General features: G+C 43.6%; 1 protein-coding gene across 3 annotated transcripts; it reads right to left on the bottom strand.

Moving 5' to 3' along the window:
- Window positions 1–34,673: 34,673 nt before the first annotated feature.
- Window positions 34,674–62,492, bottom strand: LOC144600610 (uncharacterized). Of its 3 annotated transcripts, XM_078412400.1 has the most exons (7): window positions 62,164–62,492; window positions 60,155–60,234; window positions 58,528–58,619; window positions 56,917–56,992; window positions 56,692–56,786; window positions 38,291–38,363; window positions 34,674–36,486 (listed from the first exon to the last, which is right to left on the bottom strand). In XM_078412400.1, the coding sequence occupies exons 1-7, from the start codon at window positions 62,454–62,456 to the stop codon at window positions 36,290–36,292; spliced, it is 906 nt and encodes a 301-aa protein (XP_078268526.1). In that variant the 5' UTR covers window positions 62,457–62,492; the 3' UTR covers window positions 34,674–36,289. The 3 variants fall into 3 exon arrangements, with proteins under 3 accessions (XP_078268526.1, XP_078268536.1, XP_078268546.1); XM_078412420.1 differs by lacking the exon at window positions 38,291–38,363 and having other exon boundaries at window positions 36,322–36,486; XM_078412410.1 differs by lacking the exons at window positions 56,917–56,992; window positions 58,528–58,619.
- Window positions 62,493–63,011: the final 519 nt, after the last annotated feature.

The following is a 63,011-nucleotide window of genomic DNA, read 5'->3' as shown; positions in this document are numbered from 1 at the left end:
TTCATCAGGAGGTGGGAGAGAAAAAAGATGTAACTGTGAAAGGGAATTCTGGACGAAACTTTATCAGAAATAAGAAGGTAAATTGAAATCATTATAGCACAATAAAAGGAAAAAATAACAGGGCCCCTGTCATAGTCACAGAGTTATAGAGTATAGACACGGCCCCTTCAGCCCAACCCATTCATGCCAACCAAAATGCCCCATCTAAGCTAGTCCCAGTTATCCATGTTTGGCACATATCCCTCTAAACCTATCCAATTCTTCCACCTGTCCAAATGTCTGAAATGTTGTTATTTGACCTGTCTCAACTACTTCCTCTGGCAGCTCGTTCCATTAACCCACAAACCTATTGGTGAAAAAGTTCTCCTCAAGTTCTTGTTGAATCTTTCCCCTCTCACCTTAAATATATGCCCTCTAGTTCTTGAAAAAGACTTATTCATGGTGCATTCCCCTCATGATTTTCTACACTATATGGAGAGAAGCTGAGCCTCTTCAAGGCACTCATTCCTGGAAGTACTGATAGTTGTGGTGCAATAGAGCAAGGAAACAGACCCTCTGGTGGACCATCCATGCAGACTATTAACCATCCATTTACACCAATCCTCTTTTATTCTTCTCATATCCCATCAACTCCCCCCACTCACCCAAACACTGAAGGCCAATTCACAAATGCTGTCCAATCTATCAAACTGCGCGTCCCCAGAAAGCAGTGCACACAGACCACAGGGCACCCACAGCTCACAGGTAAGATGTGCAAGTATCAGAGGTTAGGGTCAAACCCAGGTTGGCTGGTGCTGTTAGGCAGCAGCTTTACTCGCTGTGCCATTGTGTTGTCTGGTTTCCTCCAACATCCTAAAGTTAGATGGTAATGGGACTTACGAAGTATCTGATAAAAGTCAGATAATTTCAGTAAACATTTTGAAGGCAGAAATAGATTATTGAGGGTACGGGTGTCAGGAGTTATGGGGTGAAGGCAGGAGAATGGGGTTCAGAGAAGAAGATAGATCAGTCATGACTGAATGGTGAAGTAGACTTGATGGGCCAAATGGCCTAATTCCGCTTCTATCACATGAACATATGATATTTAAAGTATTAACAGGGTAATAATATATGCCTTCCTCGTCTACTGGTTAAGGAGTACATGAAGTTAAAAGTTGAAGAGAAAAGTGCAGTGGGTAAACCAATGGCAAAAAAGTTTTAATCAAATGTCAAAACGTTTCAGAGTTCCGTCGCTTGAATACAAAGGTATAGTATCAACATCATGTAAAAACTGGCCGTAATTGTGTGTCAGGGCAGCAATTGCAATTGTATGCTGTAAGACACAGCAGCAACGTGTTTGTTGTTTTGACAGGAGAAAGCGAAGGGCTCCCAATAGAATACCAGGATCATCCAAGGTTCACAGGCGGAATGCCCACCGAAAACTTTGTGGAGAAGATTCTGTTTTTCTGCGAAGGTTATCACTGAGACATGCCACCTGTTTCAGTCACGCCCAATTTGAGAGCAAGGACCTTATCAAAATTTTTGCTAAGGTCATAATGACAGTGAACGTCAACATATCAGCTTTTCTCCAGCTCTCTTCTGAATATATCTCATTCGTTCTTGATAGAAACCAGCAGGCAGAACAAATAGACTCCATAACAAAGCTGCCATATGCTGTAGACTCAGAATGTTCACAGCTCAGAGATGTGTGGCAACAGAAGAAATTCTACTCCCTCAGTCCAGTTGAAGGGTGACCCAACAAGGTGTATCATATTCAGCACCCTGCTAATAGACATCAAGACATCTTTCAGCAGTCCAGTGACCCATCTGCATTTGAGTTTCCAAGATGAAATTCAAAAATGGCTGAGTCATGGAATCCTACAACATGGAAACAGGCCCTTCGGCCCAACCAGCCCACACCAACCAACGTCCCATCTACACTAGTCCCACTTGCCTGCATTTGGCCTACATCCTGCCTCAACCACCTCCTCCGACTTCTATACTCAAGACTCTGATTGGTGAAGGCCAATGTGCAAAAAGCATTTTTGACCTCCCCGATCTACCTGTGACTTTCATGACATCTTTATGAATACAGCTATTCTGTGGACTCCAGCGGGAAACCCATGCACATATGCACACAACAAATGCCACTCTGCCACAAACAAACTGATACAGCAAACCAATGGTGTAGTCACACATAATTCCACATAGTCAGCCTCAATAGTCAGCACAGCACAGCAGGTCCAAAGACTTAAACACATGGAAATATAGATGCCGGTTTACCAAAAAATAAGACACAAAGTTCCGCAGTAACTCAGAGATTCAGGTAGCATCTCTGGATAACATGGATAACTGACGTTTTAGGATTCCTCTTCAAGCTGAAAACTTGTAGTCTACCGCCTTTCACTCATGCAGCATCCAGTTCTCTGGTGAGCAGATGCTAAGCAGAAGAAGAGGAGCAAATATACTGGAAGTCCTAGTTTTGTGATGCACCTCATTGGCCAGTGACAGGCTAGAACAGTGCCAGAGGTGAGATCACAAATCTTGTCTTCCAGAGAAAGGACAGTCTGTGCAGTCCACTAAGGTGCTGCCAGTCAGATGAAGGGTAAGGGTTAAAGATAGTGTGAGAGGTGAAATATAGGGTGAGATGATGGGCACAAATAAATGGAATATGATCTAGCCAATTTATAGACATGGCCTACCATGGCTACATGAATTTCATGACTTTATGGAGAGAAGTCAGTTCATTTAACAAGCAGAGCTTTTCTGCAAGGAATTGACCCCATTCAAGGATGAGAGGGGATCTTATCGAAACGTATAAGATTATTAAGGGGTTGGACACGTTAGAGGCAGGAAACATGTTCCCAATGTTGGGGGAGTCCAGAACAAGGGGCCACAGTTTAAGAATAAGGGGTAGGCCATTTAGAACTGAGATGAGGAAAAAAAATTCAGTCAGAGAGTTGTGAATCTGTGGAATTCTCTGCCTCAGAAGGCAGTGGAGGCCAATTCTTTGAATGCATTCAAGAGGGAGCTAGATAGAGCTCTTAAGGATAGCGGAGTCAGGGGGTATGGGGAGAAGGCAGGAATGGGGTACTGGTTGAGAATGATCAGCCATGATCACATTGAATGGCGGTGCTGGCTCGAAGGGCCGAATGGCCTCCTCCTGCACCTATTGTCTATTGTTCAGGGTGGGAAGTTCCAGTTATTATCTTTTTTTCTTTACTTAAATGCTATTGGCAAGGCTATTTAAAGCTAGTGGGGTTGGATTCGGAACTGACAATGCAAATCATCATGTTCGCATTGACCCCAGAAAGTTTCTGCCAGCATTGAATGTACTGAGCGGTCAACGTGACATTGCAGCAAATTACAAGGTTAATGAGCAATGAGATCTCAGACTGTAGCAGGGTAATTATGGCTTCCATCGTCTCTGCTGTTGCCTCTGGTCCTCATCTTACCTTCTACCCCAGTTCCCATTATGGTCTCCCCCTCACTGCCACGTCTGGTACTCTGCAGCCCTGCTCTCACCATCAGGACCCCACTCCTGCCTTCTTCAAAAAGTCTCTGCCGTGACTTAAGGAAGAGTGGAACAAGTGCTGCTGTTATGGAGTTTAGAGGCTGGCATTTGATTTTATGGGTCAAGACGATGTGAAGCAGAAAGATGGCTGGTCATCCTACTTTTAAAAGATGTAGGACAGTGTTAGATGTATGCTATCCACTCACAAAAATGGAACTCTGTTGATGTAATGGGGTCATAGAGTTATGGAGCCATAGAGCGTGGAAAAAGGCCCTTTGGCCCATCTTGCTGAAACTAGCTCACATGTCCCACTACACTAGTCCCACCTGCCTGCATCTGGCCCATATCCCACTAAACCTGTCCTATCCATAAAGGCTATATACCTGTAAATAAGGTAATTAAAATAAGGTGAGTAATAGAACAGTGGGAACTACAGGATGCTGAAATCGCATTAATTTTCTACTCTCCCTCTACGGAGTTTATTGTTATTTCTGGTGCAACCTAATATAGCCCCTGTAGTTTCATTCTTTCTTTGTTTTAAAGGAATTTAGTATTTCGATGAAAGGAAGACACTAATAAAAACTATTAACATTTACTTAGACACTGCAGGTTATGAATACACTCCAGCAACTGCAACTTGCAACATCTCTGAATGACACACAGCATGCAAATACTAGGTCAGCTATAAAGTTTGGATAAAAGCCTATAACAAAGTAATTTTAAATTGTCATTCTAAATGAATAGTTGCGAGCAAATATATATCAATTCATCCTCTATAATTAATTTCTTAAAGAAAAACAAAAACATTTGGAAACAAATCCTCATAGGATTTGATTATATCTGATTAAATGTGATATTTATGAATGTTTGGTTAGTCACATGCACTTGCAATCTTGTGTTCCAGGAATCCAATATCTTTTACAGTCAAATTAAAATATACGGTATGGATGTATTGGGGAATTATATTTATTGAAAACAAATGTTCACTGTTGGACAGCAAGATGACATGAACTCTTCTTTTTGCTGCAGGGAAGAGAGATGAAAAGATCGCTTTCTGTACAATGTTGACGTCAACTCTAAAATATTTGAAACAAGAGGGATCTAAGGGTCCAACTCGATAGCTCCCTGAAAGTGCCAATATAAGTACATAGAGTGGTTAGGGAGGCATAAGATATGCTTGTCTTCAATGGTTGATGAAGCAGTCTGAGGAAGTGACCCAAAACTTCACCTATCCATGATGAGTCTACAGAAAGGTCCCGACCTGAAACGTCACCTATCCATACAGTATACTCCGGAGATACTATCTGACCCGCTAGGTTACTCCAGCACTGTGCCTTTTTTTGTAAACCAGCATTTGGAGTTCCTAGTTTCTACAGATGTATCAGACTTTGCTTAGGCCACATTTGGAGTATTATCTGCAGTTCTGGTTGCCAACGTGCCACCCCAGAAATATATAACATTTCAAAAGGCATGGACAGTCTGAATCTTTTTTCCAGGGTAGAAATGGCACAGACTAGAGGACATAAGTTGAAAGTGAGAGGAGCAAAGTTTATAGGAGATGTACGGGGCAAGTTTGTTTTTTAACGCAGAGGCTGGAAGGTGCCTGGTACAATCTGCCGGGGGTGGTAGTGGAGGCGGATGTGATGCTGGCATTTAAGACGTTGTCAGATATGTGCACGGATATAGAGGATATGGATGGACATGGATCATGTGCAAGCAAATGTGGTTAATTTATTTTGGCATCATGTTCAGCACTGACATTGTGGGCCAAAGGGCCTGTTCCTGCGCTGGACGGTTCCATGTTATATTCCTTGTTTACATGGAGAAGAGAGCAGGGTGGTATTTGTGTCATTTACCAAGGAGAAGTCAAAAAGTGAGTCCTCTGGATATCAGTGGCCACGATGAAAGGTCATTTGATTATCATTCAGTTCTATTCACGAGTCTACCCAATTTCAGAAAGGTCAAATTCAAAAACATTGGAGAAAGAGACAAGTGTGGTTCATGATTTACTCTGGAGAATCCCCTGGACAATATGCAAGATGCAGGGTGAAAATCCAGCAAAGAAACAAGTGTGACAAATAGCTCAACAGAACTCAAAGACAATACAAACAGACTGAGACACTCCCTGACTTACTGAAACTTGCACTTACACATACAATTCCTTAGTGTAGGGCAGTTTTTAATTTCATCAACACTGTACAATCACTCAGGTTTACATCTGAAACAAGCCGGGAATGTGAGCTCTGTACTTTATAATCTTGCAGACTAGCATACACAATAAGCAAGAAATATCTAAAAAAAATCCCTGCTCTATTTGGTGTGTTTTTTTGTTGTTGTTTTGTATAATTTACAGTGCATTCAAAATGAATGTCTAGATTTATCCTCAGAAATAAAGAAAGCTGGAGATTATTTTTCTGGTTAGTTGACATACACTGGACATACTTTAACAGTTCCAAGATGGCAAGACAGGAAGAAAATAGGGGAGACACAAGGAACTGCAGATACTGGAATCTTGAGCAAAACACAAAGTGCTGGGGGAAATCAATGGGTCAGGCAGCATTTGTGGAGGAAATGGATAGGTGACATTTTGGGTCGGGACGTTCTTCAGACCGATAGTAGTAGAGGGGCGAAAAGTGGTAGTGGTGGGGCAGGGCAAAGCTTGACAAGTAAAAGACGGATATAGGTGAAGGGAAGGGGGTGGGGACAGGGGGCTGATTGACAGATGGACAAGAAATGGGGGATACTAACGATTAAACTGAGCTGTATTCATCCATAAATACATTATATAATGCCAATTTGTAAGACTTTAGAAGTCTTTCATTAGATGTATGCTTCCTGTTTGCTAATTACCTCTCTCGTCATGATTTGATGAGCCTAGAGTTAGGTCAGGATGAAACTGTATTTTTTTGTTGCAACCTTTCACTTCTTCCAGTGCTAGGTTATATTGCTTTTGTACTAGCTCTTAAGGCCAGTCCATTGCGTTAAGTGGTTCTAAAGATAGTTTACTTTATTTTCATTTACTTTTCTTTTTAAAAGTAATCCCATTTTAAATTGAACTGCTACCTCTAGCCACCTGAACAACATAACTTCTTCAACTGTCCTTGGCCTGTTCTGAATTAATCTTAGTTGGAAGCCATCCACTATCTGACCACAAATTGTTCTTCAAGTGTTTATAGAAATATGACTTCTCTAACATCTGTGGACAGCTTTACAAACAAATTCTAAATTCCCTGGCAATAGCAACCAAATATTGCTGAAGAATGTTATTTTCATTGACAATGGATAGAGGGGAGAAGACAAATAGAAAAAGAATCGCGATTGGCAATATGTTTGAGAGAACAAATACACATGGATGGTGTTTGGCATTTGATTCAGTAATCAGAAAATAGATGGAACAATTGAGGGGTATGCACAAGGTAGAAAACAAAGTTAAAATAAAGCGGGATTGGTGGCCTGAGGTAATGGAATGGAATGAATATTGAGGTTGGATAATGGGTAAGCGCATAGGAAGAAAGGAGTTGACAAGCCCCTACAAAGAAGCCAGGAATTTATCCCCAACAGTCAAACCATGAAAAAGAGAGCCAGCATAATGGGATTCTACAATGAAACCTACCACCTAAAAATAAAGCTGTACGAAAGAGAAACTTTAGAGATATTGTCCAAGTCCAAAGTAAAGATTCAACCCAAACTTTAAATGAAATTATTCCGATCATGCATCCATGTAATAAAGACAACCTATGTCCTACAAAAATCACAATTATATATTGCAAAGTAAGGAACTGTTTTTTTCTAAAATATCATCACTGTCTTTGTACGTCATCAATTGTTAATCCATTCTTCTTGGTCATCTTCCTTTCACACTGTGAGCAGCAGCTGAATTGACTTATTCTTTTCCTCTGATCTCAAGAGGAAAGCATGTTCTGAAGTTAGTGTTAACATACTTCAAGCGAACGAAAATGGCAAATATGTGTGTGTTGTGTTGCATAGCAGCAAACACCATAGTGATATCAAATATTAAACTCGCAGTACTGGTTTCAGATGACGTTGTGACTGGATTAAAGAAACACTTCTGTTTTGGTATTCCCAATGTTTTTTGTGCTGAGATTAAGAATGTGTATTCAATAATTGCCTGTTTTAATTTTCAATTGATGTCAGAGTCAGTGGTCTCAGGTCTCTCACTTTGGTGACCTATTGAGTTAATAAACTCGAAAACAACATTATTCATTTCACTAGTTGGACGAAAATATATGCTATGTTGCCATCAGGACAAAGCAGAATGCTTGATCATTATCGCATTCAAGCCTTGAAATTGGATGTAAGTCACAGAGTTATGAAGTTATACAGTAGGGAAACAGGCCCTTCAGTCCAACTAGTCCATGCTGACCAAGATGTCACATCTAAGATAGCCCCATTTACCAGCCTTTGGCCAATATCCCTCCAAACCTATTCTATCCATGTACCCGTGTAAGTGTATTTTAAATACTGTTTACTCTACCTTCCTTAACTACCTCTTTTGGCAGCTCATTCCATATTCCCACCTCCCATTGAGTGTGATAATATGTATGGACATATCTTAAAAGTTTAGCATTTTTATTTTACCTGGCACATTTGCACCGATGTCCAACCACAGCTGGTTTTACATTTTAGTAAATATTGCCAAATCAAATACATCTTAAATTATTCTGGATTTAAATGAACACAATAAATCGTTTCCTTCAGATTGTGCTCTAGGATTGTGGATGACTTGCTCCCACTCCATTTCTGCTCCCACTTCAAACTGCAAAGACTGTATCGTCCAATCTGCAGAGATGGAGCAGGAAGTCTTTGACTGGACGGTCAGGTGAGTAGTTGTGGAGGTTGTGGCCTTTGTCTACCATTTGTGCTGGAACTCTATGAACTCCTCACAAATGGATTCTCAACCTCACCCTTCCATTTTACAGGTTATGGGCCAAGAATTCCTACAAAGTGGTCGGGATGTCACATTACTTCAAGGAGGTTGTGAAAGCATCCTTGAATCTTTGCCTTTGTCCACTTGGTAATATTTTGCTATGACAGAGCTTGGAATGGAGTTGCTGTTTCAGGAGTTTGGTGCTGGCCATGAGGACAACATAGTCACACATAGATTCACCTGTACCCTTTTGGCCTGAGGGAGGATGTAAATAATGATCATTTATCATGGTCATCATTCATGTTTATCATTCCAATGGATTGGAAAGATCTGTGGAGATATAATTAGTGGTATCTCTCCAGTGCTTTGAGTTCCCCTTGCATTTATTTCACACTCGACTGCTTTCAATGAAACCTCTTCCATTAGCACCAAAAGGACGACGGTGAGTAAGATGGGCCTAAAATTATCGTGCTATTGTGTACCGTTTTGGCTGTAGTTCAGGAACAAACAAACAAACAAACAAGAGTTTTAGTATATAGATGACATATTAGTGTTAATGGGATCAAACTTCCAGATCAATCAAATGATGTTCCTCAAAATAGTCATAACATTTTCTATATTGAACTGGGAAAGCACAATGAACCAAAGAAAGTGTAATATTTTGTCTGAATTCATATCAAATATGTGAACTCACTCTTTATTTCACCATCACTTGAATAGACAAATAGCAATAGCTAAGCCAAAATGAGGAAATGCCACAAAATTACAGGCATTAAAAAGTAATGTGTTCACAATTTTTCAATGCCTTAGAGTCCTGATGATCTAATCCTCATGTTGTTAATTCACAACCCCATACACAGAAGGAGTGCATTTTTGTAAATGAAAAATTAACCAAGAGGACAAATAACCAGGTTATTTCCATGGAGATACAAGGTTCTGCAGATGCTGGAATCTTGAGCAAAACCCGAAGTGCTTGAAGAATTTAGTGGGCAAGGCAGCATCTGTGGAGGGAATAGACAGGTGACATTTCAATTCGGAACCCTTCTTCAGACTAAATGATGCCGGGGGGGGGGGGGGGGGGGGGGGGGTTGGGGGGGGGTAGGTGAGGGAGAGTGGGAAGAGAGCTTTCCCCAGCACGTTTTTCCCTACCACAATCAGTCTGAAAGGGTCCTGACCCAAAACATTGGCTATAAATTCCTTCCACAGATGCTGCCTGACCGGTTGAGTTTCCTAAGCACTTTGTGTTTTGATGGTATATTTCTATAGCGGACTGTCCCTAAGAAACAAATGAACGTTACTGAGATAATCAATTACTTTATTCCAATGATCTCCTTCAGGGCTTGTCGGGATTTTAAAACTGTATAGAAGTATTTTCCCCTTCCCTTCCATTCAGATTATCTGTCTGCCTCTTAGGTTTGAGTTAAGAAGATTCATACTCAAGGCACAGAACCAGGGGTGCATGGGAGAGATGGCATAAGACTAAATTACATTTAAATATATAAAGCTGCAGAGGCTAAGATTGGCAGGAATATTGTCAATATATTTTAATTTACATTTAAAAAATGAGTAGAGGGATAAAGGCAGAGTGCAGATCAGCAAGGATACGAAAGGTGCAAAATGAATCTGTCCAGTCCTGGATGCTTATTCAAATGAAATCATGCCAGAGGAAGGTATTAGAAATAAGGAATGATGTCCACTTGGATTAAAAGTTATGCAGCAAGACCATGAGGTACAATCATGGAATAACCAAAGTTTTGATATTGAAGCACGTTCCCTGCCTGAAACACTTGTCTTCACCAGAATGCGGGCTGGCCACAGAGTAACAGAGATGTTTGCGGGAGTCTGAAGAAGGGTCGCGACCTTAAACATCACCCATTCCTTCTCTCCAGAGATGCTGCCTGTCCCGCTGAGTTGCTCCAGCATTTTGTGTCTACCTTGTATGTGGGAGTTGTCAGGGTTCCAACCTTGTCCATTTCCATCCACAAGTGGTGCCTGACCCGCTAAGTTTCTCCATCACTGTGTTTTACCAGAGATGTACAGCTAGGTAATAAAAAGGAACTGCAGGTGCTGTTTTTTCCAAAGATGGGCATACAACAAAAAAAAAGGAATTACTCCAGCATTTTGTGTCTATGAATATCTGGGTATCCATTTTTGACCTAATTTTTATGAACACTAACAAGGAAGCCGGTGGATATTTTCGTTGGAATTTTTACTGGTAGAATGTTGAAATGAGTGTGTTCAGCTGCTTTATCAATGACATTATTTAGGAAATCAGATGAGAGGTTGGGTTCACAGTCCTCAGCAAAATTTACCATTTGGAGTAGTCTAAACACATGGACAGTATCTATGGTTGAACTGACAAAGACATTTCATGTCACACAGCCTTTGGCAGGCCAACCCTAGATATGGATAGATTGCACCATATCTATCATCGCTCCCAACAGTCAGGAATCCAAGCCTTTCCCTTCTGCATCATGTCTCCTGCCATTCATTCATCTGTTCCCCTATCTTTAAACTCACTGGGCATGACATTAGGAGTCAACCAGAAATGACTGCTTTTGTTACCTTGCTTCTTAAGATCTTCACAAAATGCAGGAGTAACTCTCTGGCTAGAAGGAATGGGTGGTGTTTCAGGTCGAGATCATCGACGTGAAACGTCACCCATTCCTTCTTTCCAGGGATGCTGTCTGTCCCGTTGAGTTACTCCAGCATTTTGTGTCTATCTTCGGTGCAGTTCTTTCCTACACATTTCTTAAGATCTTACTTAACTACTAAAGATGTGGTTGCAGGGCCCCAGCTAATTTTTACCTACCTTGTTGGTAATAGTATGGATCATAATCTCTAGCTGGTTGTCCTACTCTTCCAGAATTGATCCAGATATTGTATGTCATGAAGAACTACAAGTGGAGGCCACAGTAAAGTGCCATGATGTCAACAACACGTATCACTCATTCTGACACTATGTATACAAATTTATACCACATTTAAGTGGCGTGACACAATCAAGAGCCCTGCCTCAGCACTAGTTAAAGCAATCAACTTCATCTGGGCTGTTGCCAGAGTTTGAGATTACTATTTCCTTCAAATATATTCTCCTTTACTTTTTTTTAAATTGCTCATTGAGCATTCATTGAATTGTTCATAGATACATCATGGCAACACTCTGTTTGGCCCACCGAGTCGTCCCCCCCGTCCCCGTCCCCCCCCCCAAACCATCGATCACCTGTTCACACTAGTTCTATATTATCCCGCTTTCTCATCTCCTCTCCACAAACTTGGGGTAATTTACAAGGGCCAATTAACCTTCAACCCGCATGTTTTTTGGGAAACTGGAGTACATGAAGGAAACCAAGGAGAACGTGCAAACTCCACACAGGGAGCATCCAAGGTCAGGATTGATCTGGGTCTCTAACGCTGTGAGGTAGCAGTTCTACGTTGCACCACTGTGCCATCCCTAACAACTCTGGAATTTAGAAGGATGAGGGGGGATCTTATTGAAACATATAAGATAATTAGGGGATTGGACACATTAGAGGCAGGAAACATGTTCCCAATGTTGGGGGAGTCCAGAACAAGGGGCCACAGTTTAAGAATAAGGGGTAGGCCATTTAGAACGGAGATGAGGAAGAACTTTTTCAGTCAGAGAGTGGTGAAGGTGTGGAATTCTCTGCCTCAGAAGGCAGTGGAGGCCAGTTCGTTGGATGCTTTCAAGAGAGAGCTGGATAGAGCTCTTAAGGATAGCGGAGTGAGGGGGTATGGGGAGAAGGCAGGAATGGGGTACTGATTGAGAGTGATCAGCCATGATCGCATTGAATGGCGGTGCTGGCTCGAAGGGCCGAATGGCCTACTCCTGCACCTATTGTCTATTGTCTAACTCGTCTACTAAGCACACCACCTTCTGGTTGTCTCCTTAATATCCTCCCTCCCCAATTATCTCCCTGATGTCCCTCCCAATCCTGCCCCAATAACATCCTGACCTTTTTACTCTCCTAAGCACAATGCCATCTCAAATCCAAGTATATCATGAGGGCCTCATACAAAGGTGCTGTAGACTACCCCTAATCCCCAGACAGTGTCACTTTAATACCCAATACATTTCCAACCCACTGTCTTCTAATGCCATTACATTGAAGTCATTCCTATCTCCTAAGATACTCCTACTCTACGACCAAAAAAACCTCCTATTCTAAGACAAAAAAAAAATGAACATCGACTTCTCCAACTTTAGATAGTTCCTCTGTCCCTCTCTTCCCCTCCTCCTTCCCAGATCTCCCTCTATCTTCCTGTCTCCACCTATATCCTTCCTTTGTCCCGCCCCCCTGACATCAGTCTGAAGAAGGGTCTCGATCCGAAACGTCACCCATTCCTTCTCTCCCGAGATGCTGCCTGACCTGCTGAGTTACTCCAGCATTTTGTGAATAAATACCTTCGATTTGTACCAGCATCTGCAGTTATTTTCTTATCCTAAGATACCAGGGCATCTTTCATATTCGGCTAATTATCTGCAACGGGCAGTAACATTTACCCACCACCAAAAGCATTTTAACAGTAATGATGAAAGGTCTTCCACTGAAATGTTAACTGTTTCTCTTTCCACATATACTGCCTGGTCTGCTGAGTGTTTCCAGCATTTTCTGTTTTAATTTAGTTTAGTTCAGATTTCTGCATCTGCAATTTCTTTTGATTTTCAATATTAAAGTAGATTAACTAATCATTATAACATTACTACTTTGTGTGGGACTTTGCAGTGCAGAAATTGGCTGTCTTGTCCTTACATGAGCAACTAACCCCCGAAATTGCTTTGGATCTGCCACAAAGCTACAAATGTCCTACTTGTTTTTTTCTCCCCTGCAATGTTATTTTAAAAAGATCCCTGAATGCTCTAAAGATGCTGTGACAAATATATCCAATGTTTTCTTAATTCATAAAGCTACGCCTCTTCTAATTATACCCTCATATTTTTTTCCACATCCTATATACAGACAGGCTTTTCGCCTTTTAAAAGCTTGATGTATGAGAGGAGTTCTCTGGTTACTTGCTTACTCTTTGGCCACATCATCATAAAAGTTCTAAGAAGTGATAATCTCTCATTTCCTCGTATTCTTCTAAATTTGGTTTGCTTATCATTTAAAATTGCAGGCCTAAGTGAGCTGGGGAATAGGAATTATATGCACAATTTCTGTAGCAATAACATCATGAAATGATGTGTTGAGAGCATCATAGAAACATAGAAACATAGAAAATAGGTGCAGAAGGAGGCCATTCGGCCCTTCGAGCCAGCACCGCCATTCATTGTGATCATGGCTGATCGTCCACAATCAATAACCCGTGCCTGCCTTCTCCCCATATCCCTTGGTTCCACTAGCCCCTAGAGCTCTATCTAACTCTCTCTTAAATCCATCCAGTGATTTGGCTTCCACTGCCTTCTGTGGCAGAGAATTCCACAAATTCACAACTCTCTGGGTGAAAAAGTTTCTTCTCACCGCAGTTTTAAATGACCTCCCCTTTATTCTAAGACTATGGCCCCTGGTTCTGGACTCGCCCAACATTGGGAACATTTTTCCTTCATCTAGCTTGTCCAGTCCTTTTATAATTTTATATGTTTCTATAAGATCCCCTCTCATCCTTCCAAACTCCAGTGAATATAAGCCTAGTCTTTCCAATCTTTCCTCATATGACAGTCCCGCCATCCCAGGGATCAATCTCGTGAATCTACGCTGCACTGCCTCAATTACAAGGATGTCCTTCCTCAAATTAGGAGACCAAAACTGTACATAATACTCCAGATGTGGTCTGACCAGGGCCCTATACAACTGTAGAAGAACCTCTTTACTCCTATACAGAAATCCTCTTGTTATGAAGGCCAACATTCCATTAGCTTTCTTCACTGCCTGCTGTACCTGCACGCCAACATTCAGTGACTGATGTACAAGGACACCCAGGTCTCGCTGCACCTCCCCCTTACCTAACCTAACATCATTGAGATAATAATCTGCCTCCTTGTTTTTGCCGCCATAGTGGATAACCTCACATTTCTCTATATTATACTGCATCTGCCATGCATCTGCCCACTCACTCAACCTGTCCAGGTCACCCTGCAACCTCCTAACATCCTCTTCACAGTTTACACTGCCACCCAGCTTTGTGACATCCACAAACTTGCTGGTGTTGCTTCTAATTCCCTCTTCCAAATCATTAATATATATGGTAAACAGTTGCGGACCCAACCCCATCCAACTGGATCCTAAGAGGTTTCAGTCATCTTAAAGTTGATGTCATCTGAATGAATCTTAAACACTTCACCACAGGGGAACTTAAAAATCAAGATACTTATTTACAAGTTGTTTCTGACCTGCAGTGTAAAGCATGAAATACTACCACAGGGAAAGAAATGTTCTCATCACTATGCACTCCAAAAGCATAAAACATATTTAAAATGTTCAAATGCACTTGTATTACCATGTCCCTGCAAATAGATCATTATTTTTCATTGTTTGAGTATTTATTGGCCCAGAAAATCTTCTGCTCCTATTTTGGAATGTTAATAACCATGGCACCAGTGCTGTTTGGACAAAAGTTGCAAAAGACACACAATCTTTCTTCCCCATCCTAATACATAAGTATAGGCACTTTTTATTCCCAATACTTCCTTATATGGCAACCATCGAAAGCAATCTAGTGAAGTTGCCAGAATTTAGCTGCACAGCCTAAAAGGGCCGGCATAGCACACTTATGGACATCATTGATGCTACCAGTAAAAGTTGCTCAGGATGCAAAAATGGATTACAGTGATGAGAGATAAGGGAACGTGCTACCACACTCCCCGACAGAGATCTGGAACTACTGATGGAACAGATCTGAAGAAGAGTCTCGACCCAAAACGTCACCCATTCCTTCTATCCTGATTTGCTGCCTGTCTCGCTGAGTTACTCCAGCTTTTTGTGTCTATCCCCAAAATGGGACAGGTCCATGTGTCAAGGCACATAGAGTTCATCTCAAATAACAGCCAGATGCTGACAGCAAGAGTGACACACCATTGGGCAGATACGAGGGAGACCTTCTTCACCCAGAGCGTGGTAGGCCCTGGAATTCACTGCCTGGGAAAGTGAGCTTAACAAGGTTGAAGAAGCTCCAGAGAAGCACTTGAATCGCTGAGATATAAAAGGCTATGAACCAAGTCTAGGGATTATATGGAAGCCTTCCTACTGATTGGCAAGGAAAGTTGGGCTGAATGGCCTGTTCCCAAGCAGTATAGTTTTATGATCCCACCAAGAAATATAGTGGAGTCAGAAATGTCATGATCACATCAAATATGCGAATGTAGTATACTCAAAACCAGCTACTCGCATCTCCAGGTCCAGAAATAATTACCACTTGATTGCCAGTTCTCCTGTCCCCAAACTCACTGACAGATGCACCTTGATATTCACTCCTGCTTTTCTCCCTCCCTCATATTCATTGGCTGAAATTAAACAAAATAAAGCAAACTCTCTTATTCTCCTTTCTTTTACACAGTTATGTTGACCTGCTGCTTTGCCATATCCCCCTACTCAAATTATACATGCAATAGCACGCATGCTCTCTGCTTCTCTGCAAGCCCCTCCTTATACCCACATCACACACACACACAGTCACCTATTGTAAACTATCACACTCTTTATCTTACAGGGAAAGGTGGCATGGAACACAAAACCTTCCGGGCAGACAGGAGGGTGTTCCTATCAAAAGCTTTTGCAACCATTCAACAACAATAACCACTCAGAGAACCAGCAAGGTCGGCGATTGATATCAAAACAGACTATGCTGATGCAGCCATATCAAGGTTATGAGGACTGAGGACTGACAAGGGCTGTGCACTAAAGGAAGAGTGGCCCAGTAATGAACAATCAAATCTATCCCATCATTTAATAACAGAAATAAATAAGTTATTTACTTGTTTATTACAGTACATGGGGAGATTGTTCACCCCATCGGATCTATTCCTGCTCACTACAGAGCAAACCCTCCCCCATTCTTATCTCCCTGAATCCCCGCATATTTATTAATTCTCACATCATATCAATTCCCCCCTGATCCTTTTGGCACTTACGTCCACGAAGAGCCAAGTTACAGAAACCAATGAACCTACCAACCTATCTTTGGGAGATGGAAACCAACGTGGCCAAGGGGACAATGTGCAGACTCCTCCCAAACCACACTCAGGTCCCAGTATAAACAGGGAAACGCAGAAGCTGCTTTATGCAAAAGGACACAAAGTGTCTGAGTAACTCAGCGGGTTAAGCAACATTTCTGGAGAACATGGATAGGAGATATTTCGGGTTGGCAAACAGAGAGATCGAGACAGACAGAGAGACAGACAAACGGAGAGAGAGAACAAAATATGTGGATAATTTATTATTAAACCAAGTTAAGTTTGAAGGACAATTTCACGTGCACATTCCTGCAAGAGATTTTCTAGCGCCAAAATCAGTGGTTTAATTGGGTACAATCTGATATTTTATGACTATTTTATCATTGTTGGCGATTCTAGCTGAGCTTGGGTGCACATTCCAGGCACCCATGTCTGTGTTAACATCTCCTTTAAACTTCCCTCCACTGACCTTAAAGGCATGACCTCTATGACATTTTAACTCAAAGACTGTCTTCTAGTAATTAAATGGGCAAAACAATAAAGTCAAAACACTGAAATTCAACCACTGCTCTATGATTATAAAAGCAAACATAACGGTCAACGTGTACAGTATATGGAGATATTGAAGGAAATAAACAAAACTGAGGAAGGCTGTAATAAAATACAATATAATATTATTAAAGTTGCAAAACGGGCATGCAATTGGCAACCTAATTTGAATATCATTGTATGTATAAACATTATGAAAGGGTAGACATGAAGATGGCTGGATGTGAAGATGATTTCTCCAGTGGGGGAAAACTGGGAGGCATAAATGAAAGATAACCAGTCGTTCACCCGAAAAGGGAGTTCAAAAGAAATGTCACCACTCGGGAAGTACAAGTAGATGTTTGGGTCAACAGCATGGATAAACGGGAATCTGTAAAAATACACAAGAGCTAAATGGGCTCTGCTATAGGACTAGACAAGGATGGGTGGGGTGAGGGTCACAAAGCCCATTAGCAACATTAGAGACTAAACTGGCCAATGACTGTTTTTGTGCTGTGCATGCCAAATGAAATCCATAATAAATGGTAGTTTAATCAGTTGGCCCACACTCCATTCCTACCACTACCACTACAAAAAGGCTTGTTCTTGCATATTAATGTTTTTCCTTTAACATAAACGCATATATGTTTAGTCATAACGTGTACACATGATAATCAGGATGTATCACGTGTTGATTAAAAAAAGTTATTGATAAAAAAATCCTTGAGGCTGTTGATTAAAAAAAAATCTTATTGAAAAAGCCTCAAGACTGTTTTGATGAGCCTGCTCTTTTAACAGTGCCTTGGTCTCCAGGGATTGAAAAATAGCAATCAGAATGCCTAATTCTTTATCAAAACACAAAGTGCTGGAGCAACTCATCAGGATGCTGCATGACCCACAGAATTCCATCAGCACTTTGGGTTCTGCTCAAGATTACAGCATCTGCAGTTTCTTGCGTCTCGCCTAATTCTTTAACCTATTTTTAAAAATGTTTGGTGCATTGAAAAACCTAAATGCTAAAACCTAAAAACCTAATTTAATTCTTTGTGTATGTGTTGGCAACAAGCTATCACATCGGGTGGCCATTATAATTGTAAAATCATGGTTTGCACATTTTAAAATTCTTTCTGTGTGACCCCAGTCTTGGAATGTACTTTCGCAATATCATTACCTAGACACCATGTCATGACAGGGATATGTTTAGTTATGAAAAATAACTTGGAAGAAACTAAATAGAATATATTAAACTGAAAAAGTAGGTCACAAGGCACTTAAAGGGAGACCTGTGAAGAAAGAGAGAAATAAGCTGGTGACAAACAGGAACAATGTGCTTTAAGGTGAGGGGGCACTGTTTAAAAGATGTGCCCAGGACAATTTTTTACACAGAGGATGCTGAGTGCCTGGAATGCACTGCCAGGGGAGGTGGTGGAGATACAATACAATAGTGGCATTTAAAATACGTTTGGATGGACACATGGATATGCAGAGAATGGAGAGATATGGATCATATGCAGGCAGATAAGATGGTCTTTGCCTCATGAAATTGTGGGCCAAATGGCCTGTTCCTATGCTGTACTGTTCTATGTTTTATATTCTAATGTGCTGGAAAAGGCAAATAAAGCTTGAGAAGCAAGAGAAATTTGAGAGGAGAGATGGTCAAGGATCAAAGCAAAGAACTTATAGAGTGGATATGGAGAGGATGTTTCCACTCGAGGGAGAGTCTAGGACAAGAGGCCACAGCTTCAAAATAAAAGGACGTTCCTTTAGAAAGATGAGGAGGAATTTCTTGAGTCAGGGGGTGATGAATTTGTGGAATTCGTTGCCACAGAAGGCTGTGGAGGCAAAGCCAATGGATATTTTTAAGGTGGAGGTTAAAAATTATGGTTCTTGATTAGTAAGCGTGTCAAGGGTTATGGGGAGAAGGCAGGAGAATGGGGTTGAGAGGGAAAGATAGATCAGCATGATTGAATGGCGGGGTAGACTTGATGGGCTGAATGGCCTAGTTCTGCTCCTACAACTTATGAACATACAACAATGAAAGGTACTTTGGGCATTGTTTAATCTTTTACAGTTGTATCAGAATTATACCACAAAGCATCTTGCAGGCTAGTATAAACCCTCTTGAGTAGCATGGGCCAATCTCACTGCGAGGATATTGGTTCAAGTGCAAGCGGCCGCTCGTGTTCAGGTTCCACCTGCCTGGGGTAAGAGCCCAGTTATCCACATACCTCAAGCCCTTGCTCCTGCATCAGCAATTTAGCATGTATTTTGCTCAGGCTCTTGAATGAGGAATTGCTCCTTTTTTTCTATTTTATTTTAGTGTAATGATTTATGCCACTAGTAGCAGTTTTTAAAAGTCTTGGAAAATCAAGTGCATTCGAAAACTGTAGGAAAGGCCCAAGAGGTTTTGAGAAGAACCAACTCAACATCCAGCCAGCACCCTCCCTCCTCCCACAGCCTTGCCTTCTACCAAAGGCTGTCAGAGTTTAGTTTAGAGATACAGCGGGGAAACAGGCCCTTCGGCCCACTGAGTACGCGCCAACCAACGATCCCCGCATATTAGCATTATCCTACACACTAGGGACAATTTTTACATTTACCAAGCCAATTTACCTACAGACGTGTACGTCTTTGGAGTGTGAGAGGAAACAAAAGATCTCAGTGAAAACCCACGCAGTCACAAAGAGAATGTACAAACTCCGTACAGACAGCACCCGTAGTCAGGATCGAACCCGGGTGTCTGGCACTGTAAGTGCTGTAAGGCAGCAACTCTACCGTTGCGCCACCGTGCCGCTTCAATTCTGAGGGTGAACAACTTGAGACTTACAACTGGCGCAAGGTTGGCCCTTCACATCCAGCCCAGCTAAGGGAAGGCAAGCAGGGACTGGTGAGTGCTTCTGATTTGAGAAACATTCAAATAATATGTAAAAGTCTCCACTGCATCACACCCCAGCTGAATCACAAATTTAGAATTTAATTCAAGCCAAATGTTAGGAGGCAATGATGCAAATAATTAGATGCTTACAAGCCACAATAGGAATGGGAAAGGCTAACTCTTCTCCTTCCAGCTGTCTGGGAAAAGGGCTCAGAATTGCTTACAAACAGGATACAGCAAAGCCCATGAAGTAATTCATCATCTTTTTTAATAGCAATGGTGGTGATAGCCATGGGAAAGCTTTCCAAAACTATCAGGAAGTTTATATTCTCAAAATGTCTGTGTACTTACCAGCAGAGGAGTGCAGAGATAAGCTGATCAGTAAAAACATTAGAGTGGTGATGCTTCAATATCTGCGTAAAATGGCTTCCCACAGCAAATTTTCCAACTTAAGTTGTCTAACAGAAGAGCATTCACAGAAAGTGAAATGACGATAAAATTAATGCAGTGATATCTGGAAGTAAGTGATCTGTTCATCTCTCCACCAGTGAGAATGGAGCAAGGCTCGAAAGTGGTCAAAAGTGAAAAATTCTCAAACTCCAGCATTTTTACCAAAGAACTAAAGTAACGAATATTTGGCTATAATTCCACGTACCCACATATACATCATAAAAGATACCACAAGCTGTAAAATGGAGAATTCGATGTTCTATTGGGTTGGAAGCTACCCAAGTGAAATATGAGGTCCTGTTCCTCCAATTTACATGTGGCCTCACTTTGGCAATGGAAGAAGCACAGGACAGAAAGGGAATGGGAAGAACGTTAAAATGGTTAGCAATTGGGAGATCCAGTAGGCCTTGGTGGACGGAGCGCAAGTGTTCGGCAAGGCGGTTGCCGAGTCTATGCTTGGTCTCATTGATTTACAGGAGGCCACATCGGGAATTGTATGCAGTAGACGAGGGAGACGCAGGACTGGAAGCTTAATGTTTCACAGTATAGGTGATATGGGTGAGATATTGGCAGGGGTAAGAGAGGAAGGGGTGTTGTTTTATTGATCAAGAAGATCACAATGGTGATCAGAGATGACATTACTGAGGGATCGTTCGGTGAGGCCATATAGATGGAGCTAATAAATACAAAGGAGATGACCACCTTGTTGGGATTGCATCACAGCCCCAAAAGAGTCCATGGGAATTAGAGGAACAAACATGCCAGGAGATTACAGACAGTTGCAAGATTAGTAAGGTTGTCATAGTAGAGGATTCAGAACTGGCTAACCTATAGGAAGAAGCGGATAGTGGTTGAAGGGTGTTATACCAGCTGGAGGTATTTGACCATTGGTGTAATGCAGGGATCTGAGCTGGGACCAATGTTATTTGTTATATATACAAATGTAAATGTAAATGTAAATGTAAATGTAGATGAGTTGATTAGTAAGTTTGCAGATGACTCAAAAATTGGTGGAGTTGAATACAGTGAGAAATTGTGTCAAATGATATAGTGGGTTATAGATCAGTTACAGATATTAGTGGAGAAATGGCAGATGGATTTTATTCCGTGCAAGTGTGAGGTGCTGTTGACTTCTGTATCAACTTCCAGCCTCCCACCTGCCTCACTACTGCATTAGATCCTGCCCCCTGCCAATCTAGTTTGAACCCGCCAGAGTAACACTTGCAAACTTGCTCGTCAGGATATTGATCCGCCCCCAGTTAAGGTGCAACCTATTCCTCTTATATAGTTTATTTCTGACCCGAGATCCCACTGATCCGGAAATCTGTACCAACTCCTCAGCAGGTACAGGGGCTGTACCTTGCATTCATTTTCCTTGCTTCCTATTCTTATCCTCATTAGTGTGCGAGTGATCCAGAGATTACTATCCTTGAGGTTCTGCTTTTTAACCTTCTTCCCAACTCCCTATATTCACTCGGCAGAATCTCATCCTATTTTCTACCTATGACATTTGTGCCAATGTGCACAACACCTTCTGTCTGCTCACACTAGCACCGAGTGTGTCAGTGCAAACAATATGGAAGGATTTCTTGGAAAGAGCAAATACAATACATTGCATTATAAATGAACAAGAAGCATTACCCATGTCAATACTTCAATCTTGAGGCAGAATTCCCCAGCGTATAGCAGATTATTGTTCACCTACATAACGATACAGACCCTTCCTGTGGCCTCACAAATAACCATAAAGTGACACTAGACAGGTATGGACCTGTTGGGTCCAAACCTCTCCCGTGGGCCCGGCAACCCCTGTTGGGTCCAAACCTCTCCTGTGGGCCCGGCAACCTCTGTTGGGTCCAAACCTCTCCTGTGGGCCCGGCAACCTCTCTTAGGTCCAAACCTCTCCTCTGGGCCCGGCAACCCCTGTTGGGTCCAAACCTCTCCTGTGGGCTCGGCAACCTCAGTTGGGTCCAAACCTCTCCTGTGGGCCCAGCAACCCTCCGTCCAAACCTCTCCTGCGTGCCCGGCAACCCTCCCCCAACTGACAACCCGTGAACACGTTGCTGGCCGGGGAGTCTCACCCGGGGTCGGGGGTGTGCGATGGGAAGAGGAAAGGGGAGAGGAAAGGGGAGAGGAAAAGGGAGAGGGAGCCACTTACCCCGGCCCTGGGCGGCCATCGCAGCGTCCAGAACGACCCGTGGACCCGTTGGGTGCAAACCTCTCCTGCAGCGGCAGCTCGACGGCGAAGGCTTTGTGCGGAAGAGGCCCCGGCAGACAACCAGCATGCTTTGAGCGCATGCGCTGATCCGGCCGCCATCTTACGTAAATATTAGAACAACGGGCCCCAACTGTGCAGTCACGGACCCGTTGGGTTCCCATTATGACGTGGAACACGGAGGTATTTCTGCACAGGCATGGCTGACAGGCAGGGAAAGTGGAAAAGGGATTTATTAAAGTTTAAAAATTGATATTTAAAGTTTAAAAAGTGAATAACTTTTAAAATATAACAACCATTTGAACCGCAAGCCAATGATGAGTAAAGTGGGCCTAAAATTGTTACGCTATTGTGTACCGTTTTGGCACGAATTTCGGGAACAAATATATCCACAAACCCACAACAAATATCCACAAACCCACAAATATACAAGATGAGAGTTTTAGTAATATAATAATAGATGATCATGAAAGTGCAGTCACTTGTCAGCTCTTTATTCTTTAAATGAACAGTTGTGAAATATAATTCAAATCCAATTGCTGAATTTAATATCAAAGAGTCTTACATGCTGCGTTCGTTATATAAACAGTGGAGAAGAAAATAACAACTTGTATTTAGACTGCACTTAAAAATAGAGAGATACCATGGAAACATATTCCACGGCATCTTTCTATTTTAAAAATGTGATCTATCTATTTTAAATTTGTACTGATTATGTTGCAGTTGGTGGCTGGTTCTGGGTACATTATAGAGTCATACAGTGTGGAAACAGGCCATTCAGCCCACACCGACCAACATGCCCCATTTACAATAATCCCACCTGCCTGCTTTTGGCTCATACCCTTCCAAATCTACCCTATCCATATACCTGTCTAGTGCCTGCCTCAACCACCTCCTCTGGCAGCCCGAACCATATACCTACCACCCTTTGTGTAAAAAAGTTGCCCCTCAGGGTCCTTTTAGATCTTTCACCCCTCACCGTAAACCTATTTCACTGTTTCTTGATTCCCCCTACTCTGGGTAAAATATTCTGTGCATTTACCCTGTTTATTTCTCTCGTGATCTTGTACACCTCTATAATTGTACCTGCACTTGATATTCAAGCACTGGTGTTTCCTCACGACCTGTGGGCCCAAACTGATGATGCACTGCAGAGTAGTGAATAGCAATTGTCAGGCTGAGCTTCAGATTCTCCACAGCCACTCCGATCAATGACAAAGGACAGTGATCCAAGCGATGCACCAAAGCTCTAAAAAGAACCCCAACAAAAAAAGAATTATGGCAGCTGCACAAAGCTACTTTCCACAATGGAAATATTTTTTTAATTAATCTCAAATATCCTGTATACAAGCGAACGTTGCCCCATGTGGGTCTGTTCATAGGAAACCAGGAGAATCCATGGGAAACGTATGATGCAGGAGAAGGGGAACATGGAAGACAAGGTTAAATTGATTGAAAAATAGAAATTGACCCTTTGCCCACTGAGTCCACATCGGCCATTGATCACCCATTCACAGGTTCTGTGTTATTCCATTTTTCGCATCCATTCCCTCTGCTTTAGGGACAATTTACAGAAGCCAATTTACCTATAGACCCGCGTGTCTTTGGGAAGTGGGAGCAAACCGAAGAACCCAAAGGAATCCAGAAAAAGGTGCAACTCCACACAGATAGCTCCCGATGTCAGGATCGAACTTGGGCCTTCGGCGCTCTGAGGCAGCAGCTCTATCAGCTGTCCGGCTGAGCCACTGGATGAAAATGACATGGTGGAAAGGGACAAAAAAAGGGGAACTGACAGAAGTAATTAAATGTGGACAGCCAAGATTGCAACTGAAGTTCAGGTAGACAGAGTAAATGAATGAATAAAGAGAAGAAACAGCAGCAAGCTCCATCTGTAAAATGTCGTCCACCTGCAGCTCCAGTTCCCCAATGCAGTGTAAGGAGCTGCACAAGGACACAATTGTCACAGAAACATAGAAACATAGAAAATAGGTGCAGGAGTAGGCCATTCGGCCCTTCGAGCCTGCACCGCCATTCAATATGATCATGGCTGATCATCCAGCTCAGTAACCTGTACCTGTCTTCTCTCCATACCCCCTGATCCCTTTAGCCATAAGGGCCACATCTAACTCCCTCTTAAATATAGCTAATGAACTGGCCTCAACTACCTTCTGTGGCAGAGAATTCCACAGACTCACCACTCTCTGTGTGAAGAAATGTTTTCTCATCTCGGTCCTAAAAGACTTCCCCCTTATCCTTAAGCTGTGACCCCTGGTTCTGGACTTCCCCAACATCGGGAACAATTTTCCCGCATCTAGCCTCTCCAACCCCTTAAGAATTTTATATGTTTCAATAAGATCCCCCCTCAGTCTTCTAAATTCCAGTGAGTACAAACCCAGTCTATCCAGTCTTTCTTCATATGAAAGTCCCGCCATCCCAGGGATCAATCTGGTGAACCTTCTCTGTACTCCCTCTAAGGCTAGAATGTCTTTCCTCAGATTAGGAGACCAAAACTGCACACAATACTCCAGGTGCGGTCTCACCAAGGCTCTGTACAACTGCAGCAGAACCTCCCTGCTCCTATACTCAAATCCTCTTGCTATGAATGCCAACATACCATTCGCTTTCTTCACTGCCTGCTGCACCTGCACGCTTGCTTTCAATGACTGGTGCACCATGACACCCAGGTCACGTTGCATCTCCCCTTTTCCTAATTGGCCACCATTCAGGTAATACTCTGCTTTCCTGTTCTTGCCGCCAAAGTGGATAACCTCACATTTATCCACATTATATTGCATCTGCCATGCATTTGCCCACTCGCCTAATCTATCCAAGTCACTCTGCAGCCTCCTAGCATCCTCCTCGCAGCTAACACTGCCACCCAGCTTCGTGTCATCCGCAAACTTAGAGATGTTGCATTCAATTCCCTCGTCCAAATCATTATTATATATTGTAAATAACTGGGGTCCCAGCACTGAGCCTTGCGGTACCCCACTAGTCACTGCCTGCCATTCCGAAAAGGACCCTGCACAGGTGCAGTTGTCAGGGACACCAGCGGGAGGAACTGCAGGAGGAACATTCCACCGTTCTACCTGCCATCACCACTGCACTAAAACCAACAGGAAGAAAAGCAAAACAATCACACACAAGAAGCAGCAGACACCATCTTTACCTCCTGTCACCCGCTGCTCAGCCTCCTTGCACCAGCTTCCTTGCTGAAGCCTCTTGAGCCAAAGCCTCACACTTACCCTCCACACAGCACCCACCCTCCACACAGCACCCACCCTCCACACAGCACCCACCCCTTCACACAGCACCCACCCACCACAGCACCCACCACACAGCACCCACCCACACAGCACCCACCCTCCACACAGCACCCACCACACAGCACCCACCCTCCACACAGCACCCACCCACCACACAGCACCCACCCTCCACACAGCACCCACCACACAGCACCCACCCTCCACACAGCACCCACCCACCACACAGCACCCACCCACCACACGGCACCCACCACTCCACACGGCACCCACCCTCCACACGGCACCCATCCTTCACACAGCACCCACCCACCACACAGCACCCACCGTCCACAGAGCACCCACCCTCCACAGCACCCACCCTCCACACAGCACCCACTCTCCACACAGCACCCACCCTCCACACAGCCTCTCACCCAACATGGCCACTTCCTAAAGGCTGCTCCACCAGAGCGCCCCTTCTTTTTTATCAGCTGCTCGATTAGTCAATTTTGATCACTCTGGCAATCCAACTGCAACCTTTTGAAATCTCTCACTGACACTGAAATAGACTGTCAATTCATCCTACTGCTGCCTTTTTTTTTTAACTGCAAAGAGCGTTTTAATGAGCTATGCAACATGAGTACAGTAGAATTCTGCAACCAGCAACATGGAAAACTGGGGTGATGGCCGCCAATCATTCCTTTATCAGGTCTTTTAATTTGCATCAATATGATCTCATGAAATATGTAACTGCTGCCATAATAAATGGAATAGGATATTTAAGCCAAGGCATTGTTATACCTTTCAGTAAACAACATAATTTCCATTGAGTAGATTTTACCGAGGAATTCGTACATTGTTGAACATAACAAATCTGTTAAAACACATGAATCATATTGGAGATACTGAATTAAAATTCTGAGCTTCTGAGCTCTCTCATTGTCAGCAGTATCTTGCATTTGAAATTGATTAGAAATTTACTGCACAATTCAGACAAATTCCCTAGAGAAATTTTACTCTTGCAAAAACTGGACCTAAAAGGGCAGGACCCTTCTGATTGGCATTTAACTGTCCAGGACAATTCTGCTTCTTCAAGTCGAGTTGAGTTTATTGTCGCCAGATTCCAGAGTGGTCCTGGGTACAACCTCCTCTTGAAAGGCCAACTCCAAGCCCCCAGCTCATCAGCGTGATTCAGTGCAGCACAGTGCAGGAATCGTCCAGGCATGTGGTTGCCTGCTCTCCCATTAAAAAAAACCTTGATGGCATTGCTCTCAGATTCACTGCAAAGTTATCATTAGAATTGAAAGTTTGTGGATATCTTTGACAATCACAACCAGAGACATTGGCCATAGTCTATTGTCTATTGATACAGTGTGGAAACAGGCCCTTCGGCCCAACTTGCCCACACCGGCCAATACATCTCAGCTACACGTCCCACCTGCCTGCATTTGGTCCATATCCTTCCAAACCTGTCCTATCCATGTACCTGTCCAAATGTTTCTTAAACGTTGGAGTAGTCCCAGCCTCAACTACCTCCTCTGGCAGCTTGTTCCATAGACCCACCACCCTTTGTATGCAAAAGTTAGCTCTCAGATTCCTATTGAATCTTTTCCCCTTCACCTTAAACCTATGTTCTCTGGTCCTCGATTCACCTACTCTGGGCAAGAGGCTCTGTGCATCTACTCGATCTATTCCTCTCATGACTTCATACACCTCTTTTAGATCACCCCTCATAAATCTGAAAATAACAATATCTGAAAAAAATTAAAACATACATATGTAAACTTTCTGAATTAGATCAGATGAAAATGTCTGGTTACCCTTCTTCCAACAGCCATTGCATTCTATCCATTTTATCAGGGCCACTGTACTGCCTGGCAGGCATATTTCAATGCCTAAGAGCTAAGATATCGGAGGGAGTGAGGCTGTGTTGTTCTGTTAGACTTGGGGAGCTGGCAACATAAATCAACACACTGTCTGCTGGGCAAAACTATAGACACTCTGGGCTTGGGATCTCCACAAAGAAATATGAATAAGTTGAACTGGTGCCCAGGTGAATAACGTGCTCCTTTACATCAGTAGCTTTAGGTTCAATATCTTAATAAATGTAATCTTAATACATATTCTGATGTATTTCAGTGATATCAGAAATACATCACTGTATTTACGATCAATAAAATTTGACTCAGGTCAAATCATATCAGAGGGGTGTCACATTTATAATAAAAAACTCATGTGAGCCTTATTGGAAATTTGTGATTTTTGTCCTTTTGTATGAAACAAAAAGATTATCTCATTTGCATCACATATGAGTCCAAATGACTTATTTGTGTATGTATATTTTATGTATATTTTTTGCCTAATAAGAAACAGTGCAACCTTTCTAATTGAGAAACCATCTGCCATGTTTGTTTCTTCGAATGGAAAAGATCCCCCTTGGATGGTAAACAATTGAAATGGACCTGGTATTCTCAGTGTTACTGATCTTTGAAATGCAACATCAAGATTGGGTGCAGACTGGCAAAAGCATTATTCCCACTCAAGGCAATGACAACTTTACAGAGTAGTTATTGGCAAAATTAAAATCATTCCTTTCCAATCTGCTCCTGCATCACTGGAAGAAATAAACTTTGTTTGAAAACACAAAAAACAATATTTGTGGGATTTTATCTTGGAGCGAAATAGCCCAATTTATAATTATCTTTTAAAATCTTTATATATTAAACCTGGTTGTCACTACTACCCTGGTGTTTTATTAAATTCTATTATTTATTAAATCTGCAAAAGTAATCCATAGGAATTTTAATGTAAGTGAGCAATCATCAATTCCTTCAGGCAGGAAAAAAAACATGTGTTTGACATTTTAAAACTGAAAATGTTTTCCTCAAGAAGAGTATGACTGCATGCGGAAGATTGAGCTGAATATTGTGAAATTCTTTTGGCGTGCTTCCTGGGGGCAGTATGCCAATAATCCATTCACTTCAACAGCAAATATAGCAAACATCTGGAAAAATATACTACATAACCAAATGCACATTATTATGAGGGTTAGAGACCCAAAGTTAATTGGTAAAATTCTGGAAATTAATAAATGGTTAAATGATAATTGCGAGACAGAGCTATTATAGCAATAGGAAAAACAAACATGATCGCATCACGTTCAAATACACCAATTTGGAAAAAATAGGTCAAAAATGCTATCGCCTTCCACTGACGTGGAAAATTATTAATTTCCTCAGCCTTAAAGAAGATATTTTGATAAAAGGACCATTTATTGTTTGTAATATGGATGGTTCACATCTGCTTTCTTTGTATTTCCTGTAATTTAATTTACACTATGGTTGTGCTTTTCAGCTTTTGTTTACTTATGTTTCAAATTGGAGTTCTATTAAACAAAAACTCATGGATTTTTGTACCCTTCTCTTTCAAACTACCACATACAAATAACACAGGATAGATACTTGGAGTGAAAAAACAAAACTGATCACAGGATTGACAGCGTATGTAATAAAAAAGAAAATTGTTGCCTGTTTTTCACCCATATAAATGGGATGGGTATTGTAAATCATCACTCTCAATCACAACTCTCCATTCTCTCCTTAACCTTCATTCTATCAATGAGCCGAAGCCTCTATCTTTTCTCATCTTTTGCCTTTCTTGCCATCCACTATTTGATGTGTCTTTTGGCAATTTTCTTTCTCACCAACTCTGCTCATCTCCTTAAAACAAATCTAAATCAGGCCAGAGCTTCTTCTCTTCTAAGGGAAGGGAAAATCAAATGGAAAACAACCAAGAACAAGTTCAGCCGACATCAACATTTCCCAATTACTCATCATTTTACTGAGTATTTCTGGGGGGGGGTTTCTACCAAAGGGATGGTATCACATGTTTTGCATTGTAATCCATTTGCCAAACTGTTGCTCACTCAGCTTGCCTTGAAGTCTCCCCACCAATACATGCATTCTTTTCTTAGTTTTGTGTCATCAGCAAACCTAGAAATGTTACGTTTGGTCTCCTTAGGTAAACCATTGATTTTGATTGAGAATAATTGGGGGATAGGCATCAATTCATATGATAATCTACCAGTCATTATCTGCTTGTTTGAAACAAAACTGCTTATTTATAAAGTAATTCATTCTTCTCTTTGGTCCATATTTGTTAAACATCTGTGTATGGACATAAATTGTTAATGTAAAGGAAATAATTTAACTGCTGTATTAAACCTGTAACTTATCAACAACACGAGCAATACTTCACAGATTACTGCAACACTTAATGGCTGAACATATGTTTTTATGCTCATGTGGAGGACTTTAGTGGAAGATAATTTATTAAAAGGTTTATTTTATTCAAATTACCAAGAAAATAATTATGTTAAAATTGTATTCACCTGTATATGTTTCGTTACATGGAATGAATAAATCATTAGGAGGATGATTTGTCAGCTTGCAGATCAACTTCTTTTTGTTTACATATGTTGCACAATAATGTCAACAGAGCTGAATATACACAGAGGGGGGCACAACCAGTTGGGGATTCTTGCACATGTTTAACACCATTGACCAAAGCCATATTTATACCTTATGGACTCAACCACACATAATTTGTTCCAGTGTCAATGACTATATTAGCACCTTGTGCAATGCTCTATCCAATTAAGAGGCAAAACTGAGCACAGCACATGTTTTTTAGACAACAAATATGTCCAGTTACTTTTCTTGACCAGGTTGTGAAAGATACATCTTCTGGATGCGCTGGGAAGCATCCTCAGTGATGTGATCTGGGGTCATGGGGTGTTTCGGGTCTCACAACATCAGACACCCTCTCCCAGGCGACCCAGCCAGGGTTGATCAGGACCCGACTTGCGTCCCGGCAGCAACCACCCACGGATCAGCCCTCTTAATAACTACTCTGCAGGGATTGGGAGACTGGTGCTTGGAGGGACTGGGCTCTGTGGTGTGAGTCCTGGCCAGGCTCCTCCTGCGTCTCACCAGGTTCAAGGCCTGTGCGCTGCACCTCTTTCTCCTTCTCTGGGCATTTCATTCTTGCCTGATGGCATAAGGCCTTTCCGTAGCTTATTGGGTTTCTTTCTCACGAAAGACACAGACTGGGGTGCCAACCCATCCTGTCCCGGGTGCCGTCTTTCCGTGCCGTCAACTGTCTCTCCAGTAGTCACCAAACTATTCTTGGTTGTCACCCAGTCTATTCCTAGGTGCCACTGGCTGAGCCAGACTTAAATATGATTTTAAAAAGTAATACATCTATATATATTTACCAGAGACAAGGATCTAGAAATTGCTCTGTATCATTGGTTGGCATTGAAATTGCATTGCAGGTTATCCGAATCCAGATTTTGGAAGTTTAGTTTAATTTAGAGATACAACGTGGAAACAGGGTCTTCGGCCTACCGAGTCAGCACCGACCAGCGATCCCCACACATTAACACAAGCCTACACACACTAGGGGCAATTTACACTTATACCAATTATACAAACCCAAGCCAATTAACCTACAAACCTGTAAGTCTTTCGAGTGTGGGAGGAAACCGAAAACCTTGGAGAAAAGCCATGCTGGTCATGAGGAGAACGTATAAACTCCGTACAGACAGTACCCGTAGTCAGGATCGAACGATATGGCAGCAACTCTACCGCTGCATAAAGACCAGAACTACAACAGATTTACACAACCATTCTGTTGGGTTTCTTTGTGCAATGCTGCAATGGCATCAACATAGCTACATAATGTCCTTGAATATTTGTCACATTTCAACTCTGTTCTGCTCGGCATGCAAAGGAGTTCAATGGAATGTGAACATGGTTCAGTGACATTGCATCATGATAGGTATCAACTGAGAACAAATGACTGTAGACGTGTGTGTTTGATTGATTTGTTCTATGATCTGCGCCATGATTTATGGAGGAATGATGCAGTGGCGTTGAGAATTACTGGACAAATCCTGCCTGTATAGAACATTGAACATAGAACAGTACAGCACAGGGCCAGGCTCTTCTGCCCACAATGTCCATGAAGAGCAATGATGCCAGGATAAACTGAACTCTTTTGCCTGCACATGATCCAAATCCCTCCATTCCCTGCATGTCCATGTGACTATCTGAAAACCACTTAAATGTCACTATTGAGTCAGGCTTCACCACCAGCCCTGGCAGCACAGTTCAGACTTGCCCCACATTTTCCCACTCTCACCTTAAAGCTATGCTCTCTTGTCTTTGACATTTCAGCCCTGCGAGAATGTTTTCGACAATCTACCCTGTCTGCACAGTCAGAGAGGGTTTCCCACCTCTAGTTCATGAGCTGTTCTTCCTCGTCATCTTCCTCATCTTCTTCCATCTCCATCATCTCCTGCTCCTCTCACTGTTTTGGTTCCTAAACCAATATCCAAGCGCTGCTATCAGTTATGTTAGAAAGAATGACAATGCATTAAGTCTTGCTTGGTGCAACTGTAGTGAAGCCTGGGTGTGGTGTATTTGGAGGAAGCCCATGGCATTCGCTATAAGGGTTCTGATGTTACCATCATGAGTACAAATGTTGGCAAATTCTCCTCATGTTCTCTCCTAAAGGTAAAATAGGCAAATCCATTCTTTCCCAGAATCGAGATAGTTAGCTTACGGTGCTGAACAGTAAAAGTCTTATGAGGAGCAATATTAATATTAACAATCTTAACCACCTGCCTTCAATACTCAATAAGAAATTTTAAGATCACCATCAACCAGAAACTTAAAGGACCAATACATTATGGTGCAAAAGGTTCAGTACCTTCAGTACCTATGAGTGACTCACTATTCAAGTCTTCATAACATTGCCACTATCTGCTGAGCACAGGTCAGGAATGCAATAGAATTATTCTGGATAACTGCAGCTTCAAACACAAAGAAAACCACAGTTCACAGGATGTCACTGACAAGGAGGGAACAAGCGCTGTAGAGGGGGATGTAGGAGGTGAAGTTAATCTGCCAGTCAGGGAGAAGAGCAGTGGGCTGAAACCTAGAGTTAAATGGCCTAGGGCAAGTGAAAGGAAGGAATGGAAAACAGTTAATATAGATTTGGTAAAGGTGTTAGAGTCTGAAGGGGACAGTGGAAAATAAGTAAGATAAGAGAGATTATTTATCAATATTTCTCAAAGCTTCAAAGGAAAAGTTGGAGGAATATTTTAAAAGGACATATTCAGATACAGAAAAGAAACTGTTTCATACAATTTGTATTTCTATAGAGTGACTAAACAATATCGAAAAACTCATGTATAAAATACAATCACTTCAGCTCAGCATAGGAAACCAGATCGTTTTGCACAAAATCGAAGAAATAATCGGTACAAGTGCAAAGGATGCTTTTATTTGTGAATAATGGAAAAACAAGAACATTTTCATAAAGATGCTGTAACATTAAAATTCTACTCAGCCCCTCAGGAATGTTCCTTAACACCTTTTGGCCGATCAGAAATTAGCAGTGTAAATATGTTCGTGTCATAAATATATAATCTATATTAATCAGTATTTACAGCATTTACTGTATTTGTTTTTTTTCTGAAAATGTCCTCAAAAGGATGTCGGCAGCTAGACCAGGAGTTATATCACCCCTGACAACCTTCTCTAAGCTGGGAAACAGTTGGAATGGGAGGGATCTTGGAGACACGAGAATAGGTGAGAAAAAGGTTTAGACAGATCAGAAACAGAGACATATTGCACTGAATGGGAGTCGGAAGCTCGACATTTAGTCAAGAGAAAGTGCAAACTTAAGGATGATAAATGGGCACTTTGAGCAGTAAAAGATATTTCCTCAATTTTACTCTGAGAAGTCAGCATTTTTGAGGAAGAAGTTCACGGTGAAGCTGGTAAAATAGAGAAGAAAAAATATTAAATAATGAGATAGAAATGTTGTTGCCTCAAAATCAATCTTTGCATGAGGAAGGGCGTATTTGTAGCATCTTGAAATGATTAAATGCAACACAGGAGCTGCTTGGACTAAGTGCAACATAGGCCCTGACTTAATTTGAATGAAAAATGTTGTATTTGCATCAAGTTTAGCATGGGACCTGTTTCGGGGCAAGTTTCCTAACTTCAGAGCTGAGATATTTATGATGCCCTAACAGCAGTAGAACAGAAGGTGCTGCTGTCAAGGGTTATTATCAATGCTGAAACTGAGACTGCAGCTGGGAATACTGGGATAAGTCCTAGTATAAGACTTGGCTCTGAGCAGAAGATCTTTCCACAATATCACCTCCTTCCCAAAATATAAAATGTTAGTTGGAAGAATGCAACTCAGTATACAATAAAGTATAAAGAGTTGATGTCTACAAACTTTTATTTTCTGAAGTAATTTGGCTTTTGTTTAAAATATTGTGGATTCAAAAACAACAATAATAATGAATAGTTCTGCTTTGACTCAGCTATGAAAGCACCTTGGTTTTGACTAGAAGATTGGACAGAATTCTTTCTCCTAGCCTTTATTTGACATCTCTTGAGGAAAATGGATACATGTGACAACTAAGCAGGACCAGACACTGATTTGATACACCAAATATTCACTGGCATATATTGTAAATGTTCACAATGCCAGTTGGGGCAGGAAAAACAGAGCATGGCGGCAGATTTTTATAAAAAGAATTTAAAAAATAGTGTATTATAATTCTAATGGAATAGGTCTGATGTATGTTGAATTTTAAGTTCTCTTTAAGCACTGTGTTGGTTTTTGCAGTCCGTTCAACTGAATTGGATTGGCCCCTGTGGATTCCTCATGGCTCTACCACATGAGAAGTTAGTTACTCTGGCCATGAGCTAATGAATGATTTACTTTCTTATACTAATTTAGGTAAAGGATAAACTGGGGTTTGAACTGTTTTTGTACCTTCAGTGTTCATTGTCAACACCCTTCTTGCCCACTTTTTTAGACATGCGTTTCTAACTTTTTAAGCTTCTCTTTTAACTTTTGACTGTATATGAGGACTTTTGATAAGCAACAATGCAAAGTTCTCAATCTTTAAACGTTGCAGCATTCACAAGTAATGTTTGCTTTTCTACTCTAGATCACAGAAAGGTTACAGTATGGAAAGGTCCACGAAGTCCATACTGACTCTAAGCAATAGCTCATAATCTCGTCTTTCCTTTCTAGTCATAATATTGTGTTGCCAAACAAGTCTCCTAGTATCCCACTCTACCTATATCCCTGACTGATTTTCTGATGCTGATTTCCTAACACTGTCTCTGTTTGTGGCCACCTATTGTTCAGCTTGCTGTATCAATATTTGCAGTTTACATCACTGATCCATCTGGTGTCCTTGTCTTGAGCTTTGCCACACACTTCCAAAACCTGTCTGCATTAGCTATCTTTTGTGCTGGAAATCCTTGATTAGCCTACTTTAATGCATCCGTCTTTCCAACAGCCCAACTCCAAAATTAATAAATCCATGATCTCCTTATTCATTTCTCAAAATATTTATTTGAACAGATACTTTGAACCATGAAGTTACAATTTCTCTAAAGTTAAGTGGTATAAATCGGATGCACAACTTTGACTTGATGGTTTACTGTGGCATTGGTGAGTTGCAAAAACTTTTTTTAGTAAACCACTAAGCCTCGTTGTGTATCCTTTATTTACATAAAATTTCTATGTGAAACGTAGAAAGTTTGAGATTATGCCAAATTAATCATTAACAGTGCTGAATTATAAATGATTGATTCTTACATAGGTTTTCTTTCACAGCAAAACCAACTTCACTTTGTTGAGGTATTTATCTCAATAGGCAGGAATTAGTGGAGATATCAACGGTATGGTTGTAGAACTGGATTTTCATTAACTTCAAGGCGGGGAAAAATATTGTAATCCAAATGGGCTTGAGAACAATATTGCAGAATGCAGGGCCAAATTGGTCCCCAATGATGAAGCAGAGGGAAGTGGAAAATTAATTGTATTAAAAGATTACAGAAGGTGGAGAACAACTAGAGAAATTTAGAAATGTTATGAATTTTGAAGCCATAGCAGTATAAATAGCATGAATGGAGAATCCTTTTAAAAGTGGAGTTGGTTCTATTCAGTGAAAGCATTGAGCTATGAAGCATCATTTGAAATGTGCCATTTTGAAAATTGATAAACAAAATGAACCCCTAACCTGATTGCACTATTTGGTTGGAATCTCTTTCACTGCAGGGGGGCAAGTCCTTGTCATGCCCTCTCTGGAATGTGTCTCTTGTACGTTTGGGAGCTCAAAAGTGCTTGTTTTGAGAAGTTTCTTGTGTTTCTGCTGTTATATTATCTCCTTCCATGCTCTTAAATCCAATGATAATCTCAAACTAGTTCATTGGTGGCATCAATAATCACTATTTAAGTAAATGGTATGTGATTTTTATTTAAATTGGCAAAAATGACAAAGATTATCAAAAACTTTTCCTTCTAAAAACATTTGAATATGATATTTTTGATGACATCTTGGTTTGTATCAGGTTCTAACTTTCACGTTTGTATTTTTCTGTACTGAGTGTGCCACGGCTGGGTCACCCACTCTGGGTGTATTTGATAATCATAGATGTATGGCTTGGACGTCATCTCACACAGGCAGGCACAGTTTGCCAGTTGAAAACGAGGACCTTGTACATTTCGAGGATTGATACGAGAGAGAGTTCTCACTAGCCGTTCCACTGCCAAGGTTTCTGTGAAGGGAAAAAAAAAACTTTAGACCAGATTTAAGAAACATCTTAAGGAACAATTTGAGGGAGAAGAGTGGGTAAAAAGATAGCGAGTGTATTTCCAGAACTTAATCTTGACAATTGAAAACAAGTCTGCCAAAATATCAGCATGGTAAGGGGACGATAGATAGCATAGTGATTAAATTGCTTGACGTCTGGACCAATGACCCAGTGATATGACTTCAAACCCTACAATGGCAGCTGGGGGGTTTTAATTCAAGTTATTTAATAAGTAATGAATTTGAGAAAAAAAATGATTACAGTAATAGTAATCTTGAAGCTGGATTTGTGCAATAATTTGTTCAGGACCGGCTAATGAATGACCCCAGACAATACGGGTAGGGAGAAACATAATTCTCATTTAGAGGATCTTTAGCAACAGAAAATGCTGTGATACACACAACAGTGAAAACATAGGGGTGAAAAGTAATCTGGCATGACAACAAAATTGAGACTTGATTCAAGAGGTTGGATACCAAAGTCGAGAATAACTCATGCACAGTTAAATGGGATCTCATTTGTAATTCTGATATGTCACGCAGATATTGAGTTATGACATATCCCTTTGACCCATCAAGTCCATGCTGATCATTTCTAGAATTAATGGTTGAGCCATGAACTACAAGAAGGTTTGATGGATGGGAGAGGAGGGAGTAAATCAATTAGTTGTCCATGAGGCACATAAATGCCAATACTAATTGGATGGGCAGCACAATGTTTTTTTTTTTTTATTGCAGCTTCTATACTTGTCTTATGAACTGTTCCACTTGCACAAGAATTCTCTCATTATTGACTGATAATTGAGATGGTCACTTTGGTGATAAAATCTCAAAGCTGAGGCGATGAAAATAAAGCAAATCTGAAAACCATTTACAACCTGGCCAAGAAAGATCGGTACATGGGTATTATACTTCCTTTTGCTGGCTCTCTCAAAGTGCTCCATCACTGTCCATAGCCATAGACTCCAGTAACATCCTGATAAGCGATGTTATGCCAACTGATCTATAATTCCCTGGTTTCCTTCCTATGATATTTAAATGACTCATCTTTCTTAGATAGAAGAATCGTATGCAAAGATGTTCAACCTAAAGGAATATTTCCGAATCAAGTGATTACATTTCAAGCGTCTGCACTGTTCTCACCTATAATCTTACAGAAAACTTGGAAGCAAGTTACCTGCTCAGGGGGATTTCTCTTTCCACCATGCCATTATTTTCTTCATTACTTCTAATTTACATGCATTTGTTGTGAAAATTCTGTGCGTGTTCAGTATTAGTTTCCCTGGTTTATCTGGCATGCTCTCCTCTTCTGCTATTATAAATATCCATGCCAAGCAGTTAGTATCTGGCGCTATTTTGTTTCATGTTAATGGCATCAGCAGTTTTTATCAGGGTGATGTGGTTCCTGGCATTTTCAAGATAACTGTTGTTGGCAGAAGCTTTTCAGGTGGTGGCTGGAATCTGGAGCACACTGCCTTAATGGGTGATGGAGGCAACCACTCTCACAAAATTTAAATGTCCAGTTGAACATTTTGAATTGTTAAATCAGAAGGCTACGGACCAAATGCAGGTACATGGATTCAGCATAGATAGATACTTGATGGCTGGCCTGCATATGATGGGATTAAAAAGCCTGTTTACGTGCTGTACAACTATGAATAATCTTAAAATAAATCCGATTAAACGTTAATGTTAGTGTAAGATAAAATACCTACAACACAAGCTGGCTTAAAGTTATTACCCATGGTTTCCAACTAATAATAATTTACCTTCATTTTTAGCTTTCTGCAACCAGTGATTAATTGAAGTAATGTATTGGCACTTGACAAATCTGGACAGCGCCTAATAATGAAGAACAGATATGAACCATAAACCATATTAATTGAAACAACTTTAACTTCAAACAAAATGATATTTGTTGTCACTGAAGAGTCTCAATGAACTTTATTCCACTTTTTCACGTTGTAACATCGAGAAATGTATCAGCAGTTTACGGCCAACAGCAATCAGTTAACATTTGTTTTAAACTATATTAATTGAAGGTGGATGATAGCTGTGCAAACATCCCACAGAAGCAACCCAGGAGGCAAAGGAATGAAAGGGGGGATTGTCCTGTAATGCCCTCTTGTGTCTAATCACAGTACGTTTTTAAAAGTAACATGTAATATAATGTATACATTCACAAACAAATGTAGTCATATCATTAAAGGTATGCTTGACATTAGGATATTGTTCACATTTCCAGCCACAGTACAAATCTGTACTCTGCCTATATTGTAAACTAGGAAAATAATTGTCCACATTAATGTTTACTCAGAAATTTGTATGTAGGTGGGCCCACTGTTGGGTTCAGAAGCACCTTTTCACTTATCTGTAGGATCTGGTTTAATCCTTTCACTCACATTCTCCCTGATTTCATCCAATGAAATCCATCTTCCACCCTGATTCATCTTCCTTATTTCCCATCCTCTGCCTTCTCCATCATGGTCTGGTTTGGCTTAGCCACCAAGCACGACATCCGGAGGCTGCAATGGATCGTTCGCACAGCTAAGAAGGTTGTTGGCTGCAACCTTCCCCCCCATTGACGAACTGTACACTGCAAGGGCCAGGAAGCGAGCGGGCAAGATCATCTCTGACCCCTCTCACCCTGGCCACAAACTCTTTGAAGCACTTCCCTCTGGAAGGCGACTCCGGACTGTCAAAGCAGCCACAGCCAGACATAAAAATCGCTTTTTTCCACGAGTGATAGTTCTACTCAATAACCAAAGTATGTAGTTTCCTTTTTTTGCTCTGGTTTATTTTCACCCACATGTTTAGACCATAATGTTGTATTCTTGTTGTTTTGATGTGTTTATGCTTTATTCTTAATTGTTAACTGTATGTTTGTGTTGTCATTTGTGCGCGGAGCACCAAGGCACATTCCTTGTATATGCACATACTTGGCCAATAAACATTCATTCATTCATTCATTAATTCATTCAAAACGTCAGCATGCCAGTGCAACAAGTATTTAGGAATGCAAGTGGAATATTGGCCTGCATTGCAACAGGTTGGTGTTAAGAAATCAAGAAGAATTGTTATAATTGTACATAGTATTGGTGAGGTTCGATCAGGAATATTGCGTACAGTTGTGGTCTCCTTATTTTAGAAAGGGTGAACTAGTATTCACAAAGCTATTGCTTGGGATGAGATGGTTATCTTTTAATAAACAGCTAAAAATGCCAGTTCTGAGTTCTTTAGAATTCATAAGAATGAGGGGTAATCTTAATGAAGTATATGAAGTTCTGAAGAAGATATGTTAGGGTAAAGGTTGAGTTATTTCTGCTAGTGGGAGAATCTCAAATGAGATAACATTACAAGGTATGGGGTAGTCATGTATTAGGAAGGTGCACAGGAATTTCTTCTTGCAAGGGGGTGGTGAATCTCTGGAATTGTCAGGAGTCCACATCCTCGGAGGTACAGTATTTAAAGAGGTGAATAACATTTTCTAAAGATTAGGAACTAAGGGAAACTGCCAAAGATCAGCCATAAAGGGGCAGCTTTGAGGGCTCTGGTGGGCCATAGCTCCTCCTATTTTCCTGTGTGCTCTTGTCATCCACGCACCCTTAAATTGTTTGGCCCCAGACCCAATCCCACGGCAAAAAAGTAAATCAGTGATCCTTTGCTGAATCTGTGCACTGGATATTGGTTTGCGCTGCCACTGTTCTAAGGATATAAGAATCATGATACGATACAATAGAACTTTATTTATCCCAGGAGGGAAATTGATCCGCCACCTGTCATAAAACACAAAATGCATGAAACATGAAATTAAAGTGGAAAGGATTGGGGATGTGCAAAGATTGGGGGGGGTCAGTCTACCCCACGACAGAAAGGGGAGGAGGAGTTGTACAGTTTGATAGCCACAGGGAAGAAAGATCTCCTCCTCCTTCTCCTCCAGAAGCAGGAGAAAGTCACTTTGCCCTCATTCACACTCCTCCTCCACATTACCATCCTACACCAACCTCAGATTCCTTAATTTTCTTGATAATCATGAATAACAGAGTGGATGAATAACAAAGGGAGTGAATTCTGAAGAATTAACACCAGCAGAGTGGTTATTAATTTTGATCTGTGCCTTGATCGGCTGACTCCTTTTATTGATAATGTTGTAGCGACCATAGAGAATGGTCCAGGTCGTCGAACCCTCGGATTGGCCAGCGAGGTCACGTGGGAACGCGACCATAGGGATTGGTCCAGAGAGCGACATCGCTGATTGGCCAGCGATGTCATGTGCGCGTTTGGCGCCCGATTGAGTCAGTTCGGCGAAGTCTTCAAGGAAGACAGTAAGTTTGTATTGGTTGTCCTTTACCTTGTTGTTTAACTCTGTATCCGAATATTGCGGCTGCAATAAACTCCTCTTACAACCAACAAGTTTCGGACTCGCCATATTGGTGACCCCGACGTGATCTGGACGATCACCGACTGAGCAGGAACCCGACGCCTCATTGACGATGACCGAGCAGGGCACACCGGAGTCAAGCGCGGCAGGCGTTCATCTACCGTTGTTTTGGACGCACGCACCGCAAGCTTGGTTTATCCACGCCGAGGCTCAATTTCATATAAAGAAGGTGTCGGACGAATCCACGAAGTACTTCTACCTCGTCAGCGCTCTATCGCCGGACACAACCAAGCGCGTGATGCGGTTCATCGTGAATCCACCTGCGGAAAACAAGTACGAGGCCATGAAGAAAGTATTACTGCGAACCTTCGGGTTTAATAAGCATGGTGGTGCGGCAAAACTTCTGCACCTACCGGATCTTGGAGACCAACTGCCTTCCGTCCTCATGGCCGAAATGATGATGCTAGCCGGTGAGCATACGGATTGCCCTATGTTCGAACAGGCATTCCACGAGAAACTTCCCGAGGATGTCCGACTGCTGCTCACGGATTGTTCTTTTAAGGACCCCGAAGCATATGCAGCGAAAGCGGACGCGCTCATAGCGGCAAAAAACAAGGCGAGTGGTTCGATCAACAAAGTCTCGACATCAGTGACCACGCCACAGCGACGGCAAGATGGCGCCATGTCTCCCGCCAATTCTCAGAAAGCCCGCCAAAAAGATCCGCACAAGCGCGGCTGGTGCTATTATCACCTACGATGGGGTAACGAATCCCGCAACTGTCGTTTGCCTTGTACCTTCGCGGGAAATGCCTCGGCCGATCGTACATAGGGGCAGTTACGATTGGCCAGAACCGGCGCCTCTATGTCCATGATCGATTCACGGACACAGAATTTTTCGTAGACACGGGAGCCATCGTCAGCATAGTGCCGCCGACCGACCTCGAAACCAGATCGGGTAAGACAGGTCCCACCCTCATCGCGGTTAATGGCAGCCCAATTCGCACTTTCGGTACACGGAAGATGTCCCTTGTGTTAGGCCTCCGCACGTACGAATGGCCATTCATCATAGCCGACGTCAAACAAGCGATCCTGGGCGCAGATTTTCTCTGGGCTTTTTCACTGGTTCCTGATGTCCGCGGTAACGACCTCCGACCCTCCGCCGAAGATGAGCACGTCGCTCCGACAATCGCCTCCTCGCCCAGCCCTACTGTCCAGGCCGTCGTCGCGGCCCCCGACTCGTATGCTGTGATTCTGGCAGAGTTTCCGGAGCTGCTCGTCCAACGTTTTGACACGCCTTCGGCTAAGCACGGTGTGGTCCATCACATCCGCACCGAAGGCCCTCCCGTTTTCGCTCGGGCCAGGAGACTACCGCCAGACAAACTGGTGGTGGCAAGGGCGGAGTTCAGGAAAATGGGGGAAATGGGAATTGTCCGTCAGTCTGACAGCCCGTGGGCCTCGCCGTTACACATGGTCTCCAAAGCATCTGGGGGGTGGAGACCATGTGGCGATTATCGGCGTCTCAATGCTGTCACCACGGCTGATCGCTACCCCATACCGCACCTACAGGATTTTTCATCTGGGCTGGAAGGAGCGGTGGTGTTTTCCAAAATCGATTTGGTGCGAGGATACCATCAGATTCCGGTGCGACTGGAGGACATACAGAAAACTGCAACAATTACTCCGTTCGGGTTGTTTGAATGGTTGCGTATGCCTTTCGGTTTAAAGAACGCGGCACAGGCTTTCCAGCGACTGATGGACCGCGTGGGCCGGGGTCTACCGTTTTTGTTTATTTATTTAGACGACATCCTGGTAGCCAGCCCCTCCGTGCAGGAACACCAGGCCCATTTGCGGACCGTGTTCCAGCGGCTCCAAGACCACGGGCTCATAATCCAACCCTCCAAATGTCAATTCGGCCTTCCTGCTCTTGATTTTCTAGGGCACAGAATTACCCCTGCCGGCGCCTCCCCTTTGCCCGAAAAGGTGGAGGCTATCCGGGCATTTCCTAGGCCCACCACAGTAAAAGGGCTACAGGAGTTCGTAGGCATGGTTAATTTCTACCATAGGTTCGTTCCGGCAGCTGCGCGAGTCATGCGCCCACTCTTCCAATGCCTTGCAGGGAATCCGGTAGCGTTGTTGTGGTCCCCGACCGCTGAGTCGGCTTTTACAGCAGCTAAGGCAGCTTTGGCAGACGCCACCATGTTGGTCCATCCGAGCCCCTCCGCCCCCACGGCCCTGACGGTTGACGCCTCTGACGTGGCGGTGGGCGGGGTTCTGGAGCAGCAGGTCGGTGGCCGTTGGCAGCCTTTAGCGTTTTTCAGCCGGCAACTAAATTCGGCCGAGCTGAAGTATAGCGCATTTGACCGAGAGCTTCTGGCTCTCTATTTAGCTGTTCGTCATTTCAGGTACTTCCTCGAGGGCCGCCCATTTGTGGCATTTACGGACCACAAGCCATTAACATTTGCTTTTTTGAAATTGTCTGACCCATGGTCGGCCCGCCAGCAGCGGCACCTGACCGCTATCTCCGAATTTACCACCGATGTCCGTCATGTCGCGGGTAAGCTTAATGCCGTTGCTGACGCCCTGTCTAGACCTGCTTTTCCCCCTATTTCGGCGGTGGACTGCGAAGTGGATCCCAAGGAGCTTGCGGAGACACAGCTCCTAGAGGATACCGTTTCGTCCACCACTTCGGGATTGAAGTTGGCCCAGGTAGCTTGTGGGTCGGAGGGCACGAAAGTCTGGTGCGATGTTTCTCTTCCCCGTCCCAGGCCGGTAGTACCGCCCTCCCTTCAGCGCCGGGTTTTCGATGCCATTCATGGGCTGGCGCACCCGTCCATCCGCTCCACCTCTGCCTTGGTAGCAGCGAGGTTTGTCTGGCATGGCCTGCGGAAACAGGTAGCGGGGTGGGCACGTTCCTGCGTGCCCTGTCAGACCGCTAAAGTCCAGCGCCACGTCCAGCCCCCCGTACAGGATTTCGAGGTCCCGGCTGTTCGTTTTTTCCACATCCACGTGGATTTGGTCGGGCCTTTGCCTTCCTCCCGGGGCTACACCCACCTCCTCACGGTGGTGGATCGGTTCACCCGGTGGCCAGAGGCTTTCCCATTGTTTGATATTTCGTCAGCGTCTTGTGCTAGGACTTTGGCCCTTCATTGGGTAGCTCGTTTCGGGGTCCCGGCAGTTATTACCACTGACAGAGGGCCACAGTTCACTTCGTCCCTCTGGGCCGCGCTGGCAGAACTGTACGGGTCCAAGTTACAACCCACGACTGCATATCACCCCCAAGCAAATGGACTCGTAGAAAGGTTCCACCGCCAACATAAGGCGTCCCTCAGTGCAAGGCTTGAAGGCCCGGACTGGGTAGACCAACTCCCTTGGGTTCTTTTGGGCATCCGGACTACTCCTAAGCCAGATCTCGGTGCGTCGTCTGCAGAGCTAGTATATGGCTCGACACTTCGAGTACCCGGAGATCTGTTTCCGGACCCTTCAGACCTGCTGCCTACAGTCCCATCAGTGTTAGCATCTCTCCGGGAACGGGTGGGCTCCCTGGCTCCAGTTCCGACTTCACGTCATGGGTGTCCCATGGTACATGAACCGTCTTCCCTGAAGGACTGTGAGTTTGTTTTTCTGCGTAAAGATGCCCATCGCGCCCCGTTGCAGAGGGTCTATCAAGGGCCGTTCCGGGTTTTACGTAAGGGAACGGCTACCTTCACCTTAGACATGTGCGGCAAGAGTGAGCTCGTCTCGGTGTCCCGGCTCAAACCTGCCCATTTGGACCCGGATCAACCAGTCCTGGTCGGTCAAACCCCTAGGAGAGGCCGACCTCCGTTAGTTCCGCTCAGTACGGGACCCCCCGTTCCGACAGTTCCTCCAGGACCCCCCGTTCCGGCAGTCCCTCCAGGACCCCCCGTTCCGGTAGTTCCTCCAGAACCTCTCGTTCCGGCTGTTCCGCCAAGTCCGGAACCTCCGGCTCCTGTGGTTCAGGCTGTCCCTCTCCGTACTCGTTATGGTCGCGAAATCCGGCTCCCTGCTAGGTTCCGCACCTCGGGTTCTGGGGGGGGGTCATGTAGCGACCATAGAGAATGGTCCAGGTCGTCGAACCCTCAGATTGGCCAGCGAGGTCACGTGGGAACGCGACCATAGGGATTGGTCCAGAGAGCGACATCGCTGTTTGGCCAGCGATGTCATGTGCGCGTTTGGCGCCCGATTGAGTCAGTTCGGCGAAGTCTTCAAGGAAGACAGTAAGTTTGTATTGGTTGTCCTTTACCTTGTTGTTTAACTCTGTATCCGAATATTGCGGCTGCAATAAACTCCTCTTACAACCAACAAGTTTCGGACTCGCCATACTGTGACCTCTGGCTGTGTACTCTCAGCTGGGGAAGCATTGCTGGAGATTTCATTCAGATCATGCTCTCAAGATAACCTGGCACAGTCTCAACAGACTGCGAACAGGCATGGGGAGGAGCAAATCAAACATGCTGAAGTGGGGATATACTGAAGATGCGGCAGACTGCGAGTGCAGACGGGGCCTCCAGACTATGGAACATCTCCTGAGCTGTGACATGTTGCAAGACACATGCACTGTAAAAGATCTTGTAGAGGCACTAAAATTTGCTCGCTATTGGCAAACAGTTGTGTGATGACACGAATAAATAAATAAATGCTCTCAAGTTTAGAAGAATGAGAGATGGTCTTCAGATCTGAGTAAGATGCCCTCCCAGGAATCAATCAGGTGAACAACCGCTGCATCCTTTATCACAAATGTATATTGATATTGTGGATGTGACCCCAACATGCATTATGTGGTTGGAGCAAGATATCTCCTGAGACTACAGGCCTTGTGCATTGTACCAGAGCCAAACATTAGCGGGTTGCTGACTGGCTGACTGTTTCCAGAACTTTCAGGCTAGTCAGATTTAACTCTGCCTGCTGAAAGCTGCTGGGTCATCCTTAAGACTTTGACCCTCTTCTCAAGAACATATTCTTGACATTTTAAGAAACATTTAGACAGGTACATGGATAGAATAGGTTTAGAGGGATATGGGTCAAGTGCGGGCAGGTGGGACTAGTGTGGATAAGGCATGTTGGTCGGTGTGGGCAAGTTTCCACGCTTTATGTCTCTATGGCTATAACAGTGATGGGTGCTGGATGTATGGAACAAGCTGCCACAGGAGATAGTTGAGGCAGGATTATCCCACCATTTAAGAAACAGTTAGACAAGTACATGGATTGGACAGGTTTGGAGGGATATGGACCAAACACTGGCAGTTGGGACTAGTGTAGCTGGGACATGTTGGCCAGTGTGGGCCAGTTGTGCCGAAGGGCCTGTTTCCACACTGTATCATAAGTCATAACTCTGTAAAGGGTGAGCCTTGTCTGCCACAGTGTTCATGGGTGCCTTTTGTTGTCGTGCTGCCTGCCTGCAGCATCATCATGAGGGAGCTCTGGCATGACATTAAGAGTTGTTCTATAGAAGTGTGGCCATGCAGAAGACGTCTCCTATAGTTCTTTGACATTCCCACCACCTGTCACATTTCCCCCCCCCCCCCCCCACCTTTTTTTGCTTTTCACAGGGGCCATTCCATCCGTGACTCCCCGATTCACCCGTCCCCCTGCGCTGATCCCTCGCCTTCCTCCTGCACTCTCCCGTGCAACAGTAACACAACAACACCTCTCCCTACATCTCCAGCCTCACCACCATCCAGAGACCAAACTGCCCTTCCGGCTGAGGCAGAGATTCATCTGAACCTCCTCCAGCCTTGTTCCTGAATTTAACACTTGCCATGTTTAACACGCATGTATGGTTGTTTGGAAAATAGTGTTGGAGTGCCAGGATGGGAAATTAATGTGCACAGCGAACGCCTCCCAAAATATGTAAAGCTGGCAGATCTTAATACTTAGTTTAGTTTAGATTAGAGATACATCATGGAAACAGGCCCTTTCGACCCACCGGGTCCGCGCCGACCAACAATCCCCACACTAATTATTATCCTATACCCACTGTGGACAATTTTTACATTTACCAAGCCAATTAACCTACGGACCTGTACGTTTTTGGAGTGTGGGAGGAAACCGAAGATCTCGGAGAAAACCCACGCAGGTCACGGGGAGAATGTACAAATTCCGTGCAGACAGCACCTGTAGTCGGGATCGAACCCGGGTCTCCGGCGCTGCATTCGCTGTAAGGCAGCAACTCTACTGCTACGCCACCGTGCCGCCCTCATAGTCATGTACAACATTAATCTTTGGCCAGTGTTGTTGCTCTGGAAGTCAATGCACCAGCCAACAGTCTGTCCCACATACACGCGATTGAAATTAAAAATTCAGCAGCGAAACCTAACTAAAGTCATAGACTTGAAGAGTTGGACAGCATGGAAACAGGCTCATCAGCCCACACCAGCCATGCTAATATGAATTAAACGTCTTTTTATTTTAATAAGTATGTGACTGAAATGGAGCAACCACACTTGGTGTCTGTAACTGTAAGGGCACTTTGTTACACTGCGTTTCACAAAAATCAGTCAACCTGGACTGCCCTGGCTTATTTTCTACAGACGAGTTACAAAGTATTATGGCAGAAACCAAGAAACAGGTTGCCTGCCTGTTCCCAAGTCAGATGTGTCATCTAGAAAGACGAAAAGGATCAAAAATATAACCAAAGACCGTCATTAGCTTTCATGCTAAAATAAAAAAAACTATCAAGAGTTATATTACAGGATCTATAGATGTCTTGAATGAATGCAAATTAATAATGCCACCCATTTTTGGAAAAAAAAAATCATAAAGCACGTTATTTTCTAAATGGGGAGGAGCTGCGTGGTAATACAACGCAAAGGGACTTGGGGGTACTAGTACAGGAATCACAAAAAGTTAGTATGCAGGTGCAGCAAGTGATTAGGAAGGCCAATGGAGTCTTAGCCTTTCTTGCCAGGGGGATGGAGTATAAAAATAGGGAGGTTTTGCTGCAGCTGTATACAGTATTGGTAAGACCGCATTTGGAATACTGTGTGCAGTTTTGGTGTCCATATTTAAGAAAGGATGTACTTGCTCTGGAGGCAGTGCAGAGAAGATTTACACGGTTAATTCCAGGGATGAGGGGGTTGACATATGAAGAAAGGTTAAGTAGGTTGGGACTTTTCTCATTGGAGTTCAGAAGAATGAGAGGCGATCTTATTGAAACGTATAAGATCGTGAGGGGCCTTGATCGGGTGGATGCGCTAAAGATGTTTCCGATGATCGGGGAGACCAGAACTAGGGGGCATAGCCTTAGAATAAGAGGGGGCTCTTTTAAAACTGAGATGAGGAGAAACTTGTTCACTCAGAGGGTGGTTAGTCTGTGGAATTCGCTGCTTCAGGGAGCTGTGGAAGCAGGAACGTTAAATAAATTTAAAACGGAAATAGATTGTTTTTTAATAGACAAGGGGATTAGGGGTTACGGGGAGCGGGCAGGGAAGTGGACATGAGCTATTGTTAGTATAGTAAGACCTGAGTAATCTCCTGGACAAGTTTCGATTGCCTAGCTTGGGGTCGGAGAGGAATTTCCCAGATTTTTTCCCCAAATTGGCCTGGGTTTTTATCCGGTTTTTCGCCTCTCCCAGGAGATCACACGGTTCTTTTGAGTGGGAAGAAGGGCGATAGTGGGAAGGGGGTTGGGGTAGGATCAGCCATGAATGTATTGAATGGCGGAGTGGGCTCGAGGGGCCGGTTGGCCTACTCCTGCTCCTATTTTCTTGTGTTTTTGGGTTCTTGTGTTCTATGTCAGTGAGGCAGAGCCATGATTACAAGCTGGCACTGAACACCCTGCACCTTCCAGAGTAACTTCAGTCAGAGAGTTGTAAATCTGTGGAATTCTCTGCCTCAGAAGGCAGTGGAGGCCAATTCTCTGAATACATTCAAGAGAGAGCTCTTAAGGATAGCGGAGTCAGGGGGTATGGGGAGAAGGCAGGAACGGGGTACTGATTGAGAATGATCAGCCATGATCACATTGAATGGCGGTGCTGGCTCGAAGGGCCGAATGGCCTCCTCCTGCACCTATTGTCTATTGTCTAAAACATCAGCATCCACTTGATCTATTAATAAAGCAATTAGGTTTATGCTTTTAACAAAATGAACTTCAGCACTTTAGCAGCATTAAAAATCAAAGGAAAGAATTAGTCACCACAAGATAAATATCACAGCACAAAAGAAAGCAGCAAATGATGCAACCTACTTAATGAAATGTTATCTTGCTGACCAGGTACTAAACTGCTTCCCTTTCTTCTTTATCTACTTAACAATACAGAATTTATCCAATGTTTGTTCACAAGGTGGTTCACCCGTTTTTACTGTTGCAAAGTGACAGATTATGACTGTTTACACTTAGAAAAGTTTAATGATGATTTGAAGTTAGCTGTTCAAACTACTGATACGTGTGAAAGGGTAGTTTTATTTATAGCTCCAGAAAACATCCAGAATGACAGTCATTCCTGCCTTTGCATAAATACTTGAACTTAGGAATTGAGCCTACATAGTGTAAATATGATGGCCAACATAACTTCAAATGCTTGGACGCTGGATGGCTCCTATAATAAAAGCTGCAACATTTGTCATTGGATGACTACTTCAAAATGCAGTGTGGAAACAGGCCCTTCGGCCAACCAAGTCCAGAACGACCATCGATCACCCGTACACTAGTTCTTTGTCCTACACACTAGGGCAGTTTACAGAAACCAATTAACCTACAAACATGCAGGTCGTTAGAATGTGGGAGGAAACAGAAAGACCAGGAGGAAAACCCACCGGGATCACAGGGAGAACATGTAAACGGGTTCCATCGGGTGGCGCCAGTGGCCGCCTCCCCAACAGTCTGCCCTTTCTACTGTTTTTCTTATTTTAAGTATGTTATGGCGAGTCCGAAACTTGCTAGTTGTAGACGAAGTTTATTGCAGCCGCAATACACGAATACAGAATCAAAACAACAAGTTACAGGACAACCAATATAAACTTACTGTCTTCCTTGAAGACTTCGCCGAACTGCTAAGTCGGGCGCCAAACGCGCACCTGACATCGCTGGCCAATCAGCGATGTCGTTTGCTGGACCAATCCTCATGGTCGCGTTCCCACGTGACCTCGCTGGCCAATCCGAGGGTTCGACGACCTGGACCATTCTCTATGGTCGCTACATGACCCCCCCCAGAACCCGACGTGCGGAACCTAGCAGGGAGCCGGATTTCGCGACCATAACGAGTACGGAGAGGCACAGCCTGAACCACAGGAGCCGGAGGTTCCGGACTTGGTGGAACAGCCGGAACGGGAGGTTCTGGAGGAACTACCGGAACGGGGGGTCCTGGAGGAACTGCCGAAACGGGGGGTCCTAGGGGAACTGCCGAAACTGGAGGTCCCGGAGGAACTGTCGGAATGGGGGTTTGTGGACTGGGCGGAACTAACGGAGGTCGGCCTCTTCTAGGGGTTTGACCGACCAGGACTGGTTGATCTGGGTCCAAATGGGCAGGTTTGAGCCGGGACACCGAGACGAGTTCACTCTTGCCGCCCATGTCTAAGGTGAAAGTAGCCGTTCCCTTACGTAAAACCCGAAACGGCCCTTGATAGACCCTCTGCAACGGGGCGCGATGGGCATCTTTACGCAAAAAAACAAACTCACAGTCCTTCAGGGAAGACGGTTCATGTACCATGGGACACCCATGACGTGAAGTCGGCACTGGAGCCAGGGAGCCCACCCGTTCCCGGAGAGCTGCTAACGCTGATGGGACTGTAGGGAGCAGGGCTGAAGTGTCCGGAAACAGATCTCCAGGTACTCGAAGGGTCGAGCCATATACCAGCTCTGCGGACGACGCACCGAGATCTGGCTTAGGAGCCGTCCGGATGCCCAACAGAACCCAAGGGAGTTGGTCTACCCAGTCTGGGCCTTCAAGCCTTGCACTGAGGGACGCCTTAAGTTGGCGGTGGAACCTTTCTACGAGTCCATTTGCCTGGGGGTGATATGCAGTTGTGGGTTGCAATTTGGACCCGTACAGTTCCGCCAGCGCGGCCCAGAGGGACGAAGTGAACTGTGGTCCTCTGTCAGTTGTAATAACTGCCGGGACCCCGAAACGAGCTACCCAGTGAAGGGCCAAAGTCCTAGCACAAGACGCTGACGAGATATCACACAATGGGAAAGCCTCTGGCCACCGGGTGAACCGATCCACCACCGTGAGGAGGTGGGTGTAGCCCCGGGAGGAAGGCAAAGGCCCGACCAAATCCACGTGGATGTGGAAAAAACGAAAAGCCGGGACTTCGAAATCCTGTACGGGGGGCTGGACGTGGCGCTGGACCTTAGCGGTCTGACAGGGCACGCAGGAACGTGCCCATCCCGCTACCTGTTTCCGCAGGCCATGCCAGACAAACCTCGCTGCCACCAAGGCAGAGGTGGAGCGGATGGACGGGTGTGCCAGCCCATGAATGGCATCGAAAACCCGGCGCTGAAGGGAGGGCGGTACTACCGGCCTGGGGCGAGGAAGAGAAACATCGCACCAGACTTTCGTGCCCTCCGACCCACAAGCTACCTGGGCCAACTTCAATCCCGAAGTGGTGGACTGGTACGTCGAAACGGTATCCGCCAGGAGCTGTGCCTCCGCGAGCTCCTGGGGATCCACTTCGCAGTCCACCGCCGAAATAGGGGGAAAAGCAGGTCTAGACAGGGCGTCAGCAACGGCATTCAGCTTACCCGCGATATGACGGACATCTGTGGTAAATTCTGAGATAGCAGTCAGGTGCCGCTGCTGGCGGGCCGACCATGGGTCAGACAATTTCAAAAAAGCAAATGTTAATGGCTTGTGGTCCGTAAATGCCACAAATGGGCGGCCCTCGAGGAAATACCTGAAATGACGGACAGCTAAATGGAGAGCTAGAAGCTCTCGGTCAAATGCGCTATATTTCAGCTCGGCCGAATTTAGTTGCCGGCTGAAAAACGCTAAAGGCTGCCAACGGCCACCAACCTGCTGCTCCAGAACCCCGCCCACCGCCACGTCAGAGGCGTCAACCGTCAGGGCCGTGGGGGCGGAGGGGCTCGGATGGACCAGCATGGTGGCGTCTGCCAAGGCTGCCTTAGCTGCCGTAAAAGCCGACTCTGCGGCCGGGGACCACAACAACTCTACCGGATTACCTGCAAGGCATTGGAAAAGTGGGCGCAGGACTCGCGCCGCTGCCGGAACGAATCTATGGTAGAAATTAACCATGCCTACGAACTCCTGCAGCCCTTTTACTGTGGTAGGCCTGGGGAAAGCCCGGATAGCCTCCACCTTCTCTGGCAAAGGGACAGCGCCGGCCGAGGTAATTCTGTGCCCTAGAAAATCGAGGGCAGGCAGGCCGAATTGACATTTGGAGGGTTGAATAATGAGCCCGTGGTCTTGGAGCCGCTGGAACACGGTCCGCAAATGGGCCTGGTGTTCTTGCACTGAGGGGCTGGCTACCAGGATGTCGTCTAAATAAATAAACACAAAGGGTAAACCCCTGCCCACGCGGTCCATCAGTCGCTGGAAAGCCTGTGCCGCGTTCTTTAAACCGAAAGGCATACGCAACCATTCAAACAACCCGAACGGAGTAATAGTTGCAGTTTTTTGTATGTCCTCCGGTCGCACCGGAATCTGATGGTATCCTCGCACCAAATCGATTTTGGAAAACACCACCGCTCCTTCCAGTCCAGATGAAAAGTCCTGTAGGTGCGGTATGGGGTAGCGATCAGCCGTGGTGACAGCATTGAGACGCCGATAATCGCCACATGGCCTCCACCCCCCAGATGCCTTGGAGACCATGTGTAACGGCGAGGCCCACGGGCTGTCAGACTGACGAACAATTCCCATCTCCTCCATCTTCCTGAACTCCGCCCGTGCCACCACCAGTTTGTCTGGCGGTAGTCTCCTGGCCCGAGCGAAAACGGGAGGGCCTTCAGTGCGGATGTGATGGACTACACCGCGCTTAGCTGAAGGTGCGTCAAAACGTTGGACGAGCAGCTCTGGGAACTCTGCCAGAATCGCAGCATACGAGTCGGGGGCCGCGACGACGGCCTGGACAGTAGGGCTGGGCGAGGAGGCGATTGCCGGAGCGACGTGCTCGTCTTCAGCAGCGGGTCGGAGGTCGTTACCGCGGACATCAGGAACCAGTGAAAAAGCCCAGAGAAAATCTGCGCCCAGGATCGCTTGTTTGACGTCGGCTATGATGAATGGCCATTCGTACGTGCGGAGGCCTAAAGCAAGGGACATCTTCCGTGTGCCGAAAGTGCGAATTGGGCTGCCGTTAACCGCGATGAGGGTGGGACCTGTCTTACCCGATCTGGTTTCGAGGTCGGTCGGCGGCACTATGCTGACGATGGCTCCCGTGTCTACCAAAAATTCTGTGTCCGTGAATCGATCATGGACATAGAGGCGCCGGTTCTGGCCAATCGTAACTGCCCCTATGTACGATCGGCCGAGGCATTTCCCGCGAAGGTACAAGGCAAACGACAGTTGCGGGATTCGTTACCCCATCGTAGGTGATAATAGCACCAGCCGCGCTTGTGCGGATCTTTTTGGCGGGCTTTCGGGGAATTGGCAGGAGATGTGGCGCCATCTTTCCGTCGCTGTGGCGTGGTCACCGATGTCGAGACTTTGTTGATGGAATCACTGGCCTTGTTTTTTCCCGCTATGAGCGCGTCCGCTTTCGCTGCATATGCTTCGGGGTCCTTAAAAGAACAATCCGTAAGCAGCAGTCGGACATCCTCGGGAAGTTTCTCGCGGAATGCCTGTTCAAACATCGGGCAATCCGTATGCTCACCGGCTAGCACCATCATTTCAGCCATGCGGACAGAAGGCAGTTGGTCTCCAAGCTCCGGTAGGTGCAGAAGTTTTGCCGCACCACCATGCTTATTTAACCCGAAGGTTCGCAGTAATGCCTTCTTCATGGTTTCGTATTTGTCTTCCGCAGGTGAAGTTATGATAAACCGCATCATGCGCTTGGTTGTGTCTGGCGATAGGGCGCTGACGAGGTAGAAGTACTTCGTGGAATCGTCCGACACCTTCTTTATGTGGAATTGAGCCTCGGCGTGGATAAACCAAGCTTGCGGTGCGTACGTCCAAAATAACGGGAGATGAACGCCTGCCGCGCCTGATTCCGGTGTGCCCTGCTCGGTCATCGTCAACGAGGCGTCGGGTTCCTGCTCAGTTGGTGATCGTCCAGATCACGTTCGGGGTCACCAATATGGCGAGTCCGAAACTTGCTAGTTGTAGACGAAGTTTATTGCAGCCGCAATACACGAATACAGAATCAAAACAACAAGTTACAGGACAACCAATATAAACTTACTGTCTTCCTTGAAGACTTCGCCGAACTGCTAAGTCGGGCGCCAAACGCGCACCTGACATCGCTGGCCAATCAGCGATGTCGTTTGCTGGACCAATCCTCATGGTCGCGTTCCCACGTGACCTTGCTGGCCAATCCGAGGGTTCGACGACCTGGACCATTCTCTATGGTCGCTACAATGTGGTAATAGTATGTCTTAGTGTTTCTTGGTTTGTTTTATGTGGGGGATGAGGGGGAGGGGGGCATGCTGTCTGTACGTAGTTTGTACATTCTCCCCGTGACCTGCTTGGGTTTCTCCAAGACCTTCGATTTCCACCCACACTCCAAAAAAGTACAGGATTTGTAGGCTTCGTGTATGTGTAAATTGTCCCTAGGTAGGAAGAAGGGTCTCGACCCAAAACGTCACCCATTCCTTCTCTCTAGAGATACTGCCTGACCCGCTGAGTTACTTCAGCATTTTGTGTCTACCTTCCATGTTAATTGTCCCTCGTGTGTGTAGGGTAGTGTTAATATGCGGGGATCACTGGTCAGTACGGACTCGGTGGGCCAAAGGGCCTGTTGCTGCACTGTATCTCTAAACTAAACTAAAACTAAAGTTGTTTCCCTTTCCACAGATGCTGCCTGACTGCTGAGCATTTCCAGTATTTTCTCGTTTCATTTCAGATTTTCAGCATCGGCAGTTTTTTTCTGCTTCCCACCCAAAAATAACATACTTCTCTATTAATGAGCAGGACTGTTCATCAAATTGAATCGGAATGTGGCAGATAATCTTTCTGATCAAAGAGTTTTGGAAAAATGTTAAAGGCATAAACAACAAATCATTTACATGCATTAATAAAGAGGGTGGTGTGCCAGGCATAGTGAGAGCCACTGTGAAATACAATGACTTCCGTAGCCTGTGGTAAATTCTGCTCCGATTTTTGACAGCGGGCAAAGGAATTTCAAGCACACATTTATTTATTTGCACAGGTTGAACACCGATTATCCGGCACCCTCAGTTCCAGAGCCTTTCTGGATTATCTGTGTTTCTGGACTAACAGAGGTCACGCGATAATGAAATGACAACACACCCCGACCCGCTAGTGACACCCAACCCGTGTCTCTAAAGCACCTTGAAGTGTCGGAAACTGAAATAAAACAAACATAATATGAAAACTGAATGTGAATGGAATGACCTTGCGACCCATCCCCGGCTCCCACCTTCTCTCTGGCCGTTCAAAGCCCTGTTTTCCAATCCCACTCCCGACTCGCAAATTGCACCAGCAAGTCCTTCTTCCCCCATCGCACAGCACTTTGTTCAAGTCGCCACCCCCTCCCCCGCCCCAAATTTACCTATTAGTAGAAATTTTAAGTGATCAATTCCTGCATTATGAACATCTAATTAACTCATAGAAACATAGAAAAATAGGTGCAGGAGTAGGCCATTCGGCCCTTCGAGCCAGCACCGCCATTCAATATGATCATTGCTGATCATTGCTGTTCCTGCTTTTTCCCCATATCCCTTGATTCCATTCGCCTCAAGAGCTAAATCTAATTCTCTCTTGAAACCATCCAGTGAATTGGTCTCCACTGCCTTCTGTGGAAGAGAATTCCACTGGATATCATACAGTCATAAATGAGTTAGGTCCATCAAGTCTACACCGCTATTCAATCATGGCTGATCTATCTTTCCCTCCTAACCCCATTCCCCCACCTTCTCCCCATAACCTATGACACCTGTACTCTTCAAGTACTCTTGTACTCTTGTACATAGTACTCTTGTACTATTCAAAACTCTATCTCTGCCTTAAAAATATCCACTGACGGCCTCCACGGCCTTCTCTAGCAAAGAATTCCACAGATTCGCCACCCTCTGACTAAAGAAATGTCTCCTCATCTCCTTCCTAAAAGAACATCCTTTAATTCTGAGGCTATGACCTCTAGTCCTAGACTCTCCCACTAGTTGAAACATCCTCTCCACATCCTCTCAAAGCCTTTCACTATTCTGTACATTTCAACGAGGTCCCCCCTCATTCTACTAAACTCCAGCGAATATAGACCCAGTACCGTCAAACGCTCATCATAGGTTAACCTACTCATTCCTGGGATCATTCTCGTAAACCTCCTCTGGACCGTCTCCAGAGCCAGCACATCCTTCCTCAGTTATGGTGCCCAAAATTGCTCTCAATATTCCAAATGTAGCCTTGCCAGCGCCTTATGGAGCCGCAGAATTACATCCCTGTTTTCGTATACAAGCCCTCTTGAAATAAATGCTAGTATTGCTTTTGCAATCTTTTTAGATCTATTTAGATGTGAATGTGTCAAGTGTTAACTGTCAAAACATTGAATTAATTCTGCCACAATAACCATGTTTTTCCTGTGTTTTACATCGATAACATAAACTATCAAGCACTAATAATTTTCACTTCTGACTGGTGTGTGAATGGACAGAGTGTATCGGTCCTAGTAATAAATTGCTCTCACCTTGTAATACGAGTTACTTACTTGACTGATGTAGCTTTGCCTTGGAGTGTTGTTTCTTGTTATATCCACTGATGCACTGATGGCACAGTCCATCATTCTGTTCACAGCCTGGCGATCTAAAGAGCCAAGATAAGTCATGTTGTCATAACCTCTGTCAAACATTCAATCTGAAAATGTCAGAGGTTTTCCGAAACAGAAAATAACAATGGTTTCCGTTGGCTTAGGCTCGGAGCCACACCCGTTTACCTTTTTCATTGGCAAGCTTCATCCAGGCCTCTGCTACCCTGGCTGCGTTTGAGTTACTCAGGAGTGTCTGAAATGTCTGAACAGAACACAATCACATCAGTCAATTTTAGTTGTTTCTGATGGGAATGAAAAGAAATGCTGAAGAGATATGCATCACGAGTCGGACAACTGCACCCAACGTGCTCTGCTGATCAGGAGGGTACACAGAAATCACAAAATAACATCAGAGTTGTGAAAAGAAAAAATACATCCTTTAGACACATAAGCAGCAGAGGAAAAAATAAAGTTAGGAAAGGACCACTACAAAGCCAGAAAGGAAAGCTAATTGGTATTGACAAAGAAATTGTTCCAGCGTTATTACTAAAAATTGCTCCTCTTGTGAGGAAAAACGTTTTCAGTCAGAGAGTTGTGAATCTGTGGAATTCTCTGCCCCAGAAGGCAGTGGAGGCCAATTCTCTGAATGCATTCAAGAGAGAGCTAGATAGAGCTCTTAAGGATAGCAGAGTCAGGGGGTATGGGGAGAAGGTAGGAACGGGGTACTGATTGAGAATGATCAGCCATGATCACATTGAATGGTGGTGCTGGCTCGAAGGGCCGAATGGCCTACTCCTGCACCTATTGTCTATTGTCTATAAAGTCTAGGGGGAAAATTAAATGGATTAGTGAAGAACCGGTGTAAAATGAGTTCTTGATGGTCAGTGCAGACCAGATGGGATGAAGGCCTGTTTCCTTGTTCCATGATCTCTGACTCTGTATCCACGACCAAGGTTTTGAAATGGGCATTTCACTGGAAATTCTTAAAAAATAATTAATGCAATTGGGAAAATAAGGCAGAATATTGTTGACAACTTAGCACATCTAAAAGATGATAGAATCCCAGATCGGAATGGAATATACTAATTGATTACGAATGAAATTACAGGAGAGCTGATATAAAGATTAATATATACCTATAACGGTGGGAATGGTGGCCCGACCAATTTATGAACCTAAAATATGAAAAAAGGCCATTCCAACAGTTCCCAGTGACCTAGCAGTGAAGTGCAAACTCACTTTATCTCTCCAATTTCCCTGCCACCCCTGAACCATATTAAACCTGGTGCAGGATAAATAACATCTTTAACTTATCTGGAGATGACTGGTTGCAATAAATAAGGGAGGTTAAGCTGATTTGGTGAAAAAAGAATGAAAAGTTTTGCTTTTTAATTATACAAAATTGGTCTGAAATGTTTTATTTAAATGTTTTAGTTTTCATTGATTTTAATGTTTTAAAATTGTTTCATTTTTTAAACTTTTGCTTGCATGCTTTTCTGACTGTTGAGGATGTCCACATACGTCATGGTACATCAGACCAGGTACTTCTTTCATGAAGGATCTTGCCAATTTTAATGGGGATAAATTCTGCACTGAGTTCACAGTGATGTATGCTTAGAAGATTTGCTTCCAGAATCAATAATATTTATTTTTAATCATATTTTTAACTGCTTCAGTTATTTTAACTGCTTCATTTGCTGCCTGCCTAAATTCTGTTTATTCTGCTTTATTAGACAGGTATAAGGCCTAAACAGTTAAATATACAAAGCACCAAACTACAAATATTTTTTTACAAACCTCTCTGGTTCTGTTACTATTTACTGCTGCTTGTGGAAGTGGATGAGATTTACACCATCCTGGTGACTGTCTGAGAACTTCTTCCCATTTATCTGCCAAAAGAAGAATAACTGTGTGTAAAAACCCTTTCTCTGTCAATGCACAGATCACTGGGTACTGATATTTCTTCAGAGTGCAGGAAAAAATCTAGATTTTAAAATTTAAACAAAATAAGCATGTTGGAGATGTTGTGAACAGTCCGCATGTCTGAATTACTTAATTCAAGGTACATGTAATATTGAGCCTCATTATTATTGAGCAGATGATCTGTAGACACCCAATGGATTTCCCAGGATGTTTACCATTTAAAAAGGTGTTCAACTTTAAGCCAATGATGTAATCTGCGACCACTCTCTGCTAAGTTGTGTGTTCGAGAAGGGGCAACCAACATTAGTTTAGTTTAATTTAGAGATACAGCACAGAAAAAGGCCCTTCAGCCCACCGAGTCCACACCGACCAGCAATCCCTGCATATTAACACTATCCTACACACACTAGGGACAATTTATAATCTTTACCATCGCCAATTAACCTACAAACCTGTACATCTTTGGAGTTTGGGAGGAATCAGGAGCAGCCGGGGAAAACCCATGTGGTCACGGGGAGAACGTCCAAACTCCGTACAAACAGCACCCAGGGTCGGGATCGAACCTGGTTCTCTAGTGCTGTAAGGCAGCAACTCTACCACTGTGCCACCATGCTGCCCTCGAACAAAGAAAAGGAAGCCAAAGAGGAAGGAGGTAATTGCTTACCTCCCATCTGAGGAGGAATGGTAGCCAGGGAAGGAAATTGCGAAGATGTGATAAGTAAGGAGAGTGGAGAGCAGGGGTGAATGGGAGGAAGTAAGGATCGAAGAAAACATGACTTCTGTCAATTGGGATCCAGGAAAGCATGGAGCGCAATCTGGGATATAGTGACTGAGATAGGAGATACTGAGGTTATAATGGAGCAGACCATGGTCAGGAGGATTGTGCATGGCTTGCGTGTCTGATTAGGAAGAGCAATCCTGCATTCAATATTCACATGGGTATTTCTTAAAACAAATAATACATGGATGCACTCTGCAATAGTCAGTTTATAGCTGAATGTAAAACTACGAGTGGAATTAATATTCCTGAACTCAGGCAGCATGCAATATTAAACAGACCATTTCAAACAGTATTAGAATTGTTAAAGATTTAAAGGAACCATTTTATTCTGCCTTCAGTATTTCGTTTCAATGAAGTCAATAGTTTGCAAAAATGGGGTACAGATGGCAACAGATAATCCATCTGCCATCTAAACACGTGACTAAAGACAAATTTCTAACTACAATTTGCTTTCTTCCTTGTGTGCAGCTGCCGCACCTATAATAATCAATATACACTCCTCACTTGCCATGTTAGAGGTGGAGGCACTCACTTTTAAGCCAAAAATGGGCACTGGGTCATTTAATTTTAGATGTACTACACAAAATAATGACTTGTATCATATTAGGTTAAGGTTACAGAATTGTTACTTATTTTGGATATCACTGGGCTTTTGCCTATCGATTCATTCACAAAATCCTCTGCCGAAACATGCCACATATTAACGAGCTCTCTATGTACCTCGTGACGGCAAGATGGATGTACTTTTAGCTGTGTTGTAGTGTCTTGGAATTTTATGAAGACGTGTCACTAAAAATAACCTGAAAAATATGACAAATTACAGTTTGTTCATTTTTCAGTTTAAGACTGAATATTTGCACCCACAATAGTAATATAACATGCATACAAGCATATCAATTACAAGCAAGAATGGGTCACCTGGCTACACGAGCTTACCCCAAATTTTAATAATATCTTGAAAGATTGGATATCATGCAAAATAAAGCTTTTCACTGAACCTCGGTACACGTGACAATAATGAACCTAAACCTAATCTGCTTTGTATTTTCTCTTTTTCCAATTCAGATAAAGGGCATTAACTTGAAATATTAACTCTGTATTCCTTTTCAAGCATTTTGTTTTCAGATTTCTGGCATCTGCAGTTTATTTTGTTTTCATTAACTTCTCATGCCCTTGCTTATCATTCATTACCTATCTACCTCTGCCTTGAGTATTTGAAGTCTTTGCTTTCACCAGTCTTTGAGAACTAATTTGAAAGGCTGACAACTCAGAAAATTTACTCAGTCTTTGTCCTAAATGGATGACCCCTTATTTTTAGAAGCCAGTTTTAGATTCTCCACATCATCTCCACTTTGACCTTTCAAGAACCTTTGGGTCCTTGCTTACTTCAATCAAGTTCCCGCTGATTCTTCTAAACTCCAAATTATTCTGTCCAACCTTTCTTCAAAAGACAACCTGCCCATTACAGTGTTGCAAGAAAAGCCTTCTTTGAACTGCTTTCGATGCACTGGCATCCTTCCTTAAATAATAAGATGCACACTATACACAATACTCCAGAAATATAACCTTTCTACTTTTTTCAATTCCCATAACAATGACCATAATACTCTGCTAACTTTCCTACTTACAGATAATTCTGCTATAACGTGATGGATGCGTTGCGAGGAAACCTCGTGTTATAGAGAATCGTGTTCTAAAAACAATCATGTCAATGTGGAAGAGCTGATTAGGGGTTGGGGAGTTGCAGACTTGCAATTACAAAAGGTTTTCTTGCTGCAAGATTTTCAAATATAAAAGGTCTTTTTAGATTAGGTCATTAGCAGATTATTGGATTATAAGGGGCATCACATTCAAACCTTCTTGTGGTTATGCCTGTCAGGAAACTGCTGGAGAGAAATTGGGAGTGAATCAATAATTTCCTTTGCTGGAGAAAATTTTATTACTTCCACCATCTTACACATGGAAGTGAATTAGGGGCACAGAATTGTCTTGTTACTGCAAAGAGATTTAATTCTATATTAAGACAGTATCATTAATCATTATATATTCTTTAATTGAATTGTGCAAGTTTGAAATACTTGTAGTGGCCTGGACGTGGCCAGAAATAGGCTGGACGCCAGGCAGGTTTTGAAAGTTCTTTAATACAGATTGTGAGCATCCACTCACAACGAGTTCCACCGAAGGGATGAACACTCCCCAAAAAGCTCTGGGTAGAAACCCCGTAGCCTGTGGGCAGTCCCTCGTCCCTGTCCGTCAAGTGCCAAGGGGACTGACCCTAGGAGTGGCCTAATATCCAGGGACCGCCGCATACTTGTAATTCTATATCACAATGTTTTTTTTAATTTCAAAGTCATGGCATTACATGTTGTTCAAATATTTATTCATCACAATGAAGATATCTCCAACATTGCCATGGATGAAAATTCCCTGTGTACAGTATAGTGGAATCTATTTCATATTTAAATTTACAGGATGACCCAAAATGTTATTATCAGTCACTATGAATTGCTCCATTTTTGGATAATTTGATTAATTTGCAAAGTTATTGGGATCTGCAGTAATTACAATTAACCTTTACAATCACTCTCATTGCCTTATCTAAAGAAAATTAGGTTTCTGCTTACTAAACAAATGTTTCACTATCAGAATGCCCTTAACTAGTTTTTTAAAACTAAATATATACTTTAAAGGGCATTAAATGCTGTTAATTATTAGTAAATATTCCTTACTCTGATGGATGGGGTTTATTCAGTCTGGTTGGGGAGTGTGGTCGGACCAGGTTCTGAGTTGGTTCATCCAGTTGCTTTTTTTTATATTCAGCCGAGTAAGTAGTCACACTTTTCAGTCCATTTTCATGTTCTTCTCTCCAGACAGCACTTGCTTTGTGCTTAATTTTCTCAAATTCTTCAGCATCTAAACAACTGAATGGCATTTGAAAGTGCTTGATTTCCACCTGAGCAAAATATTTCTTCAGATACTTTGGAGGGTAAGCAGAGCGAGATTGCAGAGAGTTATTTGTCATCTTAAATATTCACTTGAGGAACAGAAACTTTGTTTTGCTGGAATGTAACCTTGTTTTTAGAGAGGTTGCAGTTCTCCCACTTCAAGTGAAGTAATTGGCTTTGTTGATCATTTGCTAAGCAACAGGGCCTGCGGTGCACCTCCCACAATCTGGATGAATCATTTTCTGCAAGTCATTTACAACCAAGAACAAGAGAATGTCATGACTGGCAATGAAAAGAAACTGTGGAATTCTCCTTCCTAAGAATTGCTCCTAAGGAAACAATGTAAGCCATCACATATTTATAAAGCTCTGGCTAGGCCATGTCTGTGGTACTGCATTCAGTTCTGGTCATCGCAGCTCAATAAGGATATACTGTCGATATCTTGGAGAGCTTTCTGTGCAGTTTCACTGAAATGAGATTGGATTAAACTAGATTGTGAAGACAGGGGCTGCATATAAAAGATTTAAGGGGTGATGTAATTGAGGATGAATTGATAGGATAGAGAGAAATCATTTTCACTCATAGGTAAGTCCAGAACAACGTGGGAGGCATAACTTTAAAATTTGCACCAA

The sequence above is a fragment of the Rhinoraja longicauda genome, chromosome 1 (assembly GCF_053455715.1).
Source record: "Rhinoraja longicauda isolate Sanriku21f chromosome 1, sRhiLon1.1, whole genome shotgun sequence".
NCBI classification, from domain to species: domain Eukaryota; kingdom Metazoa; phylum Chordata; class Chondrichthyes; order Rajiformes; family Arhynchobatidae; genus Rhinoraja; species Rhinoraja longicauda.
Note: the sequence above shows the minus strand (reverse complement) of the source record. Positions and strands in the feature narration are given on the sequence as shown.

What these genes read in the sequence shown, in the direction of transcription:
- LOC144600610 (XM_078412400.1), bottom strand. Translation starts at nt 62,456, where the DNA reads ATGACAAATAACTCTCTGCAATCTCGCTCTGCTTACCCTCCAAAGTAT. An exon ending in ATCCATCTTGCCGTCACGAG is followed by an intron (nt 58,620 to 60,154) that starts GTACATAGAGAG and finishes TTCTTTTGGCAG; the next exon opens with ATAAATGGGAAGAAGTTCTC. An exon ending in GAAGCTTGCCAATGAAAAAG is followed by an intron (nt 56,787 to 56,916) that starts GTAAACGGGTGT and finishes TTGGCTCTTTAG; the next exon opens with ATCGCCAGGCTGTGAACAGA.